The following is a 72,089-nucleotide window of genomic DNA, read 5'->3' as shown; positions in this document are numbered from 1 at the left end:
GATGTGCTTTTGACTGGCAGGTTATGGAGATACTGATGGATAATTATGGAATGCATACGCTCGCGGGAAATCTACGAAATTTTGTTAACAAGCATTTCTTTTCTGTGAAGAAGCTGTTCCAAATACTTCAGTATTTGCTGATGCTTGCGTACGTGCGGTTGTGTGTGTGTGTGTGTGCGTGTATTTGGGGGAGGGGGGAGGCTAGCACATTGTTTGTGATCTATGAATGAAATGTAGCAAGGAAATAAATGAATAAACTAACATACGGGAAGTCCAAATACCAACAAGAAACAGAACATATCTGAGCACACCAGTGCATATTCTATTGTGCAGTAAATGTATTGTAAAACTGTGTAATGCAACATAACATAAATATAAACCCGAATACACTGACAAATTATAAAAGAATATTTCAATTTCTAATATGACTTAATTTATTTAATGAAGCACACTCTTGCGACGACATCAGAAGCATCTTTTTCCTCGTCCAGAACATCAGCTTCCAGAGATACTCCTTGTTCAACTGCTGCTGACTGACACTGAAACATCCCTGCATCTGTTGCAATTGAGACATTCAGATTAGGGGCTATGAGACAGTAAAAGAGGAAATTGCCATCGACTCTCTAACAATGCATCGTCAAAAAATGGCTTTTCTGCTGACATAATCCACAATTTCCCAGAATGCCACAGAAATTACAACAGATCCAAACATTGATATATTCATATGTCAATATATAAATAATTTTTTTTTACATATATATATATATATATATATAGGTAAGCTTTATGGAGCCCTACTGAGCAGAGAACTCTGCAAGTATGCTACAAGTACGCATCAATTATTTTCAGGGTACTGTGGGAAATAACAGTTTTAGGGCAACACTTATAAGTGTGGGCATATAAGATTCTTCTGCTTCTGTGATTTCATTTCATTTTATTTATTTTTTTATTTGTGATTCTGTTTTCACTGCATGGAATGTTTGGTTGTTTCTTGTTCCACAGAATTTCGAGCACGCCGTCAGACACCCCCGCGCTCCTTAGAAGAGCCCACTTTCGGCACATCCCGTTCCTGGCGCCCGGCGCCTTCGCGGAAGGAGCTCTGGGCGTCTTTAAGGCTGGAGACACGACATGTGAGGGAAAGCCGTGGGGAACGACGGTCTGGAATATCAATGAACCGGGGTCGACGTGTTTTTTTTTATTTTTTATATCCTCGCAATGAAAATTTAAAAAACGCTGCCTCAAATTATGAAAGTAAGACGTAAGTTACCTCATCGCTCAGAACGTTACATCTCACTTTAAAATGAGTCTGTTATACGGCCTGTTCACACAGGTCTGGCGTAGCTTTAATGCAATTTGCATGAACGCTGCCAGACCAAGTCTCTCTGGAAGCTTCTCGCATCCGCTGACGTTCTCGCCGGGGCCAAACATGCGTGAATTTAAATGCGGCGGCTGCCTATTTAAAACACACGCACGCAGCATCGGGGGTGTACTAACCGCCTGAAAAAAAGATCCTGTGCACAAATCACACCAATTTAGAGAGCTTGTGCACTGAAAGGGAAACAAACAACATTACCACAAATAACAAGCATATATTAGCTTGTTATTCCTTTATTTTAATTTGATGTTCATTTGAGACGCATAAAGACAAGTAGAGATAGATATGCTGTGACCAGAAATAATCTCATGCATTCTACCATAACATTCAAAGCAGAAGCTGATCGTTATTACACATTTCTTATAAAAATTTTGCATGTACGTGTCCTATTGCTGTATTTTGAGTCATGGCTTCTGTGAAAATAGCCCTGAGATAAATATGAGACAGTTGTAAAGTGTTTTGGTCCAAAGTCAAGAAGTGATGATTGAAACCAGGCCAGTATGCCAGTGCCATTTAAGTTAATGTGGCTTTGTGACAAGTACAGCCACTGCACAGGGTGGTTAAGGGATAAGAGGCGTCAACGACAAGCGCCAGAAAACAAGCCAAGGGCCACTCCATTCCCTGCTTTAGGGTTCAGAAAAACAGAAGACTTTTAAAAAAGAACAAACAGACAACTCAGAAACACACACCAAATACTACTTAAGGGCAATCTGTCTGAAGAAGCTGGGAGGATGCTTCAACTTTGCCGCAAAAACGGCGGGAGTTGGAGAGCAAAAAAAAAAACAAAAACAGCAGCGGCATTTAAACTTCCTTTATAGAAGGCCCGACAAAGAGCACGAGCAGCACTGAGGTCAGTTATCAAACGGCCACAATCAGCCTCAGCTGTGCATGTCTGTAGATGGGTCCACTGCAGCCCAAGGTCCTGAAGGGCTCCTAGGTTTTTTTGAAGACACCCAAACATGCAAAAACAGTACAGGTCCTCTGAAGAGCCTCACCTTGTTTTATCACTTTACTTTGTTCAGTTTATTTTTTTACAGGGACAGTGCACATTGATAAACATCTCTGTAAATGTGCCAGTTTAGCCAGCATGGCTAATTTTCAACCGTAGTCCCTGGGCAGCCACTGTACGCAGAATTGTATTTAAATATGGATGGGGGGGGAAGCAACCGCAGTCAGTGTAAATTTTTAATCACGTGCGACATATTTTTGCATCTTTAAGATGGTTTACGTTCACGTACGTGCACGCTCACCGGCCGCGAACGCCCGGAGCTTCCTTTCGTCCTGTCGGTTCCCGCTCCACACCCCGCCAAACACCCTGAGGGCTAACGGAACAGATGCTGCTCCGGATCGGAGCAGTGAACGCGGCGCTCGGCGCTTCTTCTTGGCAACGGCGACGGCATCCCGGCGTGATGCGCTGACCGTCTTTTTACGAGCTGGAGCGGCACAGGGCTCCCGTAAGGGCGTTTCGACCTTGAGAGCGTTCCCTAGCCCGCAGGGCAGGCCCGACTCCGAGCTTTGAGGTCTTGAGAGAGGAATGCAAATATCAGAAATTGAAATGTCGTTGTAAAACTCGCCCGCAGTCCCCACGGCACGTTTTCCACACTGACAGGAATTCTAGCAAACCGTGCGGCTTCAGGTATGTAGTGAGCGTGTGTAGTGAGAACTCCCGCTCCCCCTGCCTTTTTTTAACAAGCATTCTCCCCCCCAGCGTTGTCAGTTGGAAGCGGTAGCGCACCCTTAAGAAACGCGCTGTGCGGTTCTCACAGCCTGCCCACCAGCAGGCTTCAGTCGCGCTGCGGTGCCGCCGAACTCGCCCCTGAACTGGCCGAGCGGAGACAGTCGCCCAGATGAAGGGGAATGATGCTGCTGCGGCCTCTGGGTCTCCCCGTCGGGGGCCTGTCACCCACAGGCTGTTTTTCTCCCGTTAAAACTTTGCCAGGTAAAAAAAAATAAAAAATAAAAAAAAGGAACACCGTTGACCATGAAAGCTCCAGCAGTCCATGTTGGTCCCTTCTCACATTTTTTATTTCTTTGATTTATTTTTTTTTTCCCCCTACCAGGCCTGACATTCAGCAGGCAAAATCCCCTTATCTGTGGAGGTCATGCAGTGATTATACAAGAGCCATCATTCCTCAAGTACATAATGATCTCCACTGAACGATCAAGCAATCAATTGATTAAAGCAATATGCTGATTACCATAAATGAATGGAATAATTTTTCAATAATGGAGCAATGTATTTGCTTTCCTGCTCCACATGCAGTCCAGGGTTCCAGTAAAACTGCTGTCTGTTAGCTGACAGGTTAGCCGGGTTAAAAGTCGATTATTTTTCAAGGCGAGTTGTCATCACAACACAAGGACTCGCTGCAACATGTTCACCCACCACACTGTGCTCTCTTTTTGCCTTGAAACATTTTTTTTCTTCTCCTCTAAAAATATTCTGATCAAAAAGTCATGGCTCCTCATCTATCTAAAGAAAATGTCTGTCTCTCTCTCTCTCTCTCTCTCTCTCTCAGTCTTGCACTAGCCTGTTGCTCATTTTCTAGAAGATTAAATCAACATTTCTCTCTCTCTCTGTCTCTATCTCTCTTTGTCTCTGTCTCGACTACGTCCCACCTCATGCATTCTCAGAATATCACTTGTTTCTTTATTTAGAAATGTGATATTTAAAAGGAGAACTCGCAGCTTTTTTCTCACCTTTACATTATAACTCTTTCTCTCCCGTCACCAGTAGCTGGAATGTGTATGCAACCTGAGCAGGAAGAACCAAGAAGCAATGAAAATATTTTATTTATTGAAACATTTTGAATGCGTTCTTCTCGTTCTTGGGCTGGTGGAGTATTCGTGTAAATGCGCAGTGAGGTTAGGAAGATACTGCTGACTGTGTCTCTCCCTCCCTGGGGGGTATGCTATGACCACCTGTGTATAGCTTGTGGAGACTCCAGGCCACAGCTAGCACGAGCAAGGCCAGGATTCATTAGTGCCAGCTTATACAGCAATCTTCAGTGACACCCACTTACACTGAACCTAGACCTGTAATAGGGACAAGCATCGGAAATTAGCATATGCTATAAATGCTGTGATACATTGCATTGGATATTGTTTGACAATAATCTATGTTTAAATGTATCTGTCCCTGTCAAATAAACATTAAATAAATAAATAAATAATCTGGGTAAACAGTCGCATTTAAAATGTGTCTGTAATTGTAATTTGGCAATGAAAGGTCAGTTAGTGTCTGAAAAGTGTGCTCAGTGAAACGTTATGGTTGGCCTCACCAAGCAAACAAGCAAACCGGCGAGAGGAGGCTGATCGGCGAAGACTGCGACCGCGTCAATCCAAGCGCCCTCCCCGGGGTTTTCGTTTTCGCTGCAGAACAGCTGCGGCTGCCCTTTAATTAAGAGGCACATGCGCCCCTCTGTTCCTCTGGCAATTACAGAGCGTGGACAGAATCCCGCTGCAAGACTGACCTTTCCCTCCCTGCTCGTTTCCAAGGGGGCCAATCGGAGGCGGAGCCCGTCTCTACCATCGATCCCGCCATTTCGCTGCAGCGGGATCGCCACTAACAGCACCCTTTGGAAAACAAACTTCCATCTGCTGTTACCGGCTGGGTACGCGTGTACCCACGCACGATGATGTGGGTACACGCCCTTCCCATAAACAAAAAAAAGGTAACTTTGTTAATGGCGACCTTGTGATATGAAGTCTATTAGAGAGATCGCCTTTTGTCACTTTGATAGAGACCAGAGCTGGAGATATTCACTCCTCTTTTTGTATTTACAACAGAGATGGTCTTGATGGTGTGAGGAGAGGAAGATTGTACTCATTTGCATTCTGTGAGGACATTTCAGGCTGAATACTGAACAAGGGCACAAAGATGGAAACAGTTAAAGGTAGATTTTGCTCAGAAAGTATTTTTAATACAAATAGTTGTCAATGCATAGAATGAGGTGGCCCTTGAAGTTTTCAATTCCTGATACTCTCTTGTCAGGAGGCTAAATTATGAGCCTACATCGACCGAGTGGCCTGTTTTCATCATCATCCTTCTAATGTTCTCACCGAACAGATACCTGTCTCACTCTGCGTAGTACTGTAAATTCAACCTTCCATGAGGATAGAAGTGACTGCTGGAAAGTCTTTTAGCAATGATTACCATGAAGATGACATCATGAGTTATGAAGTGGGTTAAGCTGACCGAGACTTCACTCATTTTGTTAATTCATTTCGTGGAGAACAGTTTTCCCATCAATGCCGCTCAGATCATTGAGTGGCTGATGGCATCTGGTAACTCCACCGATTTTTAGTTTCATGCAACCTCATTCTCCCACGATTTCAGCAAGTGTCTTATATAAGCAAGCGAATGCAAACAGGAGCGATCTATCGGAGATCTCTTGGGTACAGTGCCTCTTGCGAGCACTGTACCCAAGCGTTTGCTTTGTGAGCAAGTGGAGAGATGAAAGAAACGAGAGAAAGGGATTGTGGGAGTCTTTTAAGGCGAGGACCATTCAACCGGACCATTGGAAGCTCTTGGGATAATGAAGTGTGAGACATCCTAGACTTAAGCCCTAGACGCCTAACTTTTTAAAAATTACATTACATATATATATAAGAGCCTTAAAAATTAATTTCCAGCTTCAATGTATGATGTTATGAATGACAAAAGACTTTTAGCATTCACATATATTTATAGATTTCCTTTTCCAGCAGAGGCTATGCTATGCACATTCTAGCGCTCTCCTTTATTCTTAGATAAAAGGATGATGTATGACAGTCAAAATTAAATAATGCCATGAGGCCTCCAACTTAATAAGCTTTTGTCTGCCTCCACTGTCACTCTGATGAGAGATAACTTTGGGACAAGGATGAGAACTGTTAAAAGTTTCTGGTGTCATTTAGAGATTTTTGATATCTGCCTAACAAATCCCTTTGGCTGCATATTCCTTTGACACCAACTAGATAGAGAAAAAAAAATGGGACAGGATTGCAGACCCTGTAATGTATGTCTTAATTGGCTCCCTCTTCCTCTTCTTATTCAACTGTGCATGTGAAAAACAAGGTGAGGATAGCTTGTTTGCACACTGGTTCGATGTGGCATATTAGCATCTGTATTTGCTAAGATTAGATCTGAAGTTCTCAAACTTGCCAAGCTTTTGCTTCCACTCTCTGAGTACATATGCTCTGTGACCCACCCGTTCTTAAAACATTACCTAAAACAGATTTATGTATGGAATTAAAACAGTTTTAATATGTGCCAGAACATTCGTCGATGCCATCTCATGCATTGTTTCATTTATGTGGTGTGAATATCTGGTAGTACTGTATATGCAATAAAAAGTTCTGTGTTAAATCAATTCTTACAGGGTACATGTGGTCCCCATTTGGGACACATGTGGACTCATATGTGCTCTGTCAGAGTCGAATTAACACTGGACATTTTACTGTGTAAACTGTGAAATATACATTTATATATTTTTTTTAAACTTCCGGTGGTTTAGAAACAGGGGATATGGAAGAAACTAAGAACAGGCTACCTCAGAATCTGGGTAACACATAGCGTACTTTAATCTGAAGGTTTAATCTGAATTTGTGCGTTCTGATGAATTCACTTTCCTCTTTAGGTTAGTTTCCCCACGCCCCCCCTCCTTCACAGCCAATCATGTTTCAGTGAATCATTTCCCCTCATTACAGTGCCCTCCAAGAAGATCAGCAGCAACTGCCAAGTTTATACATCTTCCCTTAGTCCTCTGCATTGTGGCAGCATTCCTCCCTCTGGTAATGGAATGCATGTTCGGTTCTTCTGCCGCAGTTTGTTTAGCGTCATTTTAGGTCCTCCCTTTAGAGGTTGTTTAAAAAAACAAACAATAAAAACTATAATGATAGTTTCACTACTTAATGGTAAATATTGTATCAGAAGTAAAATATAAATATAGCGCACTAACCCCCCAGTGCACCCATGTTCCCCATTCCCACTGCCCTCACAGAAACACATCTACTCATAGTGCTTAAGAGATTTCATAATCTAATGTCACAACACAGGCTACAGTGGTGCAGTGAACAGTTCTGTCATCTCCCATGTCGAAATCCTGGCCAGGGCCTTTCTGTGAGGAGTTTGGATGTTCCCCCATGTTCACGTAGGTTTCCCCCAAGTTCTCCAGTTTCCTTCCACAGTCCAAAGACATTGGAGACTCTAAAATGTCCATAGGTGTGAGTGAGTGCTGTGCATGCCCTGTGATGGATTGGTGACCTGTGCAGGGGGTATTCTTGCCTCTCGCCCAATGCACGCTGGGATAGGCTCCAGCACGCTCTGTGATCCTTATCAGGAATAAGTGAGTTAGATAATCGATGGAAGGATGGACGGATGATAGATGGAACTCAGGTGAAGAATATGCTGTTTTCTCCCCAATTCAATAAAAAGGACATTTTGTAGGCTTGAGGAAAGTTCAAATCAACTTTTTGAGGTTAATGGATACATTCTGGTGGTGTATTAGAATGTTCCGTCCATGAAAGCTAAAGGTACTCCAAGGTGAAGTCAGTTTTAGCTTAGTTTAAAACCTGAGGAAAAGTATGTGATCACATGATTACGGCGTAATCAAAATCTCGCACTCGTGGCGGCACAATAATACGAGTCGTGAGGGAGCGAGGATAACAGCTCTCACAGTGGGGCTTTTTCAGATCACACTTTCAGAGGACCCGTCGTGATTACGCACAGCCCAAACCGGTTCATCGCTTTTTCTCAGCAGCGATGCAGAGCAGATAGTGCCCTGAGCTTCCTTTATTGCGCCCAGTTCAGGCCCTTTCCCTTTCCTTTACCGCGGCAGGATTACGTGGGGATAACCCGGAGCTGGCCGTAAAAAAAGGCAGGACTTTGAGGTTCTTTCCGGCATCAGGCGAGGCTAATCTCTCAGACCTGTCCGATAACCTGCCTTTCTGACCTGACTGGATCGGTGATATTGCTCCACTGCGAAACCGCTGCCTCAATCGAGACATTTAAGACAAGGGAAAAAAAGAAAAGAAAATATTTGATTAATGGAAGGTGAATAAACGTTATAAAAGTGCCACCATTTGACACGGTGATTCAAAAAGTGTGAAGGATTGTAGTTCAAGGTGCACTGCCACAAACTGTCCAGGCCAAAAACAATGACTATGTTTCCTCAGTAATGAAGCCAATCGTCATGATTTCTCACTGCACTTCAGAGCACTGTGTTTTATTACGGAGAGCAGAAGTGTCCTGCTGCCTGCATGAATTCCTTGCGCCTCACCTGGATGTCAAATTGTCACAGGCGGGCTTTGGATCAGCTGGGCTCAGTGTGACAATGACAGGCGCGGCCACATCGGCAGGAAGTCCGGCCTCTCTCATCTCTGTCCCACACTTCCCTGGGGCAAGAAATAAGAGCTGTCCTGTAAGGTCAGGTGTGTCCTTGTTGGATTCCCCATGGTGGACGCATTCGGAGCTGCTCGTCTGGCCCCTTCTCCCCCCCCTCCAAGGGCTGCTTCAGAGATGCAGACGAGCCTCCCTCCGTGATTCGTGTCCGTCAGGATTTTTACACTGCGCTGTCCAGCCTTGCTCTCCTTTGGTCAGCACCGTCGTAGCTGTTCCAGCTCATGCTCATCTGGACAGCTGACAGAGAGCACGTGACTCTGAGCTGCTTTCTGACATCCTGTCACATTGCTCCCTCTTATGTGCATTCCAAAATATATAAATAAATAAATAAATTAAATTAAATTTAAAAAAAATGTGACCGATCTTCCCACTAACCCTTCCATGATGATTACATAACTTAACTTGTACTTATAAAAGTTCTGGTGGTCGCTGAATGTCAAAGTGAACTTTCTGGAAGTAATACTATCTCAATGTCAGTTATGTCATCTGCTTTTGACATTGCTTTTTGATAGTGGGGGTGTTGAGAGCTCCCGCTATGAGTTCCAGTACAGCATCAGCTGAAGAGAGACTGATTTAATATTTTTCTGTCTATACTGAGCATTTTAAAATAATAACCTTCATTTTCCACCAGGATTTGGACAGTGAATTTCAAAATTAAAGCGGTTCCTTTGGACCACTCTCTCAAGTCGATTGACTTGGTCTGGCTGTTCCACGGTTCTTGTATTTTTTTTCCCCCACTTTTTTCCCCCCATCAAAGGAAACTCAATGCCCCAAATGCAGTATTCATCTTTAGGTTTTCCCACATCCTGTGAGGAGATGTAAGAAATGTATTCCACCACCGGCATTTTGCTTTGATCCCCCCCTCTGTGTTCTGGGTTTGAGAGTCTCAGCTGCAGCAGTGTGAGAGAGTGTGGTACCTGATTACTCTGAAACCACGAGACAAATCCGGTAGTGTAATGCAACTCTCCCAGAGGAACTGTGGGCTCTCCAATACGATGTGAGGAGATGCAGAGCTTACAAAGGAACGATGGGTACCATTTGTACCATAAAAGGAATGATAGCTCTCCCACGCTATTAATATCTTATTCTGACAGCATTTAAATCCACGTGGATCTTCATCAGGTCAGCTTCACTGTGAAAATAAAAAACTTTTTTGGGGCATAAGTAGCTCCTGTTATGTTCCTCTCTGCTCAGCAGGAAGTGAAGTAATATGAGGCAGTAAGTAATATGTTATTTATTTTATTTTATTTTTGTAAATTTGTTAGATGGGGCAAAGTATTGGTCTTCATGAGCCTCTACTTTGATTATGTGTATATTAAAATTGGAGTTGGCTCACAGTAAAGAAACCTAGAGGCCTGAATTTGGCCTAGAGATGAGACCAAAGCCTGCCTATGCCTTCCGTCTTTAAGGCCTGGCCAAAACCAGCCCAACAAGCCCTAGCCAGATTTTAAACCCAAAGCAGATAGAGCCCGATCACTGAAATAACAAGCCAACAACACCATACGGCACAATAGGTAAGTGCCTGCTTGTGAAGGTAAGCATCTGGGATTCTAAGCTGGTTTGAAATGGCTCAAGCCGTGTTTTAGACACTTGTAGTGGGCAAAAGCTGATCTCCAGCCGTACCCAATTTGACCCGATGTCAAAGAGCCACAGGCCCGATACCCGGCCCGATCACGGCATACCTTCGGGCCCCGTTCGGTCCGGGTCAGGTTTGGGTCAGACCTCTAAAAGAACCAAATCACTTGTCCTGCTGAACTTACGCGGGTTAACATGCATGGCAAATATAGTTTAATATTTAAGTAGCAGTGTAGCATAATGGCTGAGGGACTGGGCTTGCAACTCGAAGGTTGTACGTTTGATTTCCCAGGTGGGCACTGCCATTGAACCCTTCAGCAAGGTGCTTAACCTGATTTGCTTCAGTACATATCCAGCTGTCTAAATGGATTGTATGAAAAAAAAGAAAAGAATATAAGCTGTGTAAGTTACTCTAGAAAGGAGCAGGTGCAGTTAAATGTAAGACGTAGTGTCATTTTACACATCGGATATCATATACTGCTTTGCATAATACCTAATGACCGCCTTCTTCTGGGTTAATTTTTGGCCAATTTTTGCCAAGGACAGTCTGTTCTCTCCTTATTCTCTTCCATTATTTTTTTTAAATGATTGAAGCTTTTCTGTTTTTTTTCTCTCTCTCTCTCTCTCTGTTCTCTCAGAGTGGTCTTTAGTAATGACGTACTGAAAACCTTTCTATTCCTTTGTGACCTTCTTTTAATTACTTTGTACCAACTTTTCAGCACAGCAAGTTTGCATTCTCTCTCTTCCCCCCTCGCTCTCTCTGTTGCCTGGTAACGTCAGACCCCCTGCAAGCTTCAAGGACAAGCACTTCAGTTTGTTACAGATGAGCTCAGAGATTACACTCCTCTTTTCTGTATTATGGCTTTTTTTCTGTTTAATTATTATCATTATTTTTTTAAAAATTTTAAGTCCAGAAATTACATCAAAATGTCTGCAGGTGGCTGCTGGATGGCTTATTCAGTTAGGCCACCATGTTGTGGTACAGGTATGAGACCCACGGTCTGTGTATACATATCATCTTGTTTTACATTTACTCCACATTGCATTTAATGTAATTATTCTAATATTTGTTTCTATTGAGGTAAACACACGTATTTTGACAGTGCTTTATGAGCCTGGTCTGAGTACAGAGAGAGGGAGACAGAGAGCCAGCTCACTGATCTAATGACTCACGTCAGTTTGTGGGATCTGCACTTTCACAAAGAAACAGACACTGCAGTCCTCTCATGAGGTAGCACACACACACACACACACACACACGCACACACATGCACACACATGGGCATATACACACATGCATATGCGTGTGCGCACGTGAACGCGCACACACGCGGCTGTACTTTTAGGAAATAATCTCATTTGACATTTGAAATAGAACTACAGTGGGAAATGGGCTTTGAATTCGACATCAAGCTGGTGAACTAAATTTATCTTTTAAAGCCTCTATATGAAGGCCATCAGTGGTGTTAACAGCGCTCCTGCTAAGAAAGAAATGGCTTTCGCACCACATCTAAAAAGCCTTGGAATTTGTGAACCTGTTAGCCCTTAGCAACTTTAATGGCTTTCCCATTGGCTCGCCATTCGTGGCCCACTCTCACAGTTTGCCGCTGCAGCTGTTGAATGGTAGCTACTCTTTGGAAAGTGGCCAGCAGTGTCTGGATCCATTTCTCATTCTCGCTTATTATGCCAGCCTTAACTGTCAGTCGTGTTGTAGGTCGAGCCATTGGTGAATGAAGAGCGGTACTCTTTTAAATCTCTCCATAATCGAAACCAAGCCCTCTAAGGTTAACAAAATTGTGTCAATCTCGCCGCTGCGGTTCGTCTTTCGAGCCGCTGACACACTATGCAACAGCAGGCCAAAAATGCATCCAATCATGGTTTGAGTTGAACAGTAACTGAATGTTTCTGGTGGAGTATCGTTGATTGCGGTGCTGTTCTTCTGCTCAAAAAAAAAAAAAAAAAAACACAGTTTGGTAGCTCCGACCAGCCCATAGTTCTATAACAACGCCATTGTATATAGAATAATTTATTATAACATAATGAAAGTAATATAAAATATTTAAAGAGGAAATGGAAATTCTGAAAAGTATGCACGTATGGCATACGGAACACTGAACTTCACCTCACAGGTGACCTGCCTACAGCAGAGGATAATGGGGTGGTTCACAATATGATTTATTCACCAGAAAACATGTGCGCGGATTAAACTGCACGATAACGACATGGGGGAGAAACAAAATGAGCTGAGAATGGTAATCAATGTTACCGTACCACGGCGAACAGGGGTTGGACCCCAACCTGCTTTCTCATTCAGGATTTTTATTCAAACTGACAGGTGCGTGCACATTACTGGCATAGCCAGGTTAGGAATAATATCTCATATATATGCAGTAGAGTGAATTCTGCATCGGATTCACCCTGGCAGGGTCAAGGGACTCAGGGTGCAAGGACAAAGGTGAGAATAATTAGAGTTGCATATACCGGCTCGCTCAAATAATTCTTTGAAATCCTTTACAGATCAGTAAAATTCCTGCAGATTGCCGATAAATAATATCTAATAATGCTAATGATATTTTAAAAGAAACAACAGAAAAGAAACAAAATCATTTCATACAGTTATTTGTAATTAATTTACAAATTAAATTTATGCCTCTGAGATGTCTCCAGTAAACTGAATATTGACTTAACGCTAATAATGAGGCCAGGTCCTACCTCACATTATGTAGCTGTAATAACAATGCAAGTACACTGTAAATGCAGAATTACAATATAGCACTGTCACCTCACAGCAAGAAGGCTCTGTGTTTGAATCCGGCTTGTGTGGAGTTTGCATGTTTGCATGTAGCTAACTTGGTCTTACACTTGACAGTTCTGAAAAATTTAAGCTACAGGTCCAATCTGGTTTTACTGTTGTATCCATAGTCTAATAATGCGCACATAAAAAGATCTCACACTGTACATAACACTGCAGCTACAATGCAATTACACAGGTCCTTGAGCCGCTTCGTGTAAAGTAGGACCGGTGGGCATTAGTGCCAGTAACTGTGAGGCTAATTAGCGATAATCATTCAAAGGGGCACTTAAAGCACATGTAGCACAATCAGGTTTGGCTCACCTTGTGATTTTACCTCATAAATACAGCCTTATGCATATGGCAAACTCTCTGTGTGTAATGACTTTTTTCCCCCTGCACCATAAAATACTGTTGTTGTCAAGACATGTTTCATCCTGCAAATTATATTCCAATGAGAGGCCAGAACTCACGGGCAGGTCTTTAAATTTAAAGATCTGACAGCAAGTGCTGTCCTTCTCATTGGAATATGCATTTATTGAACTAAGGATCCAGCACGCACTGAAACTACATTAGAGAATTAGAGTTGAGCACGTTTCAATTAAAAAAAAAATCAATTTATACTGCAAATTAAAAACAGCCCCAGTGACAAATTTCCAAAGGGTATTGCTGCAGTCTCTCACACAGCCAAAAGTAACAGTGCAATTCGAAGGAGCATAATTGCATAAGAAACGAACTTGCACGTCTAGTAGCGAGTAAGCTATTCAAACTGAATTAATTAAATAAACACATGAAAACAAAACAGCAATAACCATAATAATCATAATTGATTGCCTTTATGTCACAACTTTCATATTTGGATCAAAAAGCGCTTGAAAAAGACAATGGTCTCATATTCAAAACTTCGACACAACAGCCAAATACCGCCTGAGTGCATCAGAAGAGTGTACCATGCTTCACTGTATGTGATGGGCAGATTGCGACCCTTCCAGAAGCATCCATTGCAGTTTGCAGTTATCCCACATGAACACAAAAAGGTAAAAAAAGAAAGATGAAATAAATAAAATCACCGGATGAAGTAAACAAGCCGTGTCCGTGAGATTCCAGCAGCCATTCCACACCGCCTGTCACAGGACATCAGGCTGTCGACGCGAGCAGCGGCGCTCACGCGAACAGCTAGACCGCTGTTTGGCTGACAGGCCGTTTAAATTTTACCAGTGAGAAGAGAATGCAACATTTACATTTCGTTTTTTTTTTTGGGGGGGTATAGGGGGGTGAGAGAGGACAGGTTCCCATTGAGACTGTGTAAGAATGTAAGAGGTGATTTCATAGTCCCTCAAAATATGAAGGCCAGGCTTTCCCCCACCCCCCCCCAGAAATCACTTAAAAACAAACTGATTAAATTTTGGCAAGTCACGAGGAGTGTTATGACTAAATGGATTGCTGATGTACTGATATGAATAATTTGACAGTGCCGTTCCAAATAAAGATGTTATTTTAAAGACATTAAAAAAATAAAATTCATCACTGAGCTACTTCTTACTAAAGCCCTCACTGTTTAAATTTCACTGTAAGAGGGCGATTCCTGCTATGGGGCAGAATTCATAATTTAGTGGCTCACATATGATCTCATTTCCTGTAGCGTGCGGCTCCAAAAATATCCGCGCATTCGGTCCCACTGAAATGCTCTATACATAGATTAATTAGGAAATGCACCATACCGTATGCTTTGCATGCACATTTCCCCTTAGTTATTTCAGTGATATAAATCAATAATGTCACACATTAGCAGCCATGCATAGGGAATTGGGGGAAGTACATACAACATATTTACTTTCCCTTCACTTACCTCTGCTCGTCAGTCCCCCGTTCACTGCCCCCCCCCCCCCACCCATCTGAATTACCATGTCGGTAGATCTTGCGCAATGACAGACCGAGTCAATTACCCATGACTAATGACTCGCTCCAGCGATTGAAACGCAGAACAATCCGTTTTGATTTTTTTCGGAGAGATTCGGGGAGTGCGCGGGGCGGCGATCTCTGTTTTACGAGTTGGCCGGTCACAGTTTTCCGGTTTAATGGCGGCGGAGAGATGGTTCATCATCGCCGCTGTCGAAGGGAGCGCCTATCATTCATCGGCCTCTGCGCGGGTCGACACCTTAGCAATCCACACATGCCATCGCACTCAGGAGGGGAGGGCCCTTGTTTTTAATTCAACTACAGTTTGTGCTGAGTCCAATAGATAAAATGAAAAATGAGAGTCTCGTGATGAAAGACTAATGATAGTTGAATGCCTACCTATAAAATGAGGTCACTACGTAGCCGCCACTTGTGAAATGAACAGCAATAGCAGTATTACTCATCTTCGCCGTCTCTTTGCAGGGGTGTCTGAGAAAATTCATCTGCCGCAATAAGTAAATAAATACATAAAAAATAAATTTAAAAAATCAGCTGGACTTCAATCTCAGGCACTTTCATCAGCTGGAGTCCGCAATTTCTTTCGTTAACTCATGCAGCAGGAAACTGAAAGGTCAGAACCAGGAAGTAGGAGTTAAACGGGCCGTTTACCCGGTGCTCAGAGGCTGTGACATCATTACTTCAACTTAACTAACTCCGGTGTGCCTGCTGAGGCATAGCATCGATGCATCACAGAAATGCGGCCCAATCTGCAGAAACAACGGGCTTCATGAGAAACAACATGGGGGGACCTGTTCACTTATTTAAGTCCGGAAAGTGCTGTTCCGATCTGTTTTGTTTTTTGGTTTTTGTTTTGTTTTGTTTTTTCCTCCCATGGCATAGTAATTTATGTGCTCTTTGTAACAGTCATTGGCACGACCGCAGTCATTTGGAACCACTAGAATGTCATTAAGGGAATGGTGAAATAACTGCAAGCTAAGGGGCGACATGGGCCCCCAGTGCTGCACAAGGCTGAATTAACTGTGAGCACATGTGGATTCAAACCCTGCTCTCGACACCATTTTTCTGTAAAAAGGGCTGTCTGGTCATTAGTGGAACTGTGGAAGAGTTGGGGGGGTGGGGGGGTGCGGGGGGTAGGATTAGAGGACACCAACAGACCTCAAAGGGTGCCGGTTTGAAGATACACTACATTTCAGATTTTACAGCTCTCCTGGGGAACACTACCCCCCCCTCCCCCCCCTTCCCCCACATGCAACTACTTTCTGCTTTGCGAAGTTCAAAGCTTGCCGATGAAGACTTGCAGTGGGAGGACGCGTATTGATGGATCTCTTTTGGTGAAGCACACATCTCGTAAATATCCTGGCAATTTCAGCGTGACTAATTTATGCACCAGTCACATCTCCAGAGGGGTGAGAGGGAAGCGTTGGACTTAATGCTAATCTTGCTCTTAGACTCCTGCTGGCTCCAAGATCTCCCCGTAATGCATAGCAACCCTGTTTATATCCCCCTCACAGGACCCAGAGCACCGTGACTTTTTCGCACACCACTTTTCATTGGCCTCTTAAGCCAGCAGAGGTGCGGTAGCGCTATAGCACTCACCTGAAGCGCGCGTAAACTTTCACAGTGACGGTTGGAGCTTTACGAGTATACCGTTTAAAGATAGCCCCCTCTCTGGCTTGCACAGCGTTTGCTTCGAAACAACTGTCAAGGGAAACATTTTACGTAATTACTATTTTTTTTTTCTTCAAAAGCCCATATAAAATAAAATAAAAAAACACCGCAGGAAAGAAGTTAGCAACTCAGTCATCTTCAGGTACGAACTTTGATTAAAAGGCCTGCTTTTAAGATAAGATATTCCACTGAAGCAGACCCTCGCCGAGTTCCTGAACTTTCCATCGACGTATACAGCATTGCAGCACAGGTTCTCTACTCTGTATGTGCAAGGCCCTTGGTTTATATGCGACGCTCTCAATGTTTAATAGGGCCGTGGGTTTCTTTTCAAACGCGCTCGAGCCGATAAGGATTTACAGTGAGCCCGGAACAAAGACAGACAGATTAGTCCCTAGACTCCTCCGAAGGAAACCTTTGCAATATCTGAGCGCAATTTACCTTCTGCAGCTCAGGCGTAATTGGAATGCAAAGAACACTTAAGAAAAAATAAAAGAAAAGAAATGACAATGCAACGTCCGTAGCAGGCGTTCTGCGCTTCGGAAAAAAAAAGAAAAGAAAAAAAAGACATGATTTTCACAGGCTTATGGGACTGAAGCTGCAGAGAAAAAAAGTGGAATGGATTGTTAATGAGAAAAAGAGAACTGTTCAAGGGTAAATGACCCACAAGTTAAGATATAAAAAATTAGAGTGCCTGTTGAAAATAGTTTGACTTGGAGTATCAGCCAGCCAGATAAGAGGAGAGGTCGGTCAGAGAACTGCAGTCACTGGAGGCTTATTTCCATTTCTTAAGAGGCCTGATTTTTGTCTGTCAGTGAAGCGGCAGAGTACGGGCTCCTCAATGGTCCCGTTTTTTTAAAAATAATATAATATCTCAAGGATACAATTTTGCTATGAAAAAGAAAAATCCAGGACTGCCTTGTCTGAGAGTATTACACATTTATTCAACTTGTCAGTCATTCAGTTTTATCATCTTTGTCACTCAGGTCAATGTGTCGCCACTTACTTTTCATTGCATATTTGTATGCGGCCTTTTGATAAAATAAGCATAGTGCCACATAGGCAGAGGCTGAAAAAATGGAAAAGTCGCTTAAAATGTTGGCTCACCAAGTGTGGCCAGTATGATGCATACGTATACCCGACAGCATAGAGTCTACCAGCATCAGGAATTCTGGGGGAGGAATACAACTGTTCCTTAAGAAAGTCAAGCAACTGCCACCCCAGGCATTGTTCCAGAATTTCCCATAGATGTCTTATTAGGTCCAGATCTGTTGGCTGCGATAGCCATGACAAGGACATAAGTATCATGCTCCTCCTCCCAGGAACACTCAGGCTAAGTGGATGGAATCATCTTAACATCCTGGAATCTTGAAAGACACCCTTGTCTGCGGGGGAGACATGCCTTAATGCGGTAACGGTGATGACTCAGTACACACCCAAGCAGTTTATATCATGTCTTGTCCTCTTAAGGGTGTAAGTGAAACTGACACACTGGCAGAATTGTGCATTACAGGCCCACCAGAACTCTTCACCTGTTGGAACGCTGTGTCATTTCCATTTTCTGTTTCTGAATAAACTACCTCCGCAGATGTACCTCACATATGAGTCATGGAGTATGGTGGGGGAGAGCCAGCAACAAAATAAGATTAAATAAACGTAAAAGCCTTTCAGTTGCTCTGAGACAGTCAGGGTCAGGAAAGGGAGGGAAAATCAGACAAGAACAGATGGAAGCCAGACAGACCCCTGGATTCAATCAAAACCAGCAAGTCATCTTTAGGGAACAGGCCATTCAATCAAACTCAGTGCAGAAAACTTCTTTCCGTCTCTATGTTCACCTCGCCACATTTTTCTTTATTTTTTGCTTCTGTTATATTTTGAAATGCTTTTTGGACTTCTTATTTTGTTACTCCATTTTTTAAAAGAAATCGATGAAAAATGTATTTCCAAAAAACCCCAACTCAGATTAATCACCCTTTCCCGTAAAATGTCTGTGTGATTTGGTTGTATCCAGGGGTTATTTCATTGCAGAACAGTGACAGATTAATCACAGAAAGCTATTATTTATTTATGTACTTACTTATTTAGGATTAAATGCTTCGCTTTCCACTTCAGACAGCTAGGCAGAATGTACTAAGTGGGGCTTTGGATAAAGCGAAAGGATTACATGTAAGTAACCCAAGGTGCCACTAGTTTCTGACACCTGCTTTTAGCCACATTGTGTTCAGTGCATCAATAAATTCTTTAGACTCAGCTCTGTATTTTTTACACTGAAAACTCAACTGTTGAAGCTGAAATATACGATTACCTGATGAAAATGTATTAAAGAGCAAGACCAAGGACGGTGATGCCCAACTCTGTTCCTTGAGATCGATTTTTCCCGTAGATTTTCATTTCATCCCAAATTTGGCACACCAACAAGATCTCTTGCCGTTGAATGAGGTGTGCTTTGTTAGGGTTGGAATGAAAACCTACTGGACAGCAGATCTTCAGGAACAGGGTTGTTTTGCGTACATTTTTGAATGGCCCAGACAATTTCCATGGGATATTTGAGATCAGAACGTCCAGTCACGAGTGTGGGTGCAGATTCTTGTTCTTGCCTAGCACTAAAAAAAAAAAAAGAATCAGATTAATCTAATTAGCCAATTAAGGTCTTTATCGAAGACCTTAATTAGATTAATTAATTAGAAGTTCAATGATTTATGGCTGGGCTACAACAAAAGGCTTGCACTCACAGCGGGCCCAAGGCAAATTTGAACACCACTGTCCACAATGTCCACATCACTGCACCGGCACATGGGACATTGGATGCAGAAACGTGTACATGCTTAACACCAAAATTAGCCAGCTGTGAGCCAGTCTTTACAATCATTTGTTCCCTTACATTCATTTGTACAGTTCTCAGTGAAAAAGCCTGATTTTGCAGTTGTGCTATAACACCACAAACCACTGTGCTTCTGTCACCCTGTCAAACATAATTATGTTCTTTCATCTTGTTCTTAGAACCTCGTATTTAAGATGTGATGCTAATTGATGCTCATAGCTGATCAGTAAAGGAGACCTGCCAATGAAATAACTACTTATACCCATCACATAGCAATCTTAAAGCCCTTACTTTCAGCATAAATATTAGTGTGGAGATAAAGATTACTATTAAGGTTTGCCAGATATGGCATTTAATAAGTGCTCTGAAAAAGTATTTAGACCTACTCCAGATATCTACGGTCATATAAATATTGCATACACACATATTAATGTTGAGGGAAAATGATAGTGGCTTACAAAATTCCCCAACATGTTAAAAATTGTTTTACAGGTCCACATCAATAATACGTCAGCCGGAAATCAATTAAGTCAATTGGGAGCAGAAACCATGAGATTTGGGTTTTTTTTTTTTTTGCTTTCGAATTACAAAGTAGGTAATGCATGAAAACGTATTGGATTTGCTCAGCAAGGGGAGAGGCGATGACTCCACCAGCCAATTCTCAGCCCACGGGGGAAATCACGGAATTTAGATGAAACTGAAAGGCAGCATCATCCCCGGCTCATACGCAGCTAAATGCAAAAGTACTGGAACGGTGGCACAAATTTGGTCGTTTTTGGACAAGAAACAGCTGAGCAGCCAATTAGTGCGCAATTACTTTTGCTCCCCTAAAACGAGGCACTACATGTATGAAAGGAGCTGTGGTTCGTACTAGGATCATCCAGTATGGATGGATTTACCCTCAAATTAGAGCTGACATCACATTCAGTGTTTTATTTTAAATCCAACGTAGACGAATTTTGACACCGTCCCGATATTTTTGCGCTTGAATGTAAACCGGGCTCTGGGAAGCTGAAGCGGGACTAGGAGCGTGCGGGTCTGGCCGTACACCTTCTTTCGCGATTGTTTTGAGTTTCCATGGCGGCCCAGACGTTCTGCCACCCACTGCGGCTAATCCCAGAGTCGCCTGGGAGACGGACGTCGACGGCTGTGTGCTCAGTGAAGGCATTCGGGCTTATTACAGTAGGTAGAAAAAGTGGGGTACGAGTCTGCGGGGGTGCAAATGAGACAAACGAAGGAGAAAAAGGCATTTACGTTTACATGACTTGACAGGTGCTCTTATCAGTTTGACAAGATAACTTTTTCAAAAGTGTAAGCGCAACCAGGGTAAAGAGAACAGGGGTTGAGTTTTCACTTTACGGAGGGCAAATGCAGGGCAGGTGCAGCACTGGTAACGTCTTTCATAGGCGTGAAACAGGGTAAAGGCTGGCGCTATTGCTACAAGCACACGGCCTTCAACAGTGAATCGCCCCTTTGTTCAGAGCAGAGCAGAATAGTTTTCAAAGGCATGTCAGGCATGGCCTTCTCAGTATACCCAACATAATTCATTTTACCCCCTTCACTTCTCATCTGCGGCCGAATTTTCATGCTGAGAGAAGCGATGTTTGGCTGTGCGTCCTGCAGGGGGCACAAGAGGAACAGCCTGGCCTTGACAGTGTAACATTCCACCCTAGCAGCCAGTGGCGCAAGCCAGTTCTCCTCCACTTCTCCAACACATTGTTTCGAAATCCAGTTGGCTATGGCATTTAGTAGGCTACATCCTAGTGCTTCTACCAACAGCAGCAGCAAGTCAATTGTTCATACATCACATGTTGTTTCATTTGAGCGTTGTAATGTAATGCTCATGTTCTTCACAGTGACGGAAAATAGGTGTCAAAGGTATGTATGCAGACACATTTCCTAAGAAAGTATTTTATTTCACACAATAAACAAAAATAGGAAATCAGACAGGGTGTCAGCTCACAAACTTTTACCCCCCAACATAACTCAGCCCTAATGGGCTGTGCATAAAACACATTAAACCTTAAGTTTGAGAATGTTCCTGCTCATTCAAATGAAAAGCCTTTAAAAGTAGCAGGGGACAACCTTGCTGGGAACAGCAGCTGGGATTGGTGGGTTGATTCGGGCCAGTGACAGCGTGTGGCCGACAGAGATACCGTCTTCCAGCGCGGTGCGGTTTTGCCGCAGTGTGATGTTTCCTCCTCTTCCTCCCTTAACCGTCGTTCGGCTTCCCTGCGGATCAGACAAACATGCTGTGAGCCCAGGGGGTTCCTCTGGGCGATGGAGAGAACGAGAGAAAGAGAGGGGTGTGGGTGGGGTGGGGGGGATGATAAAAAGCATGTTCAATGACAAAAGTTTTCCTGATAAAGAAAAGCGTTTTTGAAAGGTTGGTCATAAAAAAAAAAAAATAAAAAAAAATCTTAAAAAGTAAAAAAAGATCCTCATTTGACTTGCACATGCCTGTTCGATACACATTCTTGTAAAAAACATAAAATGTTACATAAAATTATATGTCATATAAAAAATGTGGATATCTATATAAAAAATGCAAATAAATGAACAAAATGTGAGTGGTGTGTATGCTATATTTTTAAGAAAGGGGAATTCACCAGAACACTGGAGAACTGTACTGAACAGCTCAGAGAGCTGTGTGGTTTGTCATCCTGCAGGGTTGTGTAGTTTAGAGCGATGCAGGGTAGTCCTGATCAATCACTTCTGTCAGGCAAATAAATCAAACAACAAATAACCAAGAGGGAGAGGGAGGAGCGGGGCTGAACGCAACTCTCAAACACATCAGAGGGGGAACGGCGTGTTTCTCCCAAACGCGAGATAACCGGGGTTCGAGCAGAGAGCCCCTCCTCCAGGGCCCCGCTCTCATTTTCTCAGATGAGATTTGTCTTTCGTTATTCTTTTTGTTCCTCCTCATTCTTTCCCAGCGCAAGGTTTTGTTATTAAAATGTGATGCACATCTCCCCCCCCCCACCTCCCGCCCCCAGAAGAATCTCCTGGGTCCTCCGGGCCTCGGAGGTGAAAATGAAGGTACGTTTCTACCAGATCCGCAGCTGTCATTTACCCGAATGTGAGTGCCCGCCTCCCACTAGCCCCCCCCACCCCACTTCCAATTAATGCGGTGCGGGGTGGCGGGGCGGCCTGGGGGACGTCCCGGATCTGATAATGAAAATGAGGCCGTGCGCGCGCGAAACGGACGCGGAGCACCTGCTATTAGAGGAGCAGAGAGAGAGAGAGAGAGACGGACAGACGGACGGACGCGGGGCCCTAGAGGTAGCATTAGCGCTATCCGGCGTACCTGCGGCCTACGCGCTTTTTAACTAAGTCGCAGGGAGGCCTCCTCCACCTGCACGATCGCACATTTTAATTACGTTTGCCTCTCAGAAATAACCTTTCAAGGGAGGCCTTCACCTTTAATGACAGAAGACATCTTGTTTGTGATTTCCTTTTTTTTTTGTATAATTTTTGCTCCTGGGCTGGGAACGAGCTGTAATAAGATTTTCTCTTGTCTTGGCTGAAAATCAGCAAGGTCGGAGGAATTCTGCAATTGCCTGCAATATTTCAAGCAGAGGAGAGAATTCATGAAGGGTTTACGTTTTTTTGGACAATTCTGTGGTGACCATCATAGTCCATTCTGCTCCACAATGCTTTCTTTGGCTCCCAGAACAAGGTTTTCCTTTGTTCTGATTGGCTTTTTCACCCAGTACCCAAATTTATATGCCTTTTTAACACCTACTTTTATGCAGTTTGGCTCTGAGAACAATAATTCCCCAGTTCTGAGTAGCCATCTCATCAATACATCATGAATATACCTTTGCTACAGTATGTCAAAAAGAGAAAACATTTCCTTGGTTCTGTTGTGTGGGCCGTCACATCTGAACACAGTCAACTGTGGGTTGATACACAACTGAATTTTTTTTCAGAACGATTCAATTTAAAACAAAAAATAAGTTTCCTGCAGTTGTTTATAAAAATACGAGATACTGGAGCTCTGGGGAAAAAATGGAAACCTAGTGCAGCTTGGTGTTTTGCTTCTGATAAGAGTCACTATCAGAAACCTTTTACCAAGAGTACACAGACACAATCTGCACACACAGTTCGCCCCATAGAACATTTAGATAAACTGAAAAAAGAAAGTTAGAAAACTTCTGGTGCACTATTACAACTATTATTGGATTTATTGGTGAATGTACCTGCTGTGCTCTATAACTAACTGGCAGCCCATTCCTTCAATAGATTATGTAAAAACACTAAAAAAATAATAATAATAAATAATAAACAAATAAAAATTATTGGGGGGGTGGGGTTGACCAGGATATCTCTCAGTATACATCTTAGCTTTCAAAAAGTGCCGTGGAACCTCTAAAGACCACGACGAGTAAGAATCTTACTTAATTTAACATCTCATCCCAAAAACAGTACCTCCAACAAGACAGTACCAACAACACGAGTCCTGGAAGCCTGCTCTGGAGTTTTCTTTTTTTCATTCTCTCAATCAGCCGCCAATGAAAGCCTTTGAGACCCACAGTGGTGGCCGTGATCTCCAGAAAGAGTGGCCCTCCAGGAATGGAGTTTGAGATCTCAGGTGTAGAGTGTCCCAACAGCAATCACCGTCATCATCATCGTCATCATCATCATCATCATCATCGTCATCATCATCCCCAACGTCATGTTGGCAGACAGGCTGAACAGTTATAACTGTGAGACAAAATAAATATATAGCTAATGAAAAACAGAGCTGCCTGCTACCTACAATATTTTCCTCATAAATTCTGTCTGTGTGTGTGTGTGTCTGTCTGTGTCTGTGAGTGTGTTTGTGCACACACTTGTGTGCACTTGTTTGCACCCTCTGGGCTAATGTAGCATTTCCCTAAAAGCCTTGGTTCATTTTTCAAACGGTGCTTGAAAAATTAGCCTTTGTGTCTTTAAATCAAGACCGAGGCACAAAGCGGTCATTTACATCAACTAGGTGGCTATAAATAAAGCAAAGCTTATCAACGAAGTTTGAGGACGTGTCACTTGGACTGAAAGATTGGTTTGTGCGTACAGGTGCACATTTAGCACGTGGCTATTTTTAATCCAGACCAGGCCGAAGGGGGGAAGTGACTTTCATCTACCTAAAATGGCAGCTGGTGACTTTGACATTTCTTTATGGAAAGTTAAAAAGCTGAAGGAAAGGAGAAAAAGAGGGAAGGGGTGGGCAGGTTGTACAAATGATGTACATTGATATTCACCTGTAACTAATATTTGAATCAAGCCAAATATGATCTCTGCGTATATTTGCCCACATTTCGAACAGTTTCACAAATATGTTCAATTTAAATCACGTTAGCCTTGTATGCATAGCATTCTCTGTGATTTTGATATAAAAATTGAAGTCAACAGTAGGTCTCAGGCAAGGTGTTAGAAGTCATCAGAAGTGACCTGTACTGTCAGGCTCCTAACCTTTCTGCACTCTGAGCCTGACCAGACGGACAGTAACGTGAGACAAGTCCACCCAGCTTCTGGGAATGTGACTTTAGAAATAAGCCAGTGGTCAGACTAATGGATCTCAGTGGCTTCTTTTGATGAGTCATGATCCTGTGTAGGCGGGGTGCCAGCTGGAAGTGATGATTTAAGCCCTCTCATGAAACATCATTTTCTCGGGGATGATCTCATGAGCACCTCCCACTGCTGAGGGACACAGTGCTCTAAGATACACAAAGGGATTTGTGGGTAGAAAACATGCCCAGGTGGTAAGTGCTCGCACAAAGAAATGTTCAGCGTTAAGTCAAATCTGACGGAGTAAATTTCACTATGACAGACTACTTTTTTAAAATCCCTAGTAGACACACCAGTTGAATTGACACTCAGCATTTTTAGTGTGCTCAGATTTCACAATAGGGAATGGTCATAGTTTGTTGAGCCAGTGTGCAGTTTGTACAGGTCTATGACAGAAGATGGTCAGTGACTCAAATTACTGATAATGGCGTTGCTATGACTCTTGGTACAGATTGTGCTTTGCACCCAGTTTGATTGGGAGTCTGTTGTAAAGATGGCGTGGGGAAGGAGAGGAGTGGGGGTTGCAGCTGGCTCTGACTCAGCAGACCTAATCAAACGTAATTGCCGGCCATCAACGGCTTCACACTCCCGGCATTCGGATATAGATTTTGTGATTAAGAGCCGGTGAGAAACATCAGTTCCTGTTTCTGCTGCTTAATCGTGTAATGATTCCGTAATCTATGCCCAAGGACAAAATACTGTTTCACCAGAAATAACCTAAAGTGTAATCATTTCAACATATGGTTGCAGACCCTGGTTAGTTTGAGGACAGTGCAAAACATGTTTATCCACTGATGACAGCTATGTGAACGTCATGCCTGACTCAGGGTGGATGACCATACACTGTAGATAGCATACCGAAATATTACACATATTACTGAAATTGCAGACATTATTCTCTCTCTCTCCCTCTCTCTCTCTCTCTCTCTCATTCTGTCTGTCTCTCTCTCTGTCTCTTTCTTGCTCTCTCACTACTGCTGCCAGCCTGTGAAACACGAAAGTTTCTGTTCAAAATGCATTTTCTAGGGTTTTTTATTTTATTTTTTTTACTTTTTACAGATTCTCTTAGATGTTAAATGAAACAGTGCTCAGCAATAATACTTTTTTATGATCTATCTAAGAACCTGAAATTGAGCTAGGTTTTTGATTTCAGTGTCAAAATGAAGAAATGCAATTCAGACATGATGTGGTTACACAATATTGCGACTGGTTGTAGGAATAAAAACACCAGATGACATGTATTGAGATGAATCGCTTACATTGGGGCATTCATAACAAATATGAAGATGTTTTTTTTTTCATTCAAGTATATTACAGAAAATATTTGTCTGCGTGAGACGTGTGCATTCCTTCAAAGTTTAGATTGAATGTTTCAGTCAATATAAAAAGAGACGGCTTGTGTATTTTATGTTAAACAAAGAGGCGCTTAGATCAAAAGAATTCAGCATCATTCAGGCTCCCTTATTGCTTTAGATATAACAGTCCGCTGTTAGCAGCTCCATTTGAATTGAGTCCAGACCTTTGTGATGATTTTCAGTCATTTCCTGTGCGATCCGTTCTTCATATGTTGGAACAACGCAGCTATGCATATCAACATCTTGTCAACAAGGCATACTAAGATGAATGAAGCATGTTCTGACCACTCCTATCTGCAGAATTAAGAATTCTGTTCTATTTAATTGGGGGTGTGTCTTCTAAACATAAGGCAGCATATTTGTGTCGGCTAAGTGCATATGCATTAAAAATGGCTTTTTTTTTATTCCGAGGATGACCTCAATCGAATGGAAGCATGGCTGCTGTGAGAGCGACATACAGTTATACCTGCATCACTTGGTGACTAACAACAGAAAGCACATATGTGCTATGCCTTCACTGTCCCCGGTTCTGGCCTCAGGCAAATTATTCTGTAAACGGCGATTTGCTGCCGCTGAGACAAAGTCCATTCAGAAAAGACAGATCTGCTTTCATTGGCCATTTACGGCCATTCTCTGCGCACAATAGGGCAGATTTATCACGAGAGGATTATTCACGCTCGTGACCGGACACGGACCGCCGCTGACGATGGCACGCCAGGCTCCGGGCACATCACGAAAGGCAAAGCAGGCGACCGTCTTGCATCAGCCGCGCTCCCACATTAACCTGCTGCGCTTGCAACCCGTTCCAAATATGCTGGGAATTGGGTAGGGTTGCCAGACTCGGAAAGGAATCCCCCCATGTATGGTGGTGGTTTTTGAAAATTTGTGAAGGGAATGTTTCAGTGTTTTCACTGTCAAAGGGTTGTATGGGGGAGGGGGGATGGCGGGGGGGAGGTTAACAAAAATTAGTTATGGCAGAAACAGTGGAAAAATGGAAAAAAGGGGGAAATATAAGGAATGTTTTGGCTAGGATTAAAATGACAGGTATTTGGCAGTGCCTGAACGGGCCCCGGCTTTGAAGGCCTTCCAGAGCGTTTCCCACCGTGCAGACCGGAGAGCTGTACACACAGGGGGAGAAAAGGCCACACAATGCACTCCACCAGTCACCAAAATGGGTGGGGATGGCGGGCGGGCGGGCGGTCAGGGGGGGAGGTGGCTTTTTTGTGTGGTTCTGACGCACCCCTGGCACTGCTGGACAGCCAGCGTGGTGCGCGTGTGCCATTGTGAGCTCGGCGCTGTCTCTCTCAGACAGCCAATCGCTCCTCCTAGGGGAGCATTCCATTTGTATGGGCATTTTTCAGGGACACAAACCACAACACACCGCGGTAGGATAATAGATCCCTCCCCCACCCCCAATCCCCAATCCCCATAGGCCCCTTTGACAGGAAGCCAATTTTAATAACAAGGACTTTAATGCTTTTTCAGCCCGGTGAAGTATGAACCTGGTACGTCCCAAAAAAACATATCGCACAGAACTGATGAACAGGAAGGCCCAGCTAACATTTAATTAGCATTAAAAGATAATATCATGCCAAAATCTTATTAAAAATCATATCATTGTGTTTCAGAGATATTTTAAAATCTTCATAAATTAAATCAATTTTTTAAAAGTCTGTGGGACAGCTATAAACAATTCAGATACGGCTTTAGTAAGAGTATTAACTTTTTTTATACTCAGTGATTGTAACACATGAAAAAATTAAGAGAACAGTGTGTTTATCATGAAGCAGGGAAGCATTTTCATTAGAGACATTGTCAGGAGAGAAAGGTTTACTGCCGCAGGTTCTTTTCGCTTAATTGTCAGAGGTTGTTAATGTAATGGGATAAAAAAAAAACAACAGACTATGTGTTCACAGAAAGCTCTTGCAATTAGTTTGGACATCCTTCTTTGTTATATCGTGCTTCCGCACAGGAATAGTGAAAATGATGTTGTTGAAGGAAATAAATTGCCTTATTTTTGAGCCAGAAATACTGATGTAGCTTTATTTATTTATTTTTTCTTTTTTTGAGCACCTTAGAGAATGCTGCATTATTTGTTGTGATGGCATCTATTGAGCTATATCAATTCCCTGTCATTATAAGCAACTGAAAGAATAGCCGTTCGCAAAAATCTTAAATCTTGTAAATGCAATACAGTCGGTATGGAATCTTCATGGTCTTTTAATATTACTTACGTGAACTCGTAAGTGGCTTTCTATGGCACAACACCTTCATAAACTCATTACTGCTGTAGTATTAGCAACCATGGTTGACATCGCCCTTTCTGACATGTTTAGATGTGTAGCTTTTCAATATAGCCCATGAGATGTGGCAAATGTTTATCTGACGGACAAACTTCATTAAGACCTGTCTAGAGAAGCCTTCATGGCCTGAGTAAACAACTACAGATATGACAGACAGGAGTAGCAACATTTAGTTTTGTTTATAATTAAAATGACACAGGCCCTGTTTCACTTGTCACAGCATGTTCATTGATACGTTTGAACTCATTTATTGTACTATAATAGACACTGTTAAGAGTACATTGACTGTGCCATACTATCAATCAAAATCAATCAAAATGTATTTAAATAGCACATTTTGCAAACAATTGTCACAATACGCTTCACAGACGACCCTGGGCCAGACACAGTGCAGGCATGGCCTGCATTGATGTGAAACAAATCTGTAACATTACCAGTGCTGTTTAGATAGACACATGTATTACAGCCAGAGGACACACTCTCAGACCTTGCATGGAACACACTTGTTTGGTTCTCCTCCTACCTAGAAGACCACACCTGTCATATGGGTAATATGTGAAAATGAAAACTATGTGAGCTACCTTGGGAAAAGAAATAATGCAGACCTACTGTACAGGGAGCGAACATCAAATGAAAGCCAATCTGAAACGGCCTCCTCCCATTCTTACATTCAGCACTCCTCAACGTTTCATCGCGGCGCCCGAAAAAAATCAAATTGGAATCGTTTCGGCGCGTACGTCTCGCACGGAGACGCGGGCGAACTGCGAGGGGGTCCCTAGCCAAGGTGGCGCACATCGCTTTCTGCCCAGCGTTCAAAAAACGATGACTCAACAGTCAAATTCCGTCAGCGCCAAGCCTCATTAACGCGTCTTCCGCGTCGAGCTCTGGGAATAACCGTTATTCACGCCACGCTACCCACGTCTGTTGTTTCAGCCGAGAGCCAAATGTTTTCTTTGTTAAAGGAGAAAAAGGTTTGGTTAGGAGAGCCATCCGTTAATATATACAATATTATATGTAGTCCTGCATAGATGAATTTACAGTGCTAAACAGAATAATTTGTATGTTTTGCTAATGTTATATTTTGCATTAAACAGAGGTGCCTAAGCCTGGTCACAGAGAGATGCAGGGTCTACTTGGTTTTCAGTGTTACTCAGCACTTAATTGCTCAATTAAAGATGTTGTTTAACTTGCCTTGGGTTCATGAGTGAAAACAAACAAACAAAAACAGCAGACACTGTGGTTCTCCAGAACCAGTGCTCCTGAGACCCCGCTTTAGAAAAAAGACTTTTTGTAGCTCAAGACCTTGCGATGAAATTCAGGTGGTTTATTATTTTGCTTGTTTTTATACATCTTGTCTTCTGAGTCATCCTTGTGCCACCCACGACCGTGCGAGCAGCTCCACACTTTGAAGTGTGTGCTGGTGCCTTACGTGCTTGCCCATAAGTTACTTGCTGTGTCGCAGCCCACACATTTACTGCAGGAGCAGAGAAGTGCGGGGAAGGTAAGCCTCGTAAGACCAATCACCAACTCTTCGGCAGTCGCATAACAGCTGACTCTCCTTTCGACGGCCTCGCCGCTCCTGCCCGCTGGCGGGCCACCGCGGTGCCGAATAGAAGAACCGTGGGGCGCAGACAGCCGCGCAGACGGGCCCTCGCCCGGTCTACGAGACGGTCCGGCGTGTGTCACAAACGTTTTCTCGGCTTTAAAAAAAAAAAAAAAAAAATTGTCTGCCCTCCTCATCCGCCGACGCGAAAGTGTAGCTTCAGTGCCTCCTGTGGTCTCTGGATCTAACAAGGTAAAAAAAGGGCTGTGGAAATTCTCTGCCTCCGAGCCATTGTATTTAACTTTCCAAAACAGTACAAGCAGTAGATGTGCATTCTTGACTGTGTTTCATCACCATAGAGCTCTGTGTTTTTCTTAGAGAACTCAAGCTTTTAGAAATGATTTCTACTTAATGATGTGGATTTTCATAAATATCTCAATTAAAAATAGGTGAGCCAGCCTTTTTTCTGGATTTATTTTCTGTCTTTTAACTGCTTTAACAGGTTCAAATGATGTTTCTGTGAGATATTCTGTCCTATGATTACTTCTTGTTCTTTATTGTGCTTTTCAGATTTTTAACACAATGAAAGATGAGTGATCAGAACTGGCATGCTTTTGTGAAAGACGTTCACCTTCCTGCCGGCACTATAAATTGCTTATGTCATGAAGACAAACTACGACAGTGAGGAAGCAAAGGCAGTGATGATACTGACTGCAAAAAAAGAGTAAAAAAATGACAAGAAGTCAAATCATATAAAAGATTTAAAAATTAATTTTCAGTAACCGTGACACTATTTTACTTTTCCCCCGTCCCGTTGGATTTGCGATCTGACTTTTCTGAGAGACATGTAAGGCAGCTTAATGTTTCTTTCTAATTTATTTAGATTGTCGTCTCATTTGTCTTCACCCCTGGCAGAGTTTTGTGAGCAGGGCCGCCCTCCAGGGGGGCTGGGGGGGCAGGACAGTGTATTTTGTCCTGGGCCCTGGAAGACGGGAGGGGGGGGAGGGGGGGGCACTGGGAATGATATAATTATATAATTACATCATTTTGTCTCGGCCCTGGGAATTTCACCTGCCAGCCCAGACTGAGCCCCAAAAGCCTTCACCCCCGCCTCAAAAAAACGGTGAGGTCCTCAACAGTATGACCAACCCCATTTGTGTTTGGTCCATTTTTTCAGCTTTCTGTAAAGTTGTTTTCTTTAATTTAATTCCTTCATAACTGAGTATGAGTATTTTTTACAACAAGAGTAATGTGCAGAAAAAGTAACAGTAAAATATTTAAGAATAGCTGGTAGAGAAGAATGCCGGTTTCTGAAAACTGGGGGCAGTTCCACAATGAATTCCACAATGCAATGATGCATGACACTAAAACAGCTGTAAAGGCTGAGAAACAAACAAGAATCCCGGGCAGTTCTACATGAAAATATACTGTAACTATTAGCCATGTCCTTTAGCAAGGTAAAAGCCTTTGCCTCGCCTTTGTCCCTAAAATACATAGAGTGCTTCTGGCAGAGATTCAGTTAGCCATGCTACCCTGTACACTCATGTCAAACTGCTGAAGCCAAGCAGAACTGGGAGAGCTTAGTTACTGCCGGTGGCCAGTAGGGGGCACTCTTTCCTCTGGGCTAAATAAAAAATGAAACCCAGTGACAAGTAAAGTGATGGAGGCAATGTGCTGTAGAAGGTGCTAAGATGTTAAATTGAGGTCCTGACACTGTGGTCATTAAAGAGCTCATGGCACCTTTCAAAAGAGTAGCCCTGGTCAAAATCCTGTAATACTGGCACTATACGTCTGACAACCAAATAGTTGTGCTACATTCGACTGACCGAATAATCCCCGGCATTCTCCATGCATACTTATTTCCTCAGGTCATTTCTACAAATGAGAACTCTCTTTATCGGCCTGGTTGAAAAGGGTGAATTAAAAACACATTTAAATAAATACTTGCAAATCCCATTTCTCAGTGCAGGCCGAGGGACGTGAAGGAAACACATTCAGCACTGTGGTCTGTCCAAGGCTCCCTCATGCTACAGCTCTAAGCCTTTAAGACTGCAGGGCCAGTGTTCACCAACCTCGTTTGAATTCAACAGGTATAAAAGCTCTACATCGCCAAAAAAATAAAAAAATAAAAAAATAAAAATAAAAAAACCGAAGGGCTGAATGACCTGTCACTGTTTAGCATGTAAATTGCAGCTGAAGGACCAGTGTATACATATATGTGTGTGTGTGTGTGTGGCAGTGGTGTTGAAATCTAATTAAGCAATATATATTTGTTCTCCTTCTAAACAAGAAGGCACATACTGTGTTAATGGCAAAAAACATGGCATGGTACAGATCAACAAACAGGGCTTCATTTAGAAACAAAAATTTTTTTATTGAAAAGCACATGCCAGGGTAGGTAGGGCTTACTGATGGCTTTTTCTTTACTGAATCTTTTATTTTGACATTAAAAATTATTTTTCACTACCAGTGACTGAGTTTCAGTTAAAAGTTGTATGCTTGCACATACACACATACATGCAATACAGTACTACAGATGACAGAAAAAATAAGTCTTGTTTAATTTTTCCTCCACAATGAAGCTGCCTCCCCTGTAAATTGAATAACAATGTGTTTACGACTTCACAGATTCAGCAGCTCCTTCTCCTACCAATTATCACTTTCCTGTCGAAGTTTAATTAAAATGAGTAAAATGGCTTTGGCGATGTGCAATGGTGGTGAGCCTGTTACAGTGACACACCTGTCTGCAGTCTGCCTCTGACAGGCGAACAAAACACTTTCACTTTGAGTGACTTGGAGAAGTGGAGTGAACTGAACGGGGTACTATTGCAATGTATGCATGGATCTGTCTAGTTGTGCAGAAACAAAACATGATGAAACCAAGGCTACGTTATCGTTGTATCAAAGTAATGAATATTGCTCTGGAAAGCATTGTGGCAAAGGCATCTGTCTCCACATGGCCGGCTAAGGTCAGCCTCAAAACCCCAGGCAAATCACTGCTATGACCATGCAGCTGTGGTGAATAAAATATTTGGAGATGAAAGTGCTCGGGGCCTCTGTCAAAGAAGCAAATAAAATAAAACACAATAATAAAAAAAAATAAAACAGGCTGTCCTTGTATGACTCTGCTCCTTGAGACCTCCGCAGCCAATCAGTCTGAAATAGAATAAAAAAGGGATTTTTAATCACCGGCATTAATAATAGCATTGATGTATTTGACACACTATGAGCCCTGCTTAATAAATGTCAATGGCCATCAGCACCACGCCGCGGTCGCTCATAATTATTAATGAACGGGATGATTGCTAATGATCGCTCGACGGGTGGTTCTGCAAGGTGGCGGCGTTATGGATTACGAAGCCAAACGTGCAGCATCCTCAGTGCAGGTTGCTCATCGCACACGGAGGAAGCAGAGCTGGAAAAGAGAACGCAGGCCAGGCTTGTCAGACTGCAGTCCTGGAGGGCTGCCGCACCTGCTGGTGTTCGGGATGCTTCAGCACTCGAGTGATTAATTAAGTCACTGATTGGCCAGAATCCACACACTGCTTCCAAGGCGTATATTGCCTGTGCATTGAAAGGAGATGGATAAAAAAAAGTGCAGGCACTGCATCCCTTCCGGAGTTTGACACCTCTGACAAAGGTTGACCTGTAACACTATAATTCCATAGCATCTTAAACCACAGGTTGGCAATGATCCTGAAGGGCTGGTGTGTGTGCAAGTTTCAGTTTGTGATGTCTGTTGGTGGTTTTGATGATATTATTTCTAGCCCCCAATAATATATATATATATATATATATATATATATATTAGCTAGCTAGCTCTGTTAGCTAGTGCGACACCAGCTGACACCAGTAGATGGCAGTAGCCGCCAGTCAGTGTAAGATTCGCAGACACTGGAGGTCTAGCTTCGTAGCAGCCTTTGGAATACTAGCAAACTAAGCGAGTTGAAAGCGAGTGCCTGCATACATGGTCATATGAAAGCTTTTATGTTCTGTTTGCAGGTAAGACCGTATGAAGTACACATTTTAAATAGTTTTAGTATGCGTAAAAATTCCTGTTGACTGTTTTACATGCTTATGCAGGAGAATGTTGTAAAATAATGTTGGCTAAACTGGTTAGTAACATAGCTAGCTTGTGTGCTAGACACAGGCTATAGTTTGCTAAGTTCCAGAGGGGTTGTGACTCTGTTATAATGCTTACTTGTGCTTTTTAAACGGGGCTTAATTATTTCTAATGATATTAATTGTTTTTGTTTGAGAAAGAGAGTGCGATACAGAACAGTATTGTAACGTGCTGGCTAGTGGGTTTTGTTGGAATACTAGCAAGCTAAGCGAGTTGGGAACGAATGCCTGCGTGCGTACATGGTTAGCTAAAAGCGTTCAGGTTTTCTTTGCAGCGAAAACGACCCGCTTCCTTTCATTAAGACATGTCACAACAGATTGTGTTGTCATTCTGCGAGTGCAACATTCGCACTGATTCTCTTGGCTCTATTAGCTATCGGATCTGTATACGCCAGTCTGTAGTGCTGCATCAGTGAAATGTTTCACATAGGGACATAAACGGCCTTCAGCTGACGCTCATGCCCTTATCCAGAATGTAGGCCAAAATGGCGGTTCATCAAAGTGATCCTGTTGGCTCAGTGTTTAAGGCAAGAAGTTGGCCTGGAGTCCAGAAGCAGACATGGCGTCATCGTCCACCACTGTATCATCCTGTATCTGATGACTCGGTGTCCCTCTGGATCTCTTTCTTGATGCTACCATGACTCTCATGACTTGGCACTGTATTATAATATAGACCTATTTCATACAACCCCTAAAGGGACCTCAACTAAAATCCTGGATGGCCACTGTGTCTGCTGGTTTTTGACGTGTTTCTGCACTTAAGTGCTTAATTTAATCTCTTGATTGACTAAAGAGACTGGACACCTTGTTTCAAGGCCTAAATTGACTGCTGATTAAAAGAAAATCACAAAAAAGCTGAAATTGTTGACCTCCAGGACTGGAGTTTCAGACCTTTGCCTTCCTTAACTTATAGGCTAACCTCTACCTGCTAATCTGTTACTCTAGATCTGGGCCCCAGATGATTTGAGCCCCATTGACAATTTAGTGAAGTGTATTTTTGACATAAATATTTGGATGTCAGAAACTTTCCTCCTGTTGAACTAAGATAAGAGCGAGATTTTAGCTATTGAGGCCAAGGTCCAGAGAGAGAGAGAAAAACTGTCTGTAAAATTACAAACTCTTGCACCCAACACCAAGGATCAGGTTAAAAACCTTGGTGTGATTATTGACTTAAATTTTGAAGCCCACATCAGATATGTCATAATAAAATTGTCTTTTTATTATATAAGGAACATTGCTAGAGTCTGACTGTCTCTCAGTCTGCTACTGAAAAGCTAATGCATGGCTTTATTTCTAGCAGGTTTGAATACTGTAACGCCCTCCTGTATGGTCTACCAATAAATAAATAAATAAATACAAATTGGTCAATTATAACTTGTGCAGAATGCAGCAGCACGTGTGTTGACAAAGATCAGATGAGAGCTCCCATTAGGCCTACATCCATTTAAAGACCCTGCGCTGGTTGTCTGTTAGTTTTAGAATCGATTTTAAGATCCTTTTATTGGTTTTTAAATAATGAAATGCCAATGCAACTGCCTATTTATCTGAAAGGCTTTTTAGGTATGTGCCCAGCAGAACTCCTAGGTCCTCTGACACCGGTCTCTTAACTGTTCTGAAGGCTAGAACAAAAATGCACGGAGAGGCAGCTTTCAGCTACTGTGGCCCTGGCCTTTGGAACAGCCTGCCGGAGGACCTGCGGGTCTCTGAATCCCTGGGCATTTTTACGAGGAATCTTAAGACACATCATTTTAAGATCGCTTTTACTCAGGATTTTGTTTTTTTTTGCAATGCATTTATTTATTTAGTTATTTATTTATTTATTTCAGCTATTGCCCTGGTTGCTGTTTTTGCTCCCTTGGTTTTATTGGGTTGGAGTGAAAACCAACAGGATGGTAAATCTCCAGCAACAGGGTTGGGCAGCCCTGCACTAGACATTCAAGTGTAGTAGCTACCTTCTCCCCATTCATGTTGCCCTGGTAACCCTCCACCTTTCCATCTCTGCCTTTGTAATCTACTGTTCCTTTTCTCTTTTGCCCTTAGTGTTCTAATGGCAGAGTTACAAACCTTGTCCTTAAGGCCAGCTGCGATTCCAGCCCCAAACTCCAGGCCCAATTTCAGACACATCAAATGCAAGGCCTTTTTTTCCTCAATAAAACTAATTAAAATGAATTTAGTTAGTCTGGAATTAGCTTTGCTAAATGTTGTTATTTTAGCACTCTTTATACTGGATTCAATTCTACATTCATTAACAGATTCAAAATTGAAAATAAGTGTTGCCCTTTATTCTTCTGACAAGCATAGCAATTACCAAAATTAAGGTGCCAAACTGTGAAAAAAAATCTTTTCTTCTTTTTGAAATTGAAGGAAAATGTTTTTTTTTTTGTATTATTATTATTATTATTATTATTCTAGCCTCAATATGCAATGCACATTAAAATGCTCCAAGCAATGGCATTTGTACCTGCACTGCATCAGACTGTAAATGCAAAAGTCCCAGCATGCCTTGTTTGGCTCAGCTTATCTCTCAATAGCAGCCTACAGTAGCAGCTGGCCCTGACATGATGGGAAATGGTTCCCATCACTGCTGGAGCAATTAGGAGTGTCCTAATTAAGTCAAACGGCCAATCATCTCTGCATTTAAATTACCATAATGTTTAATTGCTATTGCTTTTCTTTTTTTTGTTTTTTGTTTTTTACTCGGGCTCCTGAAATGCGTTTGCACATGGGCGTTTGTCTGTGGCTGGGTCTTTCAGCGAGAAAGCTCAAAAACATGTCATGTTTCCCATCAAAGAGAAAAAGGATGGATTGATGTGCCCCATTCACCCCTGTTACAACAGTAGCTCAGTAGTAGCTCAACAGTGGAAAGGTTATTATTTTTTTGGGGGGTTGGGGTGGGGGGTAAATCCATTTCCTGTCCCAAAATAGATTCGCTTATTCCCTCAGTTACAACAAATTGTGGTCGTTTTTTCTCGTGGGTCTCTAGAAGGTTCTGTCATGTTGCTGAAACCATGACAGTGGTTGACAGGGTGGGGTGGGGGGGGGGGGGCATGTCTTGACCTATGTCTTAACCTCACCATTCCCCCAGAGTAACAGAAAGAGATGGGAAGATCAACTTACACACAAGACAAATGTGGGCAAAATGGATAACGTATGGAGTTTGAGCAAAAAAAAAAAAAAAAAATTAAATTAAATTGCATTTTAAACTGCTCAAAATTCCGTTGCACTGAAAGTAATTGGAGTAAGTGCACAAATAGGCATGCTGGCCTCTTAGAAGGCAGACAACTATAAATGCATGGACGCCCCCACAAAAGAAAAATGCTATGTGGAAGCATATTGCCTTTCAGTGCTTTATTTCTTTCTTTCTTTCAAACAGCCACCTTCCACTCGTGAGGGCTGCTAATGCAGAGGAGGTCATTCGTTTTTGTTTTCCCCTCTTTTCGATCAGTTTCTAATACCGAGTCGTTCTCGCCAGGTGCGCTCTTCACTGCAACATCTGCTATGAATTATCCAGAGCCCAGACAGACATACGACTCGTCCGAATCGTGAGTAGATGCTTCATTTGCAGCTTGAGCAAGCAGATAGTGGGTGCGCAATTGACCAGTAGAGGTCGCTGATGAGAAGCAACCACCCCAGCCCCGACCGAATCCCTTCCTCCTGGGGGAGATGACGAAGGCCATCGTGGGTCAGCCTGCAAAACTGCCGGCCAAAATCGGTCGGTACTGGCACAGTTGGGATTTCATTTAAAAATCCGCATTGTGGGATGGATCGATTAACATTTTACTGCATCTTAAATCTTTGAGGATGAAAATGTCTCCAGTTGGCCACCACTGCTGGTCCCTCATCGCACTGGTAACAATGCAAAAGGTATAGCATTAATAACAAGTATTATTATGATATATGGCTATTGGGAGCATCTCATTATGCAGTATTTATAGTATTCAGGGCCACCTGAGACTGTATTACGGGCTTTCTTTCTGACTTGGGCTCATTTTGTTTTTGCTAGCCATTGCAAATGTATGTTCAGCAACTTCACGAAAACACAAAAGACCAAAAGTTAGTTGATTTATGATTTTAAAAAGTTTTTTTTTTCCCCCCACAGTCCGTCGTTAAAGTGAAATATTAAATTGGCATTTAAAAGCTGTATGAATCTGTCTCCCAAGAATGATTCATTGTTTCTTTAGGGATGCCTGTCTGAAAGTAATGCAATCAAGGTTTGTCAGGCAAGGGGGTAACCGAATTAGGCAGGCTATCAACCAAGAACCCTGATTCCTGAAGTGATGGAGGTTTTAATTCTGAGCAGCTTTAATATCACAAAAGGGCACAGCTCAAGACCTTATATGTCTACAAAAGTAGGAAGAATGAGCAACAACCCAAAACTCTTTATTCCAAAGATGTAAGTTTTCTCTTTTAACACATATTTATCTTTCTCAGTCATTGCACTTTAATGATGACTAACTAGTTGCTGTGTCAATATCCGGCCTAGCCCTGCAAGTCTCTGCAGTTCATTACTTAATATTTCACACATGCACTATAATAGAAATAAAGCTAATGGGGAATGTCTTTGGTATTCATACACCATACAACTGGGCAATGAAAGCTTTTGGGAAGAAAGGCTAAAAGCAACAGCCTGTCGCCCAAAGCACGGTTCACATTGTTGCCTGCAGTTTTGGCGGCGAGTAGCAGGACCGCATCTAACGTTGGGTACAGTACATTGCAGCTGGGGTTCGTCACAGAGGCCTACGAGAGGGAGAGTTTTATAAAGCCTGTCCAATCAGGCATTTGAAAGAAGCAGCCAATTGAGAGCCTTATTCTTGCTCGTGTTCAGATTTGCCATGGCGACCATTCACTTGTTCTGTAATGAACACGCCTCTGTCCACTGCTGAGAAACAACCATAACCCATATTTAATAAGGCTGATAATGCTGTTAAGTGGAAAACAAATGTAATTATAATTGAGCATACTGTAGCTGGCTTTCAGCTTAGCCACACACACGCACGCGCACACACACACACACACACACACACACAAACTGCTGCCCTGGATACATGTGGATCTGTTGGGGGTTAGCAGGTGACTATTGAAGCCCGTAACTTCCAGAAACGAAAAGGTGTCGTTGGTTTGCCCACACGCTCATTTGATAGCAACGTGTGACTGCCAAACCCAAGATAACCAAAGAAGCACAAAAACACAGACGCTGTTCATTCACACTTCAATATGTCACACAGGACAGACTGAATGAGCCCCCCCCCCCATCCCAGCCATCCCAAGTGGTATCTGTGGTGCCCCCCCCGTCCCTGTCCACCTCCACCCCCCCTCACTGAAAACCCCTCTTGGTTCGTCCTTCTTCCCGGCCCCCGGGGCAGTGCGGTCGGGCCTCTAAATATTCCGCCGGTAGATGAGGTGCCAGCGCTGATTTTCCGGAGCGATCGGGGAGGAAATGCGTATCAGGCGGCGCTTATTGGTCTTTGCCAGGTCAAGTCAAAGTGAGTCCTTCCATCCTGAGTTTAATTTCTCTCTCCCTCTCTCTCTCTCTCTCACATAAAGCACTCCCAGTCCGCAGCTCACTAACCCCTCAAGGTCGTTTGGCTGGGAACCGCTCAGATTGCCAATGACTGTAAAGCTCAAAGGGCCGGCATCTGTGCTGCTCACAGTCCGTGGGAGTACTGCCACACATTCAGAGTGTCTGCACCGCACACTCCCAGCGTTAGTACTGCCACACATTCAGAGTGTCTGCACACCGCACACTCCCAGCGTTAGTACTGCCACACATTGAGTGTCTGCACACTCCCAGTGTTAGTACTGCACACATTCAGAGTGTCTGCACCGCACACTCCCAGTGTTAGTACTGCCACACATTCAGAGTGTCTGCACACTCCCAGTGTTAGTACTGCCACACATTCAGAGTGTCTGCACACTCCCAGTGTTAGTACTGCCACACATTCAGAGTGTCTGCACCACACACTCGCAGTGTTAGTACTGCCACACATTCAGAGTGTCTGCACACTCCCAGTGTTAGTACTGCCACACATTCAGAGTGTCTGCACCACACACTCCCAGTGTTAGTACTGCCACACATTCAGAGTGTCTGCACCGCACACTCCCAGGGTTAGTACTGCCACACATTCAGAGTGTCTGCACCGCACACTCCCAGGGTTAGTACTGCACACATTCAGAGTGTCTGCACACTCAGTGTTAGTACTGCCACACATTCAGAGTGTCTGCACGCACACTCCCAGTGTTAGTACTGCCACACATTCAGTGTCTGCACACACTCCCAGGTTAGTACTGCACACATTCAGATGTCTGCACACTCCAGTGTTAGACTGCCACATTCAGAGTGTCTGCACGACACTCCAGGTTAGTACTGCCACATTCAGTGTCTGCACCCAGGTACGCACACTTGTGCTGACACCAGTTAGTACTCCACATTCAGTGTCTGCACCACACTCAGTAGTCTGCCACAGAGTGTCTGCACACTCAGTGTTTACTGCACACATTAGTCGCAACTCAGTTTAGTATACCTTAGCCTTCAGGCACTAGATCCCCAAAACACACACCCTCCTCCTCACACACACACACCCTATGCATGCTGCCCCCTCCTTATCCTGCCTTTCAGCTACTGAAATTTCAGTGCTGCTGCTAGACCAACTACTACTAGACCTTCTACTACTAGTACTACTACTGCTAGACCTACTACTACTAGACTTGCTATTACTACTACTACTACTACTACTAGACATACTTCTGCAACCACTACTACTACTAGACCTACTACTACTACTAATAATAATAATAATAATAATACTTCCCAAATTTGTCAGGGATAAGATGAAAATGGAAAATAGTGAATAAGCTCGATATCTTCAACTGGGCATCAACTGGACGTCTAATTCCCCCTAAAATGTTCCTCCCCGTAGGCTGCTGAGATTAAGCAAAGTCAGGGATGTTTCTTTCAAGTGAACAGCAACTGGGTCAGGCTAGCCTACATTATCTCCATCTGCCAGGCAGCACAATGAACGCTGCAAATAGACTGACACAAACAAACGGGGCTGGAGTCAGCGCAAGGTCACTTCCCGCCGCCAACGCCGAAAGACGGGGCGTAGCTGATCCCCAAAGTCCCCGTCGTGTTCCGTCTTGTCGCACGTCAGACCTGCCGCGCTGTCTGACGTAACGGCGAAATAGCTTTTCCTCCTATTCCCCCACTTTTATGGAAATGCCGCCTCGGCTGTTGTAAACGGACCTACCGCAAGCAGATGCACGTTTCACTTAGAAGCCATGCGATGCACTGCAGGACGTGTGTCATCTTAAGAAGGTCACGTGAATTCTTTCACCCGGGAGAAGGGAATCAGAACAGGAATGCTGGCGTGCCATAGGTTAACTGCAAAGATGTGTATGCATGTAAAATGGTAGCATAAACTCCCGGGAGTTTTTCTGCTAGTCTGATTTCCCAATGTCACTTCATTGCGTACGCGTCCTTTTCCAAAGTCACCTACAGGACACAGGAGGCAGGGGTACACGGAGGGGATGGAGATCTGGGCAGGTTTGAGTCTCTTGGGCAGGGGCATCGCTTGAACAACAGCACGTGTTCGACCTGAATTGCCTGACCCAGCTGTATAAATGCATGAGAATCGCTAGCGTGTATCAGAACACAAGCCTGTGAAAATCATTCTCCAAATAGTGTCTGCTAAGCTTGTGATGCAATGGAAAAAAACGGCAACTGATTCCTGCAATACTTCATCATTTCAGTTTAATTTATTTTTAAAATCATTACTATGAAGCATTTTCATGGCTACCAAAATGAAAGACTGTGTAAATAAAGTATGTCTTCCTCTACCATTCAGTCAGACAACGTGTGCAATAAACATCTGCAAAAATTACCTAGTGTCGATCAATGCAATCGGTATTTTTGTTTATGTTCTTAAATTGGTAGAGTAGAAACAGCGAAGGCAGAGGAGCTGGAATATTAAGAAGCAATACAATGTTAAATGAACATACGAATATGAATTTCAGTTAAAAAAATTAATAAAATGCATAATAGGCTGATAGAACACTCATTGTCACAGTGTTTCATCTTAATTTTGAAGAAAGGCAAGGTGTTTCAGATTTTACTGCTCTTTAAATCGATATGTTCTTATTACTTTATGAAACCATTAATATTTAAGCAGGACGGCTATTACTGAAGCTGAATAATTTAATAGTTTTATATTGGCTTTGAAAGTGCAGACCACCATTAAGGTTCTTGTTTTGTTAGATACAGGTAAATATCACATGCATCTATCATGAAACCTACAGGTGATTAAGAAAATCAATGGACGGAGTGTTAACAGTTAAATCTTTGGTTTGATGTATTCTAAAACAGAGGTTTCAATGGCAGTGTCTCACTCAAGATTTTACCCACACATTGATGTATTTGAGAATTATTTTTTTTTTACTCTTAAAACCTTGTTGTAGGAGGCCTCTGATGAGGAATATGTTGACAAATTTGCATTTTTATGTTTTGGTGCAAATTTATGTAAACATGCAGTGTTGGGCTCGAGTAGAAACAGAAATAGTCATTATGCTTCCCAGTTTGAATACTCAAATCACAACTGTGCTAGTTTTAAAACTCAAACTTGATAGTTCAGTTGTGATGATAACATAGCAAACACATGTTGAACTTTCATTCTTATTTTGTTCTTTAAATTCTCTAATTTGTCTTCATATGTGTCCATGTCAGTGTGATACAGAAAGATGCAGTTCTTGTGATCTGTATAGCAGAGGCAGACATCGCATTTGTAGCTGCTGTTTCTATATGCAGTTCTGCAGTGTTTGCAATATCCCCACGTTGACTTTCCTGGGCAGTGTCCTTGCGCCCGTTTCCTTTGCACGCATGCACACGTCTACACGTTTGATGCCATTGTTCTCAAGAGAGAATGGTGACACAATCATGCGATACTCCTTGGAGCACATGGGGGATGTAGGACTGTGACTCTTGATTGTGGGAGGGCTTTTAGGGGGGAAGGGGGGTCTAGAGGCAGGTCACCCACCAACTGAACACAACAGTGACACAATCATAAGATATTCACTGGAACTCGTGTGAAATTGAGGTCTGTTACTATCATTACTGTATTTTGAAGGGGGCAGCGGTGGCAGGGTTGTGCTGGTCACCCGTCAACAGCTGAACACAATAATGACACGAGCACAAAGTACACCATAACTGGAAAATGGAGGGCTGATACTGTCATTCCTACATTTTAAACCCCAATGTTGCATTTTTGCAACCTGGTCAAAATGACCTCAAAAGTAAGAGTTAATTATGTTGTTTTACATAAATTGATTGTCCACAGCTACTGCACACATTTGGCATCCCGATAACAATACTGGAGGTCATGCATGTCCTTCAAGTGGTGGAAAATCCTGATGTTATGGCAGACAGAGAGGATCTGCTCGCGTGGGACGTGTCCCGAGTTGGCACTGGTCGAATGAAAGTTTGTAAGACGTCACACCCAGACGTCACCTCCGTACACCTGCCTCTTTAATGTGATTTAAGGTGAGTTAGAAGACATCGTTTGACATTTAACAAAATTGTAGTGGTCTCGGGGAAGATCGGCAGACGCGTCATCTAATGTGGACGTGCACTGACAGGACAGCCGAGGACGACAGAGCCACTTCTACTTAATCTGCCCGACCGTGCGACGTCGCAGATTTTTTTAATTTTTACTTTTCCATTAGGGTGTTCACCTCGGTGTCTTTACAGACTGTTTACTCTGTCTGCGCGAGAGGCTTCGGGCCACCGTTCTTTCCTCTATCCGTCATCAGCATTATAATTATAGCCCTTTTTAATGAGCTCCATAAAGAGGACTGCTTCCCTCTGCACTTATCATAAATGAATAATGTATTGAATTTTCTGATAGCGAAACTGTCGTTGCTCGACTCTGTCAGCCCCGTGTGAGAAATTAAAACAAAGGGACGCCAGCCCTTCTGTAGCGGCGTGCGATAACGGCGCGCAGTCATCCTACATTACTCTTTTTTTTTTTGTAGCGCCAGATAAAAGGACTGTTTTCCGCGCTTAAAGACGATGTAGACGGAGACGGCTTCTGATTCGCAGTCTCCATTAGCCGCGCGGGTCTGAATCGCTCGCTGATTGCGGCGTCCTTGACGGAGGCGATACGCTTTCGGCGTCGGGTCCAGGCTGCGCCGTGGAAACGGGCTCGTGACGTTAACTTTTATGCCTTTGGAAGCCGCCGCTGATGTTCGGAAATGAAGTGGCTTTTGATCCAGAGTGAATATGTCTGCGGTGTCTGTCCAGGCTCACACACACACACACAGGGACTCATTCACATTGACCTAAGTATTATTCTGAGACCAGGTTAAGGGTTGTAGATGGGTGGTACATTCTCACGGTTTGGCTCTGCCCCGCTGGCTGCCAATTAAGACAATGGTTCCCAGGGCAACCAGGCACACCTGCAGCTGATTAACTGCTCATGTTAACCTATTACCTGCGACTCACCAATGCCACACAGGGTTGTGAAGTACCTGCCAGTGTCAGTTATTTATTTATTTTTTTGGCTGTTCAAGTGTTTTTGACCCTGTACGCCACTTACTGTATTGAATGCACTCTGTAATATACTGTAATATTCAGGAATCTTGAATGGTGTCTAAACGGTAAAAGCATTTCAAATAATTCTTTCACTCTGGTTTAAAGTCCACCTGGATAGCGGGTGGACAATTCCTATTGCAGTTCTTCTCACACGTGAATAGAAAAATATATTCTTGACAGTTAATTAAAGAAAGGCATATGTAAATGGCCCTGGTTCAGTCGGTTGTGTGAAAGTTCTTCACTGCTAATGCGCTTCGAAGCGTGCAAGGTTTGGGGGAGAGTAGCTCTACCCAAGGCTAGGTCTGGAGCTGTGGATTCTAGATATCAGCATTTTGCCTTCCTGCCAGTTTGCAGGCGCATACATCTCTAATTAAAGAGTCTAATTTTTAATTAAAACAAGTATGCAAAGCAGGCAAGGGATCAGCGACTGCAGAAAGAGTGGCTGGAGAAACTGACACTGCAGAACGATTAGCATGAGGGACTGAGACTAGAAGGAGTTGGTGGAAAGACTGAGACTCCAAAGATTGGTGTAACTGAGACTATAGAAAGAGTGGTTGGACACTGCAGAAAGATGTGTGAGTAACTGAGACTAAAGCCTGTTTCACATGTGCACTGCTACCCTGAACTTGTCTAGACATTACCCGGAGGAGCTGTATGTGAGAACACAAAATGTCCGAATCATTTGGACCGGACATTAAACAGACTTTACCGAGCCAGCTCCCCAGTACAAAGTCCGTGTAATGTCCGGTTGAGCCCATGTGTGAATAGAGCAGGTCATTGTCCGGAGAATTCACGGTGAGCAAGTGGGCGTGTTGATGACGTTTCTGTCCTGCGACTGGCGCGAAACCGGAAGAATGCACACAAAACGCTGCGGCTTTCTTTCTCCCGGGGGGGTCTTCGCGCACGGAGCGTAGCTGCTTTGTCCTCTTTTCTGCTTGCCTGTATATTGCTTTCCACTCTTTCGTTGATATTGCGGATACGTCAAAATACATATTGACATCAGTGCAAAAACAGTCATCATTACGGATGAGTCGGCAGCCTCGTCCGCCATCTTCGAGGTGCTGTGAACAAAACACTGCGATTTCCCGGGCGTACTTTTTGCGTCATGTCCAGCCTCCTGCACGCTCTACCCAGGCGCCACCCCTCGCCGAAACCAAACAGAGTATTTCCAGTACGTGAGAACATGTCTGACATGGACAATCTCCTGTTGTGTGCTACATGTGTGAGAGGGCAACTCCGGACAATGCCCGGACCTGATTCTCCGGACATTGTCCGGAGTTCATATGAGAAAATGGCTTAAGAGAGAGAGTTGGTGGAGAGACTGAGACTGCATATAGGTTAGTGTGAGTAACTGAGACTATAGAAAGAGAGGATGGAGAAATTGAGACTGCATGTATGTGTCAAGAAACAGTGTGCGTAGAATGTGTGACAATGGGGGAACCTGGATTCAGTACCCAGAAGGTTGTCAGTTCAAGTCACAGGAAGTCGACTGCTGGTTTACAGTGCAGCAGGTTTGTTAACCGCTACTTAAGGGCATGGACTAAGAAAATGAATTAAAAGAACATACAGAGGCAGTGGTGAGCACTGACGTTGACCCTGAACACGTTGAAATCAATTAATTTTGAGTGGCACGGCCAAGCATTCTGAAAAGTCCCTTCCCAAATCGGTTTTTACCCATGTCCTGTTTACTGCAGGAAAGTGATATTTAGACAGGCAGAACCACTCCAGAACAGAACAATCATCTGAGGAAAATTCTCATTATTTTCCTTGGTTTGTCATTGTTTGCATTCTAAACTATTTCCCAAATGAGCCCCTTGGATCTACACCTTAATGAGATGTGAACAGATCAAAGCTATTTGCGAATTCTGAATGCTACATGACCATGAAACTCTAGTTTGCCTTTTGGCTTCAAGCGTGTCAGACTGGGGATGTTTGAGAAAAAAAAAAGTATGTTATAATTAAAGGCTCACAATGTTGATAACAATGAAATATACATGAGTCTAACAGTTTGGTGGAAATTCTGATTAATTTGGCTATTTGGTTGGAAACTGATTTAAACGTGTAATGATCAAAAACCATCTCTAGAAAGAACATCAACTGGTTGGAAAACAACACTAAATCCATTGGGAGGTTATCACATTTACATGAAGCTCAAAGGTCTCGAATTGTGTGTCATTTCACATTTGATCAATTGGATCGTACTTTAATCTCTTTGCAGCAGCTTCCGATTCCTCTCAAACAGCAGTGAAGTGAAGTTTTATTTATAAAACGCCATTAAAATTAAAATTAGCTGCTTTTCACATGGGAGGTAAGTCATTGTTTTATCTTTGGCAATAAAGCCGAATGCTGTGCAATCCATTAGCTGCATCAGTAGAGTATGTTTGGCTCTCTCTCGCAATAATCCTGTAATGTTCAAATTTAATTTAGATGTAGTCACGGGCGTGTGATAATTCTCAGAAAATGTGCCAGTGGAGCGTAATTCAACACTGAAACCGCGATACGCTCAATTCCACAGTCATACTGCGTGCGGCACATTCATCAGTGGATAATGGGAACTGTGAGATTTAAAAAAAAAAAAAAAAAAAGATTTTTTATAAAAATTTGAGAAAATACTACGAAGTACTGAATTCCTGAATCAAGATGGCATCGGAGGGTCTGATTTTACTGAAGGTTTTGTTGTGCTGCCCCCTAGAGAAGCTCAGCGGAACTGCGGGCCATTTGAAAGGGTTCCCGTTTGACAAGTGTCTGCGTTTGATCTGTCGGCAGAGTCTATTTTCCCTGCTCCTCCCAGTTAATGTTGTCACACAGCCGCTCTCATGAATATGCGGCGAGGCGCGGGGAATACTAAACACCCGAACTCCCACATCGAGTGGAGTGACAAGCCTGCCACCTAAACGGGCAAAAGAAAAAGAAACCAGACTTCTGTCTCAGAGGGAGGGGGGGTCCGTACCGTAAACCTCCTGCTGGGCAGGGAAAGCCCCCTCTTGATGTCAGTCTTGTCCCACAGGGGGACCCTGGCGGTAAATTGGACTGTCATTTTTCCTCAGGCCGCTTTCGTCTGGCGCAGCGGCGGCGTTTCTCGACGGCGGCGTCTCGTCGTTCCGCTCGCCGTGTTTCGCGGGGAAACGGACGCGCTCGCCGAGACCACAGCCGGGTCCGAGTCTCCCCACCTCCTCAAACCAGTCCGCCATCCGTCCTTCTGTCACCGAGGTGGCTCATCACAGCGCCGTTCACTGAAAGCCTGCGTGGGTCTGAACTAGAAAAGAATTAAAGAAATAAATAAAAATCTAAGCAGGAGCTTTTTCCCTAACCTCCCTCATCCTCCACAGTAGTCTATGACAAAGGCTTAGAACAGCACTGAATGCGGCTGTCTTTATCTGAGACGAGTTACCTGGGAGAATTAGATCACGCCGTGGATATGCATCCTGTTTTTTTTTCTTTTTTTAGCCCCCTTCGGCTGGGCCGGGCCCGGCGGAGGTGGATGAGAGGGGATCACTCCGCCCTTATCGCGCACTTCAGCGGGCTTACCGCCGTGGCGCGGGCTTCGCGGCGCACCTGCTGTGACTCAACGCGCCCCGCTCCTTTTGCTGCACACTCTGTCAGCCCCCCCCCCCCCCCGGCCTGAACCTCTGACACTGAGCTCACAAGCCCGCGTTCAGCTACGCATTTCAAACAGGGCTTTTAAAACAGGTTGAATACAGAGCACAGCCAGAGTGCTGAAAGGGCTGTACAGTAGCATTCAATTATGATACGCAGAGGTGCTCTTTGGGAAGGGAGCAGCAAGCACCTGCTGTTGAAGGTGCTTCCAAGGCACTCTTGATTGAGGTGGCATACGGTTAAACAGCCTGTGTTAGGCTGGCAAATCTACGTTGGCTCAGGTTTTTAGGGTCGGAGACCCTGAGAATGTGCATCCCTGGGCATGAGAGCCCCGTGCTTGGATTTTAAATGTTATCGCCATGGATTTGCCCATTTAACACAAGCTGTATATGCCTACTCTTTGAATGAGTTGAGACCCCTCCCTTGTTTTGTACATCTCTTTGTTCTGTAATTAATTTATTTAGCCTGTGTCCTTGGCCCTGTGGCTTTATATCACCGGACATCCACGTCAAGGTTTTAAATAGTTGTGTTGGCAGGTTGTGGGTTTGATTCACAGGCTGGGCACTGGCACTGCACCTTTGGGAATGGTATTTAACATGCACTGCTTCAGTCACTATCCAGCTGTATAAGTGGGCTATGTGTAAAGAATGTTAGCTGCGTCTGTCTCTCTGGACAAGTGTGTCTGCTAAATGCCTAAATATAGAATATGGTGTGACCAATCAGTAGTCCCAGATTTGGGAACTGGACTTGTAAGTAGAAGTTTGTGAACTAAAATCCCTGCTTAGTCACCAAACTTGGAGAAACTAGAAGTACTTTATCCACACCACTTTAAATTAGCAGTTTAAATGCACAGTAATTTTAAACTATGTGTTCCTGCTTATAAAATGTAGCAACACTCTATACTGCCATACTGTGAGTGCTTTTTCCACTCAAAAAACAATTTATTAAAAGCCGCTTGCTCTTGTGTAACCTAATGGTGTCATTTGTCCGAGTCATCTCTCCATGTGTCACATCTTACGCCAGGTGGCATCTCTTGGGAAGGGGTTACGGAGGCACAAAGATGTCGCACCAAGGTCGTCAGCAGGCCAGCCTGCTCCTTCCAGTAAGCCAATCCGACTATTCGATAAGCAAAATAAGTGACGCAGCGTGGATGATTCAGCATATGTTGACCTCCCCATATGACTCATAAATAATTAAATAAAGGTAATATTTTGCAGCATCGCTCGCTTCCTTTTGTGGTTTTTTTTTTGGGGGGGTTCGTATGCCAGAGGAAGATTGATTCCTGGCTGAAAAGCATTTCCTTACATGATCAAAGTAAGGAAGTGGAATGGAGGACTCCAAAGGATGCTGTAATGGGGTATTTGGAAGATTTCCTCAGGCTTTTACCCAAAATGCCCTACTTTCCAATGACTCTATTATTCCTTGTTCCAATGTAGATCAGATGCAGTAAAGTTGCAAATGCTGATTAAAAAGAGCACAAAAAAAGTGTTAGCCATCAATGGAACGTGCATTAACCATATACAGTGCTGTGAATAATTTATTTGCCCCTTCCTGATTTCTTCTATTATTGCATATTTGTCGTACTTAATTAAAAGAACTATTCATAAAATGAATGAAATAATAATTTTAAGGAATGTGTTTTATGTTTACTCAGTTTCCCTTCGTCTAATATAGAATTTTGTCTAGAGATATGAAACCAATCTGTGACAAATGCAATAAGAAAGGAAATCAGGGAGGTAAAAATTTTTCACTGCACTGTATAGGAAACCTGGCATTACCCAAGTATATGGCATTGAGCTACCTTCAGTTCGGATTCAAATATACATTGCTAGGAGACATTCATACGGTTTCGACAGAAGGCCTGTATTGGCTTAGCAGTGACCGACTGAAGGTACCTTCCCCCCCAACTCCTCTCTGCCCAGTAGTGATCTCTGGGCTGTGATAAAGTACCTGTGCAGAGCATTGAGTGAGAGTTAGCGGGTTTGGCAGCCGATCACGGGCTGGTGGGGGTGGGGTGGGGTGGGGGGTGGGGGGGGGGGGGAGCAGGGGGGCCGAGTGATCCAAAAGGTACGCTGCGTGAAATGGACCAGCACAATGGCGCCTTTGGGGGATCACCCTTACCCTGTGGAGAAACCGGCCGAATGGCCCTGTTCTCCTGCGGGGGTGTATGTGAGTGCCCATCGCTCGTTAATCGCGTTGCGAGCAGGAGTTGCACTTGGCAATGAAGCAGGCAACGATTATGTCCATTTAAAAGCCTAAACAAGCACATTATTTCTCAAAACTGGATTGGAAATTGGGAGTCTTGAGTTCGATTACCAGATCTGCGGGGACACAGATGAACAGCCAGAGGTTCAAATGTCTGCCCCCACCGCCCGCTGCTATGCTATCATTTAGAGGCTTTCAAAAAGAAATCATTTGAAATAATTGTAAAAATGGAAAATTGACTGTGCACAGACTGTGCACGTTGCCAACGCACACACATTCAAGGACTTATTGAATAAAAGGTTATTTTCTTTGTGGTTGCCAACCTTTCAAGTTTACAGTATCTACAATCAATGGTATCCAAGGACTGTTATGCCGTTTAAGCCTGTATTATTTTTCTATTACAAAGATCCACGTGGAGGAAAAATAGATTTTATACACAAAGAGATACATATATTTATGTGACACAGAGTTTGACAGACAGTTGAAATTGAATATGTAGAGTAAGCCGCAAACAACCAAATCAGAAAGTATAAAAATGTCACTTCGTAATTTCTTTTCTCAGAGACGGAAGCACAATGTGGCTTTATTGAATTCTTGGCTAGAATACTGGGGAAAAGCGAGAGGGAGAGAGAGGGATTGTGGGAGTTCTTGTCTGATATGGAGAGCACTGGTGAATCATTGCACTTCACTAAAAATGGAGCAGACCGAACAGTTTCATTTGGGATCGGGTTATGAGCCTGAATAAAGGATTAAGACAGCAACAGGCAGATTTACTCAACACTCACTCCCAACACCTGGAAATCAAACTCTAACCCAAACAACACCCCCTCACTATTTACACCCTGTCACGGAAGAAGCATCACCAAATATATAAAAGTTCAGCATACTTTTATGAGTGGTGTGACCGGATATCATTGAGTTAGCATTATACGTTATCAGTGGGTTAGCTTTTTGGGAGCAGTGGCAAGTTATCAGTTGGTGGTCGGTGTGGCTGAGAGACAATGGAGTCCTGTTAGTTTGCCTGTCCTGGACTTGCTTTTAACGGTTTTTGTGTGATTATTGAGTTGAGTCAGTTTACATGAGGATCACACGCCTGGGGTTGATTCCTTTTTTTTTTTCTTTTACTCGATTGCATCTGCAGCATAGTTACCTCTGTGAACCTTGCGCTTAGTCACTCTAATTATTTCCAACAAAGAGACTGTGTTCCATTAAGTAATTAAATCTTCTCTTTATGATTAAAATTTGTGAAGATGAGGACGGTCGATATGACTGCAGAAAGAGGGGAAAAATGGGACGCTCATGTGAGAGAATCGTTTGAACTGCCAGACGTTAATACCCCCCACCCCCACATTAATCACTGCCCTACAGTTCTCCTCTTTTTACATCGCAGGTTATCACAAAGAGAAGACAACAGATGCTTTGATTCAATAAACATTTGTCCTTATCTTTGAATTGCAATTAGGTGTTTTGTTTCTCTTCACTAGAACAATTTCAGAAGTTTAGCCGTCGCCAAATTTACCTCCTCAAATTGGGTTCTGGATTCAGTCAACATTTGTTTGTAACTGATTTGCAAATAAATGCAATTCTGACTATGTTCCTTTGCATGCACACACAGTTCAGCTAGCTGAAGTTGTAGATCTGTGAGCTCAGAAAACTCTTCCTGTGAAGGCTATACACACAATTGAATTTGCACTGAATTCTCATCCATCTTAAATACAAATGTTGATTGAATCCTGGCCAGAGTTTGGCGAGTTAATTCTGGTGTTTGCCAATCTTGCCGAACTGTGGGTGAGAATAATTACATTCATGTACTGCGAGTGAGAATTAGTCCAAGCGTTGATTGAATTCAGGCCAAGGACCTTTTCGTTCCTTTGCAAACGGTGACGTTTTCGGGGCGGGGGTAACTGGTCACCCGACGCGTGGGGTCCTGAGGGAGCGGCGGATTGGCTACTCCGCGGCCCGGGGTAGAGCTGACCTTTCCTCCGGCATTCAGATGACATTAAATGTGCCCCGTCTGGATCACAGGGAGCTTAATTACGCTGAGGCGCTAGCACAGAGAGCGGAGCCCCCCCCCCCCCCGATGATTAGTGGCATTTAAGGGTATTTCGGCTCTGGATGCTTTTGGAGATAATGAGGAGCTCTGGAGCGGCAGGCCAAAGCGTCCCCCAGGTGCGCACGGGGGGGCAGATGTCCACCCCGGCGTCCGCGTTCCCAAAATCTCCGGTCCGGGCTGCGGGCACACACGGGCTTGTTGTGCGGTCACGGCTCAAGTTCTCTCGATTACCCTCGATTCCCCTCCGGAAAACGGCCGCGCGCTGTGTGACTCACGCGCGCCGTACGGAATAAAGAGTGATTATTTTATCGACTGGCCGATCGATTGGCCGCTGGGCTGTTTGGGCGTGTTGTCCACGGTTCTGAGGTATGTGTCACAGGGGGGCAATGCCAGAGGAACTCGCTGGTGCTATTCCAGATCCGCTGATGGATCACCACATAGTAAAACACAAGAGTTTGTTTACACCACTGCTTTGCCTTGAACCGTCTCAGTAGGGCAAACCAGTCCTTAATGCTCAAGCAAAGCTCTTGTTACAGGTGGCTGTGGATACCCAGACCGTGACAATCTTTGCCCAGGTCCGTTTCTGGTAGCGTGGTTTTCATAAAATCAGCCAGCTTCATTACAACCAGGCTGCCCTTATGCCACTGAGTACCCAGAGGCTGAGAATCCACACTTGTGACACTGGAAGACCCTGCCGCGGAATTCAATTAGCAAGAAAGGCGGTTGGAATTAATTATTCATTGAACTCCTGGCTACCTGCAGATTCGTATCTGTAATAATTCTGTTGCATTTATCCAGATATGTGCACTAAATTTTCCCTGTTTTGTTTTAATTATCAGAGCAGACATGTTTTACTGCAGGGCCAGTGAAATACGATTAAGCCGTTTGACACAAAGGGTGTAGCAGTCGGTGTGAAAAGAAGTCTTCAGAGTGTGTACAATGAAACGTTTGACTTTTTAAAAGGTTTTTACCCCCGCAGTAATGTCAAATCACACAAACCCACACACACACACACACACACTGTGTATATTTATAGGTATGCAATTAAATAAATGAAAGTAGAATAATTTCCAACACTTTCAAAATACTGTGAACCTGTTACTTTAATTCTGAGCATTCTAGTTTAAGGTGTTGCGTCCTTTTATAACAAGTTAAATCACATCTGGTTTCTCACTCCCAGGGGAATTCACCTGTTTTTTGTTTTGTCGCAATAGAAGGTGTCGCAAGAAGTTTCTGCTCAAGTTCAAAGATGTCGGCTGTTATTCCAGTAAACTACGATCCGCAGCTTCCCTCTCTTCAGCAGGAGAACGCAGCAGGTCGATTCTGCTGCCATTAATGTATTCTATTAACAATGGCCTGTCTTGTAAATTAATTACTGGGACATGTAAGGGGGAGGAGAACAGAGATTAGCCGAGTGCCCTTTTGTACGAACAGCATATTCTATTTTTAAGGAAATGTAACCGTTGGTCAAGTTTTGAGTCATTTGAGTCACTGAAATGCTGGCAAAAGTTATTTGACGATGATGCAACAAACCCTTTTAATTAAAGTTTACCAAAGACTTGCCCTGCCAAGACAGGATGGAAATGACAAACTTCAATTTTTCCTTCTCCTGCTATTGCATTATAACAGATAATAGATCCAACAGAGTCACCTCTACTGCATATTAATAGATAGATCCAATAGACCCTCCTCCATTGATGAGGGATCCAATAGATTCCGTTTACTGCATTCTAATGGATAACAGATCTAATAGATCAGTCCCTCTACTGTATTCGAATAGATAATAGATTGGATAGAGTCTCATCTACTGCATTCTGATGTGTTTGCAGCATTGAAATATGATGCTTTAAAAAAGAGGGAATCTGCAAAATTGCCTTCATCTGCTGGTATCGATCCTTGCAGGAAATTGTGCCGCAGTTTTCTAAACCCAGCGGGATATTTATTGTCATTTTAAATTATACGTGATAACTGCTGATTACTGTTCAGAGAACAAACCATTAATGAAAGCCATTTATTATCAGTGAGGCAGACCAACCACAGCCAACCAGGATGAGACAAGCACAGACAAGACAAGCTCCCAAACGGAAGCATTGACAAAAGCATTGGGGTGACTGCAAAATCGAAGATAAGACCTTGAACTCAAACTTTTCCCCATATTTAATTTTACTTTATTTATACATTTTCTAACATTCTCAAATGACCTGACGAGACCAAAATCCACCGTTCTGTATCCGTCAGCCTTAGCTGCAGTTTTTTTTACTTTTTAAAAAATGTAACCTCCAACAAACTAATTCATCCCACCCTGCTCTCTTCCACAGAGGGAATTAGGGCAGACAGAGAATGCGACACTCTGGTTAATAATAAAATCCTTGCCTGTGACAACGGATAAAGAGGGCTTAGATTCTCCCTGCCGATTGGAGGGGGCTAATTTAGCTCCAAATTGAAAAGCTGACCACTTGATTGCGGAAGAGAAATTTTTTTTTTCCTCGACACCTCCCGCTTGTAGATGCTGGTAGGGGTTATATTATCGCGGGTTTATCCCTTCCTGCACACGGCTTTGAGTGGCAGGGACGAGTTCACACCTGTGCGCCGGAGATAAGTGGGTGCCGGATTGCGGTACGAACCCTCCAGCGGTGCTACCCCCCCCTCCCCCCGTCTTCCCCCCCCACCCCCCATAGACAAAGGCCTCGCCATAAATTGCTTTTGCAGCGCATGCCGAACATGCCCACCCGCGGTGGCCCCTCCCTCGGCAGGAGACCCGCTGCGTTGCAGCTGGGCCCTGTGGGAACAGCTCTGTGATGAGGCTCGACAGTGCTCTGCTCAGCACTCTGTTCACTGTAGTGGGGCTAGCTCGATAGTGCTCTGTTCAGTGCTCTGCTCAGCGCTCTGTTCTCTGTGAAGGGGCTAGCTCGATAGCGCTCTGTTCTCTGTGAAGGTGCTAGCTCGATAGCGCTCTTTTCAGTGCTCTGTTCAGCGCTCTGTTCTCCATGAAGGGGCTAGCGCGATAGCGCTCTGTTCTCTGTGAAGGTGCTAGCTCGATAGCGCTCTTTTCAGTGCTCTGTTCAGTGCTCTGTTCCCCGTGAAGGTGCTAGCTTGATAGCGCTCTGTTCCCCGTGAAGGTGCTAGCTCGATAGCGCTCTTTTCAGTGCTCTGTTCAGCGCTCTGTTCTCCGTGAAGGGGCTAGCTCGATAGCGCTCTGTTCTCCGTGAAGGTGCTAGCTCGATAGCGCTCTGTTCTCCGTGAAGGGGCTAGCTCGATAGCGCTCTGTTCTTCGTGAAGGGGCTAGCTCGATAGCGCTCTGTTCTCCGTGAAGAGGCTAGCTCGATAGCGCTCTGTTCTTCGTGAAGGGGCTAGCTCGATAGCGCTCTGTTCTCCGTGAAGGTGCTAGCTTGATAGCGCTCTGTTCTCCGTGAAGGTGCTAGCTCGATAGCGCTCTGTTCAGTGCTCTGTTCAGCGCTCTGTTCCCCCGTGAAGGGGCTGGCTCGCCAACGTTCTGTTCCCCGTGAAAGGTGTTGGCTGGTGATTTCGGTCTTCACTGGCATGACGATCAGCCTCAGAATCCTCAGAGAACACACACATTCACCGAATGAAAAGAGGAGTTTCTGAATGCTGCTGAATTTCAGTGAAATGTGGGGTTTGTCGGTCGGTGAGCGGTAGTTTCCGTGTCGACGCGTGTATTTCCAGGAACTTCTACACGCTTATGTGCCACGTCTGTGATTGGGGATATATAGACACCGAAATTCCCGATTTATTCAGGGACTCTGCCTGCACGGAAATGTCACGCTGTGTCCTGAGAGGTGGACGGCCATCTGTGGTAATTCATACTTCATACCAAGTGTCTGGACAAGAACACCACCGTGAATGAACACCACCGACGTTATGTCTGTTTGACACCCATCTGTAAATGGCCTGAAACAGAAGCGTTTCTTAGGATTTGTGAACTGTAGTGTCCCCCGCATAAACGCGCCTATGGATCCAGTGATTCCAGTGGAGGTCATTCAAGAGCCTCAGAACAAAGAATGGCTTAGGTGTGGCCATAGGTATGGGTGTACAACATGGGTGGGGGCATGGGACGGGTGTGGGGGGTGTACAGGAGGGATGGGGGCATAGGCCAGGACTCTGCACCCCTGATGTTAGAGCAAAAGTATGATCTGTGAGGAGACATCCAAAAGGAAAGGCTTGCACAACCAGGAGTTCCCTGTTCCCTGAGACTCTGGGTGTGCTGGCGTTCAGTGTCACCTAGTACTTGACTGATGTTCTTAAAGGAGTTCACTACACCACTACGGTACCTGGTTTCTTTGATCTGCACTTGCTGTTGATTTTAAAATAAAAGCAAAAAATCAGCGGAGCAGCAGCCCTCCAGGAGCTCTGACCTGAAAGGGCAAAGACTTCTTTTTATGAATGCGTGATATTTAAACTTCCTCATTTGAGCACCTCATGCTGAGAGAAATTTAGCTCTCCTGAATATCCTGCGGTATTATCCAATAAAGAAACCACCCGTTCTCACTCGTTTCGCAAGTGCCTTATGAAACGACCCTTACCAGCGCGTGCAGCTTTGATATTTACACTGTAATTTCCATTTTAGTCTTTACATTCACCTCAGAGGAACGAACCCTTGAGCAGCCTGATTAAAATTCCTGCACAGTGCACTTCGCACTACGCAGTGTGCACTTCGCACCGTTCCAAAAAATCCAGCGCGGTAGGATTTCGAACGCGGGTTCCTTTTTCCCCCCCCATAAATTTTTTCCAAACTGCGCGCCTCGCGCCAGAGCATCTGGTAAATCCTCATTGTCTGTGGCAGTAAGTGAATCACTGGTTATTGCCTCTGGAGATCAAGCAGCGATAATTGACTGCATTTATCGTAATTTCCAAACGGCAGGTGTATTTTGGTTGCGGGCGACGCGGAGGACGCCACGGCGGATAATCTCTTTGTAATTGGTGCCACGTCGCCGCCCACGCTTTATTAGCTCCGGAGGAACCTGATATATATCGCCGATATTGCTGTTTATCAGCGGTTGCTCGCGCCGACGTGACAACAACGTTCTGTCAACAGAAACACAGGGGCACAGGTGGAAATTGCCTCAAATTAAATTTCTTCAAGCCGACAACTGAACACAATCTCCTCGCGCGGTGAGTTATTAATGCGTGGAAAAAAAAAACCTGTCGGGATTCGGGTCAGTCCGGTGACGCCGGGAAAACCGTTTGTGAACGCGGTGATGGATTCGTTCTGAACTCTTCTGTGTGTGTGTGTGTGTGTGTGTGTGTGGACGGAAGGCCTCTCATCGGTCTTACTTAGGTTTCCCCTATGCCCTTGTTGATGGACTGCATCGTCTGGGTGTGGGCCAGATGGTTAAAGGTCCTCTCAGACCAGAGATTTTGCGGGCGGCAAAGTTTACTGGAAATAACGGTTATCAATGGAGGAAAATAAAGTGTGGCAGAATCCACCATACGGGAGGAGAACTTCAATGGCGTACGGGACGCACGGAATCAAAAAATGGAAACTTTTGTCAGACGGCTGCACAGTTCCACCGTGCACAACAAATCCCCTGAGATAAGCTAGCCTTCTTTATGGGTCGAAATGAATGTTCGTGAGCCAGGCTGCTGTACCCATGCCTCAGTGCTGTGAGGGGCACAGATTATACCGTATCCCGCTCTTACAGGCTGTGGGGTCCTAACGGCAAGACTGCGCAGCTTCTGATTGCTGTTTGAGCGGCCATCTTGTGGACCTTGAACACTCCAGTGCGAAATATCTTTGGCCAGATGGTCCAGGGAGGACTATAAATGTGTTCCCTGTGGAGTTCTAATTTGGAAGCAGCGATTCGTCAGGTTCCACTGAAAGGGTCTACAGCAGGGGTTCCTGGTTTGCTCTGTTCCTGAAGCTTGTTGCGTGGCAGACACTTCTTCAGAGGAAGACGCCCTGCTAACATTAGCGCTCGGCTTCTTGTTTTGACTTTACTTTGTTGCTACTACCGTACAAAGCGAATGTGTAGAAAATATGAATAATTGTACACTACCTAATGAGACTGTAGTGAAGTGTTCAATCTGAAACTGAGACTGTAGACAGAAGTGCATAGTTTGAAAGTCAAGCTAAATTACTAAAACAAAGGTTAGCTAGCTTTGTGTCAATGACAGATCAAATGAAAACTAGCTACCTAGCTAGATAACATTTGCAACATTAGCTAGAACTCTGGCTATGCATTTATTTTCCACTAAATATGATTGTTTCCTTACGAGACCAAGAAGGCTGCAGCTGAGAAAGAGTAGAGGGTCAGACTGAAACATGTCACGGTAAGAGTGCACTGCAAAAAAAAGCCTCCCCCTAGTTCAACCCTCTGTGTGCTTTTTCCTTCTCTCAGCTTTCTTCCTGTCTCCCAACTTTTTGTAATTGTTATCCCCAGTCCATTATTGATCTTTGTGATAACAACCAAAAAATTTTAATGCCTATATATGAAATGCATAAATACAATTTGATTATTGAATCAAGATGTTTCTCAACAGATTTTGTCACATCCTTTACGCCTGATGTGTTTGCAGGTCTGTAATTAGGCACACCTGATTCTACTAATTATCAGCTCAGTGAGATCTCTCGCTGTTGAATGAGGAGTGCTCCGTGTGGTTTGGAGTGAAGTGAGGACAGTAGATCTTCCGTAACAGGTTTGGGCAGCCCTAGTCTGCAGAATCTCAAATCTGATTGGTGATGAATTCTTATTAGTCTAGTCATTACAGCACCCCACATTCGGTTTCTCGGTGCTCAACAAAAATGTCTGCTGCCTTAGTACAGCACACAGTGGGAAGAATAAAATAAAAATCACACACAGAAAAATGAGGACATGGCAGCCGGCAAAATAAAAAAGAGCTCATTTTCAACCTGTACCATTTTCAGTCTTTTTTTTCTCAAGCATTCACACCCAGATGCTTTTCCGTGCAACGGCATTAATCTGGAGACCGGGGGTAGGAGATGCCAAAAGAGATGAGCGCCGTGTGCCGTACAATGGGAAAATTATTTTCTTGTTTCTGCATAATTGCATTTGATGGATCCGTTGGCCACCCTCCCAGATTGTAACCAATAATTTTGTGCTTTATATCCCTGTTACCCTGTTCCGCTCAATATATCATTCAGGTAATTGAAAAACAGTTCCCTGGGTGTAAATATTCCAATAAAGTGTTGGAGTGAGTGCTATAAAATGATATGGGAGGCACTGTGTCCTTTTTTACTAAAATGGGCTTCAAAATGACATCTTGATGTGTGTTTTAGTGGTGGTGGTAGTATTCTTTAGACTTTACAAGCCGTCTGAGTGGTTTCCCAGGCAGACACTTAACGTACTGGTTAAGGAACCGATGCTTTCACCTGAGGGTTACAGGTTCAAGTCCTATCTTGGGAGCTGCTACAGTATGTAGCTATATGAATGGATACATAACTATACTAAATTCTGTCGTTACAGGGAAAGTCAAGTTTAAACTGTGGGTACAATCAATATGTGTTCTTAAGCCTTTGAAGAGTAGTTTTTTTATTTTTCAAAATTCTAAGGGTTGTAAAATTCCATTTCTTTCACTTACCAGTAGTGATACATCACCATTAGAATGTTCAGTTAAGAACATTCTAATCACATACTTGTGATCTTACACCTTAAAGGGTGTCATGTAGGACGGAGTGTAGCACAGTGGGTAAGGAACTGGACTTATAACCGAAAGGTCGCAGGTTCGATTCCCGGGTAGGACACTGCCGTTGTACCCTTGAGCACGGTACTTAAACGAAATTGCTTCAGTATATATCCAGCTGTATAAATGGATACAATGTAAAATGCTATGTAAAAAAGTTGTGTAAGTCGCTCTGGATAAGAGCGTCTGCTAAATGCCTGTAATGTAAAAAATGTAATGTTCTTTCTTGGCAAGTTTATTTTGATTGCTAGATGCCCCAAACTGGAAACAAACCCGTATTTAATTGTGATCAATTCTGGTCATTGATTCTGACCGTTGAGCATGCGCAGAACCATAAAGACACATTATGCTCTGAAGTTAATTATTTCAGTCATAACCGATAATGGCTTTAGATAAATTACTATTAATGCAGTCGCGTTTGTCTCATGAATGTTAATGAATACAGTACATATGAACATTGAGTGTGGTCATCTGTTCTGCTCAGTGAAGCAGTATTTGTGCAGAATACACAGATCTTAAAGAGCAGTGCACATTATGGATGTGAACATGTGTGCCTTATTAATATCCCTTAGCGTTGCATCACACGTTCAAAAGAAAGGGCGCTGCCTGCAGTCGTTATTTGAAAAAAAGTCACTCTCACATATCATCATTGTACAGCGGTCACTGAAACTAAGGAAAAAACATAAATAATGCACGGCTTGCTTAAAATATTACTCAAAGACAAGGACACAGCCGCCTGCAGGTTCGAGCTGAACGTCCCAATGATAGCTTCCTTGCCTGAATCACCGGATTAAGCCAGCACTAGCTGGCTTTGATCAAAAGCGTAAAGCTCTTTTTTTGTTGGTTTTTCTCTTTTTATTAGTTGTACTCATGCAGTTCTGTTGAATGTATTTTGTTTGTGTGTGTGTGTGTGTGTGTGTGCGCGTGCGTGTTTAACACCAGGGTGAAACTAACAGGAAGTTTCGGTGGGTCATGCCAAAGGCTCTGCTGAAACCCGAGCTTCGATGCCTGTCCTGTTCACCGCGTTGGGGTTCCGGAACGCACCGCACACAGATAATTGATAGGAAACCATAAAATGCAAATGTGTTTGTGTTAATTACTCATCTCTCCAGCTGGATCCAATCAGACATTTTTTTTTTCTTCAGCAGAGGCGTCCGATGATGCCGGAAAAGCATTCTGTCACTTTTAACGCTCCATGTTTTATCGTGGGAAATGGCAGGAGTCCATCGAGGGATGGATTAATGAAACACTACTGTCCTGACCAGCTACGGTTATCTTCCATTTATCTTCTGTTTTTATTTTACGTATTTTAATGAAATCACGAAGGCGTGGTAAGAAAGTGCTCAAAAAAGAAAAGAAAAAGAAAAACCATTTTAACCATAACAGATTGTGTTAATTGTGATTCAACCCAAATCATTTTGAAGAATATTTCACTTCCAGATAATCCGTTTTCTTTAGTGGGGAAGAAGTTCACAATGACATGTGTTTATGTCAGTGTTACTCAAATAAGAACATTTCAGGATTTATTTGGGGCTATAAAATATTTCTGAGTGGTTCACACAGGGCCCCTTAACACCTACTGTACTGGGAAGTACTGTATGGGGTCTGTGTGAGTTCAGCTGCCGGACAGTCACACTGATGACGGGTGACCTCCCAAGCAGTCATTCATTCAGTAGATGTACATTTTCTGTCGTTCATTTAAGGCTTCGTTCATCAACGGTGTTTGTAATCTCGCCATAATCAAATCATCCCGTTTGCTAGATTTGGCACAAAGGCACTTGCGTCCCATATTTACCACACCGCTGAATAACCAGGTTAGTCTGTGAGATTTGTTGAACACAATCACAGTTGACCTCACAGCCGTATATCAGCGTGTGGGTGGAGCAGCCAGTTGACGGACATGATTTAATTTCATGGTGTCTGGACATGTCTGCTGCGCTGAACGTTTTTTTTTTGGGATTCGGTAGCGTACGATGTCGGTGAATATTCAGCACGTGCCGTTTTCCCTTTTCAACATGTTTTATAGTGCAGGGCTGGCTGCCAGGTGGTCTGCAAACAACTGGCGAAATTAATTAAGAGTATACAAAAATATGGTCTGTTAAGTACCCTCGGTGGAGCACTCCATGGACCGAACGGCATATTTTGGGAATTCAAAGTAGTCTCGGAGCATCCAGATGGATTCAGTTATTTAACCAGTGCGCTTTGTGTGTTCTGTGTCTTTGGTAGAGACCCATTCAAAAATGGCTGCAAAAGTTTTCAGCCAACCACACCTTTTAAGTCCTACCTTTTGTTACATGTCGTTATTTTTTTTTCCCCCCACAAATTGCATTCGCCTCCTCTGGGTCTGACCGGCTGCATTTCCCTCTGACTGGCGGCTGGAGCGCGCGCGGAAGGCGCGGGTCTGAGATCTGCATGCACGCTTGCCTTAAGGCAGGTGCAGCGCTCTTGTTTACGCCGTTGTGCGGAGGCTGGGAATGAGAGCGATTCGCTGGAGGCCCGCTGGCCTGTTTGTGCGTCTGCAGGTGCTGGAGGCTCAGAGGCACGGGCGCGCATTTCCATGCCGAGCACGCGGAGGAGCGGCGCTTTCCAGAGAGCGGCCGGGCTGTCAGAATCCCGAATCGATCGCTCGCTTCCCGACTTTTCCGGCAAACGGAGTATTTGGAATAGCCACATTTGTGTCAGCAAATGCCATTTTCCTCTGGGACTCACCGAAAACCAATCTGGCCGTACTTAAGGGATGAAATAAATTTTTCTTTCTTTTTTTTTTTTCCCAGCTTGTTCACTGCACCAAATCTTTAGTGCCGGCTCCTTTGTTCGTCAATTCTCAAACAAACACACCTGCGTCTGGATTCAGCAAAATTAATCAGAAAAAAGTTTTGAAAAAGTGTAAACTATATCACATGCAGATTTGTAACATTGATGCATATGAACTTCATCAAGGTGTCTGGCAATATAGACCTGGTTAGGACTAGGCTATAAGGTTGTTTCAAGCTTTGAGATATCACCAGAACTTAATATTGCCTTTGTGTTTCTTTACACAGACAGTTTTTCCCCAATTAAAAAAAATACCACTGAACGTGGCTGCAAAAATTGGTAAATGGAAACTTTTTGCCTTAAGTCTTCAATGTGAAGCACAGTTTCCATGTCTGAATCAAATCCAGTTCTTCCTATTCGTTCAGCCCAAACTACAGTAATACCTTGGAGAGCCCTTCCTGATCAGAGGAGAATCACACACAAGGCAAGGGCGAAGCAAAATTGCTTTGAAGTTTTCTGATCCTGCAGATATTGTAGGTATTAACCCAGAAGTCCTGGTCAAGTTTCCACAAAAAAAAACTGGCTCTACTGCTGCACCCCCCCCCCCATCTGATAGGCTTCACAGCACCTTGTATTCCCTCCCCAGTTTGATTCCCCAGGTCAGCACTACAAAAGAGGATTTAGCTCTCAGTCAGACCTACCTGGTTAAAGGTAAAATAACTCCGCTGCTTCGACAATAAAAAGATCTGCCTGCACTTTGCACCGCTGCGGCGGGTGAAGGTGGAGGGCATGGCCTCTCTTCGCTCTCCGAGCCGCACTTATGGCACACATTGCACAATGGCCGCGGACGTTTGCAGTTCAGCTCAGCCTTAGTGCACACAGGAATCAGAGGGAAACCTCAGTCACCCTTCTCCGCTGCAGACTGTGTTTTACTCGAGCGTTCTTTAGCCAGGCGTGGCACGGAGGGGTGGTGCAGCGTGTAGCACGGTCGCCTCACAGCAAGAAGGTCTTCCATTAACACGGGCACGTTTGACCACGTGTTAGGTAACAGTGTGCGGGTTCCTTCGCTGACTCAATGAACTCCAGGGAAGCCACCGGTGTCACTGAATGACACCTGTTGTCTGCCCGACCTGCCTGTGTCTGCTTCACGGGGGGCAAGAAATTCTAATCAGGGTACCAACCTGGATGACTAGGTAAGTATGGAACTGTTCCATGTTTTCAGACAGTACAGTATAGTATTTATTCCCTTTTATGAGTAAGGTTGTATAATAGCTAGCCATCCAGACCCACTGAGATGAAAAAATAAAAAAAAAACTTTCAAGGGAGGCCTGACCAAAAGGCATAAAACAGCACTGCGCAATAAAAAACAACAATCATGAAACAGATGCTTAATGATCTTACAAGTTAACAGCACCTTATCTGTTAAAGCAGAAAATATGTCAGGTTTAAAGGCTTGTAAAACTCTTGAAATAAAACCCTCCCCAGAATCTAAACCAAGCTATCCAGCCCTGTTCCTGCTCTACAGTGGGACAGCATAAACAGGGTTGATGGTCTGGCTTCAATCAAAATTTGTTTTCAGCTTCGCAAAACAAAAAATCCAGGTGTCTTCCCCACCCCGCATACAGCTTGCAGAGTGAGCATTGATCGCTAAAATAAGGGGAACTAAAACGAGATTTGATGTAAAACTTTTTTTAAAAGATCAGATAAATGGTGGAGTCTGCACCTTTGAATAAACTCGTGCCACCGTTTCAAGGCGAACAGCACCTGAGAAAAAGCCGGCCCGATGTCCTTCAGATCGCTGGGAGAGGAGCGCTGCTCGAGGCTTGACGGCAGTCACGAGCGCTTTCAGTCCCGACCTCCGGTAGCGGCGCGGAGATTGAGCGAGTCGTAAATCTTCCTGACGGTCCCGCGCCCGGGCTCCTCCCGCGCACCGGGCGCTCAGCGCCGCGTCTGCTCCGCGTTTACTCCCTGACAGGTGCTCTCTCTCTCCCGCGTCTCCTCGCCCAGACGTTTATTTACTCTGGGGCCGCGGCGGGGGAGAGAGAGAGAGAGAGAGACACCTCGGAGGCATGGAGTGTCGGGGGATGGGGGGGGGGTTAAGGGGCAGCGGTCTTATTTGGGTTTCCGAACTTTAAGGGCTGCTGTATGTCAGTTCCTGGGTCACAAGCGGAGCGCTACGCGCTCTCATTTTTCATTCGGCGTCGTCGCGTTCAATGAACTTAAACTGAAATGCGTTCAACATGTGGAACCCATTTATTGCCGCAGTCTAAATAACAAGAGAACACATTGACTGGTGAAAACGCACACGAATGAACAAACGTCCACATCAATTAATGAATGACCACACGTAACAGCGAAAACTACACACATGAACTAAACAAGTTCAGTTTCACTATTCAGTGGGCGCCTTTGTCTTTTGAATTGCAGAACAAAATAGCTTTCAAAAAGGTGAATTTTGGCAAATGTCAGCCAAGTTCCACAAACAAATTCAAACTTTTTTCCTTCACAGCACAAATATGAACAGTTGCTGACGGTCTGGAACAGAAGGCCACGGCAAACTGAAATGGCTGCCACAGACATCAAGAACACGCGGCAACAATATTTTTTGTTGGTATAATTAATAACAGCAATATTTGTTCACAACATTTCAAAATGATCTGTTGTTTTTGTGTGTGTCTGGGTGGATTGAGGGGTTGGATAATCACTGTCCCTCTCATTGCCATGTCCATTTTAAATTTAAAGTGCGATCGGGAGGGAAAACAGAACCTTGTTACGGTCCAGAGGTAGAGGTCTTCCTTTGCTTACCAGCCCCTCTGCAATTACTGAGCTCTTCAGTGCATTCTTTCTTATTAATGATGCTGCAAACTGTTGATTTTGGTCAGCCTAAGGTATGGCCTATGTGGCCGATGTCTCTGACTATTTTATTTATTTTTTATTATTATTTCTCAGCCTCATAATGGCTTCCTTGACCTTCATTGGCACAACTCTGGTCCTTGTGCTGACAAACTCCAATGACATACACCGGCCTCTGGGCAATTTCCTTTCATCAACAGATAACCTTTCATAATTTATTGAATACCTGCAGCAAATACAGCAAATTCATTTTATCTAACCTAACAAGACATGAAATTACAGTATAAAAAGGCTGAACAGCACAAAATGTCAACCAAGCATAAAAAACTAATCAAATTCCCTCACAGACCATCTTACCAACTAATATGCAGTCTGTGCGTTTATTTATTTATTTTTTACACATTGTATAATCAAATTTTGATCAAACTTATCAACTTATTAAAAAGTTTTTGTCCTTCATTTTTGGATAAAGTGATCGCATTAAACAGTGCCCTCTGTTAAATCAATATTTGGTCTTAAAAAGAAAAGTAAGCACTTTTACTGTTCAAAATTTTTTTCACTGGGAGTTTTTAAGAAAAAAAAAAAAACACTGTTTAGTTACTCTTGAAATGTTGACTGAACCCAGGCTTGTGTTTGTGTGGGGGGAAAGGGTCAAAGCTTAGGGGGAACGATGACTGAATGTGGAGGGTGAGTAGGCTGAGTGTGATCAGTCGTTCGTTTGTGCAAAATGATTTGAGAATTATAAATGGCAGCCAAACTGTAACCTGCGCTCCGACCGTGACGTGTAGGAAATGGAGGCCTGCTGCACGGCGCGCTGGACCTGCACTGATTAAAACTCTGAGACTGGGAATGGGAGGCGGAGGGTGCTAATTAATCTCCTTGCTTACTGGCCTGAACTGGATGAAGCGGAGCGTTTGCCAAGATCCAGGCGTCTTCTGGGAAACCGGCACGGCAGTGGGAATTTCACAACTTTTGGGAAATATGGACTCGATCTCGAGCTTGGGAGTTCCTAGCTGGCCAAGCACATAATGCTGACCAAGCAAGCAGACCTTTTCTGTCTCACAGGCTGCTTACAGGAAAAGCAAATACATATTTATCTGCTTTTTCTCTTGAATGTGTGTATGTGTGTGGGTTCACAGTAGTTTTCACTTATTACAACTAAGTTTATGCATGTAGTGGTGTATACTGTGTAAAAATGTATATAGTAGCCTATATATTGTAAAAACTGAAAGAATTTAGGGCAACCACATTGGATTTTTTTTTTTTAGGATGCTGATGCAGTTTCTAATTTGTATGTCAGTAGAAGGTACGTAATTTATCATCTTTACAAGCTTCTTATTGACTTCCCTCATTTGCTTTGATACCCATGTGAAGCCCTACACCTGCAGTTTGGAAACTGTGTTCCTGGAGAGCCAGTGTGGAGGTTTCCAGCAATTAGCCCACCTCAATTAGCTAATTAGCTGTGTACACTAGGGGTGTCCAGTCTTATCTTGTCAGAGTGCTAAAACAAAAACCTGAACCCACATAAGCTTTTTTTTTGGAGTAGACTGGACACCTTGGTCTAAACCAATGCTGTTTTGATCATATTTTAGATCAGGGCGGTCAAACTCCCCAAAGTCCTGCAGGCCGTAGTGTCTGCCAGCTTTTGGTGGGTTTCAGCAGGAGTGATTCATTTAAGTCATTGAGGCCTTATTTGGCTGCTGATTGAAAGGAAGACACAAGTGAACTGGAAACCGCAGCTTTCCTTGGACAGCCCTCATTTGGACCAATGAAATTTTCTATTGAGACACAAGAACAGTGTCAGATTCATGATCTTATAAAGAAATGTTAGAAATCAAAAATGTTCGATCACGTAAATGAGTTAACGGGCTAATTCGGTAATTAAGAACAGAAATATAAAAACAGATACTTCCCTCCTTGCGCACCACTGTCCCACAGTGGCCTACAGTTTAGGACATAGCTGTGCAACTTCTGTACTGGAGAGCTGGTCTGCAAACCTATTCTTCTTCTGACCAGTCACCTGTATTTTAGTTTTCTGATGGCTCTATAAACTTCAGTAAAATATTTAAGATATACTCACTCTCTGCAGCTGCAGCTGGTGCTTATATGAGATATCACTGAGCCAATTAAATAATTAAGAGCAGAAGTTGGCAAGAAGAAATGCAGAAATGGATCGGCCTGTAGTTTAGGTCATGCAGGCCCGTGCATAACGTGGAAAGCAGTAACTCGGATAATTGATCCGGAGGAGGATCTATTCCTGATCACCTCAGCGAACTAGCAGGGGGGGTTGGTCACTTTAGGTGAAACGTGGCGGGTACACAAAGGCTCAGACAGGTGGGTGCAGTGGGAGCTCGGCCGCTGGAGCGGGGTGAAGGGTTCGTGCGAGGTCTGTCCTTTTGAGAAGGATGTTTTTTCCCCTCGGTGGCGTTCCCTGGCGTCGGTGCGAAGGACTCCCGCGGAGTCGGGCTGAATGGAGCTCTCTCGCGCCTGATCGCGTTTGACGTTTCCTGGTCAGCGTTGTTGTTCGGTTGTGCCGCGGCTCTCCTGCGTGCAGCTTCACGTGTTACGCGCTCTCCTCTTGCCTCTCGTTCTACCGATCGCTGGGCACGCTCCTGCTCTGTGTAAACCCGATAGTCAGCGTCATACAAAAGCCTTGTATGTTTGCATTTTTCCTCCATGTTCTCATCCAGTTCTGTAACACCACATATAATAATGTTATTTCAAAAACCCCACGTGACTGATCGAGAATTCTTTGTCGATAAACTGAAAAAAACGATTGTTTTACTGCTGTTTCTGAAAACCTGGTTTATGGAGGTGGAAGGCTTTTCCAAGGCTTCGGCAGTAATGTAGGTGCATGCGATAGAGGTGACATGAAAGCCAACTTGGTCCTGGTCGTATCGTGTGAGGGTTGAGTTCTATATACTTGTTTAACAGGCATCCTTGCATGGACAGCTGACAAAGATTATTGTGTTACAAACAACCTTTTGTTCAAAAGCCCAGTTCTTAAATGAGAGCACAAATGCCTTCTGAAGTGTGCCAAAACATTTGAGTGGGTAATGCTAACATCATGAAGATGTTAGATGATGATTTGCCAAGTCTCAAATGTACTGTAAATATTGCATATTCCAAGTTTGGCCTGGTACTCAAATTGTGATCTTGTAATGGAATGATGCATTATATATGGCTTACCAAAGCACTCAATTGATGCCTCTCATCGAGCATTAGGTAGTCTTGCTAAGACATTACGCTGGGTTACGAACTCGACTGCCCATGTCTTACTCTGAGCTATGTCCAAAGCAGAATAGAAATTGTTTAACCAGATTTGATTTAATTTAATTATTTTTTTGTACAGAATAGGTTTTGTGATTTTGTACAATGCTCAAAAGTTTTAATGACTTTTAATGACTTCAAATGTATATTTTTCTAAGTATATATTCCCAGTAGTTGTTTTCTGAAGGCAAATATGTGGTATTTAATGATATATTTAGGAATGGTTTTACATAGCATTACTGAAAAGCTGTCAGATGAATTTGAGAAAAGTTTCCTGGAAACCATAAAGTTCTCGGTAATGTATACAGACACATTCCCCCTGTCATCTGTGTATTCAAAACAGCGCAATTACTGTCAAAGTGATGTAAACCAACACAACATCACCATTAAAAAGCAGGAAATGGACAGAAACACAATGTCAGTTTGCTAATTCACTGCTACAAAAACAATTGTGTCATTTGAAAGTTTTTAAATTTTTTTTTTGTACATTCAGTAATGCACTCTGCTGAAGGGAACAGGCTGAGGACTGGGGGGGGGGGAGGGGGGTACATCATTCAGTTTCCATGTAACAAGAGAATCAGTTCTTCCAGAGAACATTAGGAGGTTCTTTCTTTGCTGGAGGAGGTTGTGTTAACATTACCAAGATGATTTGTGTCCTGGAGCCATGTTCTTTTTTATTTTGTTTATTTTTTTATTTCATTTTTTAAACAATGAGAGCCGCACAAAGCATCAACCGAAGGACTTAAAATCGCAGCTTGGCAAGGAACAGTGGAGGATCTCTGATGAAACTTTGACTTGAGGGTTTTTACAAGGATTAAAGCCCTTTCGAAACTACTGTTGTTTTGATACACATTTAATTCAGTACAGTCAAATTTGACTTGGCCTTTTCGATTAAAAAAAATACCCTGCCACTAATTTACAATGTTATCAACTCAAAGGTAAAGGGAGAGGACTTTTTTGCACAGACCTAAGGCCTCTTTACACCGACGATTTTCCACCAGAGCTGCAGTGTTCAACAGAAACATATAAATTCACACAATGTTTTAATAATGCATCTCCTAAAGCACACACGACCTTATCCGAGCAACAGCACGCTGTAGCGGTGCCCATATTAGGAAATACCTTTTTATAATGAAGCGTGAGTTGTAATTTCTCTGCTTACTGACTCGGAGAATTTTGAATTCCCCCAGCAGCCCTTAGTCATACAGGTTTAATTCGTACTGCCGTGGTTGCCCTCTAAATCAAAATTCTGGACAGGTGCAAAAAAAAAAATCTGTACACAACATGTTAGCTGCATTTCGTAATACACCCCTGTTTAATACCTTGTTGTCTGTTGGCAATGATTACCTGTGTCAGTATAGAGAAAAATAGAATATCTGGCTTAGTGCAGTTTTGTGAAGGATTCTATCATTTACATCATCATAAAAAAGTTATAAGTAAATTCCTTAGTACCATTCCTAATTCAATGAACTTACTTCAGATCTATTATACTGAGCACAGCGATAGTCCAGGTGTGTTCATAATTACAGATGCACAGTGAATACTTAAACAGCAAACAACAGAACCCATAAATTAACATGGGTTCTATAGAACCCATAACTGACCCATTTGTGTCAAATGCCTAATGTCCTCCTTTGACAAAAAAAAGATAACATTTGTATTTCTGTTGTTTCTGTTATCAATTTCCGTTCATCCAGGTAAAATATATTTTGTACAATAACTGGTTGTGATGAAAAGTTTGTTCTGGGTTGGCGTGCCCTTTTCTGACTTTGAGCACCTGCCCCTGAAAAGGTGTTGTGTGAGAGCACATTCCTGCTTGTGTGCGCAGATGTACGGGCTCTGTGTAAACGCAGGGTCTGGACTGAAAAGCCTGTGCTTGCGCCAGGGTCCTTATGTTTGTTGACAGCGGGCAGCCACGTTCCGTTTGTCCGTGCGACACGTTTTCGGGCAGAACGCCTGAGAGCACGGACTCGCCTCTGCCACAGTCTCTGTCTCTGTCTCCCCCAGTCTCTCTCTCTCTCTCTCTCTCTCTCTCTTTCTCTCTGTCTTTCACCATCTTTCGTTCTTCGTCTCGCACTCTGACCACCGTGTCTTTTTAAAATCTCATCTGCTGGACTTGAGCCGCTCTGTTCCTCTCCTCAGCCCTAAAAAAAGAAAAAAAGAAAATGGGGGCGGGGGGCATGGGTGCCATTGCCCAGTCCTTCATGAAGTTCTGATACGGGATGGGGATGTTTTTCCTACACGCACTTTGATATCGGAGTCTGCTTGTTTGTTGCTGTCATCTGAAGATTAAAGGATAGGCCCACTGGTTCACTCCCCCGTCCCCCCCCCCCCCCCCCCCTACCAGCTGTCTGCCTCTCTCTCTCACACACACATGCGACACAGGCACACACACACACACACACAGACACACACACACACACACACACACAGACACGCGCGCACACACACATTCGGAGGGGCTTGGAGACTTCCTGTCATTAGCGGTAATGTTTCATTGCAGATGCGCCCGCTCCTCAGCACGGCCGCGTTGCCCCAACGCTTCACTTCCCCCTTCCCAACATCCTCCTCCGCCGTGCTCCGACAGGCATCCAGAGTCCAGAGAACGTTCCGGGGCTCCAGAAGCCCCAGACCACATTTAATGACTTGTTTTCCAGTGGCTCTTTTCGGTGTATTTGTAGCTCATACGGTTTGCTTCTATTTACCACAGCAAGAGAA

At 43.7% G+C, this 72,089-nt stretch overlaps 1 long non-coding RNA gene across 3 annotated transcripts; it reads left to right on the top strand.

The window, feature by feature from the left end:
• Positions 1 to 34,129: 34,129 nt before the first annotated feature.
• On the top strand, positions 34,130 to 66,657 carry LOC135260787 (uncharacterized). 3 transcript variants are annotated; one of them, XR_010331748.1, is made up of 4 exons: positions 34,130 to 34,281; positions 37,874 to 37,943; positions 43,728 to 43,930; positions 44,428 to 45,729. It is a non-coding gene; the product is annotated as an uncharacterized LOC135260787 (long non-coding RNA). The 3 variants fall into 3 exon arrangements; XR_010331746.1 differs by having other exon boundaries at positions 44,422 to 45,729; XR_010331747.1 differs by lacking the exons at positions 43,728 to 43,930; positions 44,428 to 45,729 and adding an exon at positions 65,758 to 66,657 and having other exon boundaries at positions 34,133 to 34,281.
• Positions 66,658 to 72,089: the final 5,432 nt, after the last annotated feature.

This window comes from Anguilla rostrata, chromosome 8, assembly GCF_018555375.3.
Source record: "Anguilla rostrata isolate EN2019 chromosome 8, ASM1855537v3, whole genome shotgun sequence".
Taxonomy (NCBI): Eukaryota; Metazoa; Chordata; class Actinopteri; order Anguilliformes; family Anguillidae; genus Anguilla; species Anguilla rostrata.
Note: the sequence above shows the minus strand (reverse complement) of the source record. Positions and strands in the feature narration are given on the sequence as shown.